This window comes from Megalobrama amblycephala, linkage group LG13 (genome assembly GCF_018812025.1).
Source record: "Megalobrama amblycephala isolate DHTTF-2021 linkage group LG13, ASM1881202v1, whole genome shotgun sequence".
NCBI lineage: Eukaryota > Metazoa > Chordata > Actinopteri > Cypriniformes > Xenocyprididae > Megalobrama > Megalobrama amblycephala.
Genome location: NC_063056.1, coordinates 14,663,994 through 14,726,719, shown reverse-complemented (window position 1 = coordinate 14,726,719; position 62,726 = coordinate 14,663,994). Strand labels below are relative to the sequence as shown.

The window sequence follows — 62,726 nt, the reverse complement described above, 5'->3', positions numbered from 1 at the left end:
TATGGAGAAAAATCCTGGAATGTTTACATCAAAAACCTTAATTTCTTTTCGACTGAAGAAAGAAAGACATGGGCATCTTGGATGACATGGGGGTGAGTAAATTATCAGCAAAAGTTTATTAAAAAGTGAACTAATCCTTTAATGACGCCTTGATTTCATGGAATCATGGGAGGTGTTGTCTTCACGTCTACAGCCAGTGGAAAAGAATCGAGAAGGGACTTGGGAAATTATCTTCTTGGATGAGATTATTAAAAGGTTAATTCAGCCAAAAATGAAAATTATGTCATTAATTACTCACCCTCATGTCATTCCACACCCATAAGACACAAATTAAGATATTTTTGATGAAATCCGATGGCTCAGTGAGGCCTCCATTGCCAGAATGATAATTAACACTTTCAGATGCCCAGAAAGGTATAAACATATTTAAAACAGTTCATGTGACTTCAGTGGTTCAACCTTAATGTTATAAAGCGATGACAATAAAAACAAAATAACAACTTTATTCAGCAATATCTAGTGATGGGCGATTTCATAACACTGTCTCATGAAGCTTCAAAGATTTACAAATCTTTTGTTTCGAATCAGTGGTTCGGAGCGCCAAATTCACATGATTTCAGTAAACGAGGCTTTGTTACGTCATAAGTGTTTCGAAATTTCAATAGTTCACGTGACTTTTGCAGTTTGATACGCGATCCGAACCACTGATTCGAAACAAAAGATTCATAAAGCTTTGAAGCTTCATGAAACAGTGATTTGAAATCAGCTATCACTAGATATTGTTGGAAAGTCTTTATTTTGTTTTTTTGGTGCACAAAAAGCTTTATAATATTAAGGTTGAACCACTGTAGTCACATGAACTGTTTTAAATACGTCTTTAGTAGCTTTCTGGGCAATGTAAGTGTTAATTATCTTGCTGTCAGTGGAGGCCTCACTGAGCCATCGGATTATATCAAAAATATCTTAATTTGTGCTCCGAAGATGAACAAAGCAGGGTTCCCACTCCTGGAAAACCTTGAAAACCTGGAAAATTGATGACAAATTTTCCAGTCCTGGAAAACACATTGAAAATGTAAAATGTCCTGGAAAATCTTGTAGTTGTCCTGGAAAATTAGTTTTTAAAAAGTTATTGGGTTTTTCTTTAGTCGATACCAAAGAGTTTATCACTGACCTAAAACAGTGCGATGTTCAGGAATGCTGAGTTCTGACACGTGAGAGTAGTATTTTTTCAATGATGTTTAGTCTTGTGTTGCCACTTGCAGCAGTTATTATTATATTGTTATAGTATGTTATTAACTGCTTAAATGCATGATTTTTTGCTTAATTATTATGCAAGTAGATTTTTTGATCATATTTTTCCCAAGCACATTTTACCAATTCCAAGCCAATCAATCTTAATAACTACTATTAATTTTGTATTTAGTCATGAAGTTAGTTTATGAAGGCTTGTTTTCTTTAACAGATAAAATGAGCCAAAAAGAAATTTATCTCAGACTGAAAGGTCAAAAATGATTAAATTCCCACGAGAAGGATGCAATACTAATGCAATACTAGAAATTACAGTTAAGGCATGACCATTGGACAGCAAAATGCTCATTGGGTCAGCAGGGTCAGACAAAAACAGGTGGAGAAGAAAAGACAAGTTAACTGCAAAAGAATTAAGGTGAAGAATTAAGTGTGAAACCATCAGAAACCATTTTCCTGGATTCTCCAGGAGTGCGAGATGTCAGGATCTCAGAGACTTAGATTAGGTAAAGAATCCTAAAAAATGCCCCCCATTTAAGAATCACATTCTGAATTGTAGTAAAATACAAGAAGACAGATTTTTTTATATAGGCTTTATAGACAGACAGATTGAGAGTGACTCTTGAAGGACCAACACCACATCCTCTTGTACCACTGTTTGAAGAATTTATCTTCCGGAATCTAGCTGTAAGGTGTTGGAGTTTAATTTTATTCCATCTTTTATCCTGAAAAGTCCACCTTGCAAAGATAATGATCTTCCAAAACTTACTGCCAAAAAAATAGAAGTGTGCATCAGTAGTTAAGTAGTGACAATAAACTATGGAATCTTGTTTCCACTGAATAATAAATTAAAAAAAGTTGGCCTAATTGCAACTTTTTATCTCTCAAGTCTAAATATTTTTCTTACAATTGCGAGTTTACATTTGATATGAACTCGCAATTGCGAGGAAAAAAAGTCAGAATTGCGAGTTTATATCACACTATTCTGACCTTTTTTCTCACACTTATTACTTTTTTCTGGCATTTGACAGTATCTTGTGATTCTTTTCTTAGAATTGTGAGATATAAACTTGCAATTGTGAGAAAAAGTCAGAATTGTACATTTCCATGACGCAATTGCAATTGCGAATATCAAATCACAATTATAAACTCGCAATTGCGAGAAAAAAAAGTCAGAATAGTGAGATAAAAAGTAAAAGTAAGTCGCAATTACCTTTTTTTTAACGGAAACAATCTTCCGTAGTCATAATAATGTATGATTTAGAGCTCATATTTAAAACTGATTATAGATGACAGTAAACCTTTTAAAGACTAAAGAGAGCAATATATTACTTTAGGGTGTAATCCCAGTCTTTTATTCCCATTGTTGTAAAATTGAAAATGTCCTGGAAAATGATTGCTGAAAAAGAGTGGGAACCCTGACGAAGGTCTTATGGGTGTGGAACAAAATGAGGGTGAGTAATAATTTTTGGGTGACCCTTTAACTAACCCTTTAATGTTATGAAGCAGAGCAGGGCAGAGTGTTGTGCGAGCGGAAATGAGGCCACTGGAGCGACTGCTAATGAGAGACGAGCGTGACACATGGCTTGAGAGCTTCTTCCAGTCAAGCGTATGAGGGGTAACGCAGCGCTGTTTATCATATTAGATACATTTGTGTGTTGAAATAGAGTGCCTCAGGGATGACGCATTTTTGTAGGCAAAATCCGGAAGCGAGTTAGCATTTTAGGACTTCCGGTTCCAACGCCGTAACGTCTATGGGTTTTTTTATGGGTTAACGCCTGAAATAAGGTCTGTGGTTAACAAAGCCTCTAAATACTTTCACGTTTTGATCTATGACATAAAACACACCAGTTATAACCCACTTGTGATTTTTTAAACTTTTACTGTGTCTTAAAATCGGCGGTTGCTAACAAATTGCTAAAAGGGACTACTTCCTTTGGCGGGGACTTTAGACGTCATCATTAAAAAGGGGACATTTGGACAGCATTTCTCATGAAAAAGTGGATAAGTATTCATACACAGCGCAGATCATAATCAGCAAGCATGTTTTTAAATAAAGTTGTTTTCTAAATAAAGTTTGAGGAAGCTTGATGGTGACGTTGATCCGCGACCATGGTGTGCAGTAGTCCGTTTATAGCCTACTGTTAGCCTTTTATATCTGACGACTTTATTTAGGCTTTAAAATCTATAAATGTTGTGTTAACTTGTAAAGATTATCTTGATAGACAAAACGTGTCTATGGGAAAAATGCATAGGCTTTCAACCGAGGGAACCCGTGCGGCGCTAACTTCCGGGTTGGCCTACAAAAACGCGTCATCCCTGGGGCACTCTATTTGTTATAGTGCTATTCTGCATTCGCTCGGCGGCTGCTATGAGAAACTTGTTGCACACTGCAGTAAGATAGATCGATATTAGACATGGAAAAACATGGTACTCGCGGTAAATCAAGAAAACAAGATTTAAACATACTGTGTTGAGCTATATAACATGATTAGTTTTCCATGGTTCCCACAAAATAAAACTGGGAACCGAAAGTAATGCGGGTATGATGTCATTGATAGGCGACGCACGGACACGGTCTGTGTCCTGGTTAAAATTGCTTATTTCTCTGGATTTAAACATTCTTGGAGACATTTGGGATTATGTAAGTACACAAGTCAACAAAATATATGACATTGCTCAAGTGGTTTTTGGATATTTTAATCCAAAAATCTTACATATTATGCCTTTTAAATAAGGATTTTAGAGGACCTCCAAAATAAACTTCTTTGAATCTCACCAGACTTCCTTCCTAGTTTTAGAAATTGCTGCCTGTCAAAAAACACAGAATTTCTGGAAGAATGTTTTGTGGGTAAATTAGTCAATATAGTACTTTCTGGTTTAAATGAGAAGTGTTACGTTTGAAAAACACTGAATTCAATATAGGAACCTCACTCAACTAATAAAAAAAAAACTGCATTCAAAATTAGGAACCTCACTCAACTGTAATGAATGGTGGTGACAGTATTGCTATGAAGCCACTTTGCTACTTCTGGATTTGGGCTGAGATTCTGAAATGCATCATAAGTCTGATTGTAGAAAACAATGGCACTACTTCTATACATATCTACTTGTGTTAACAATGCTTTTGGCAAACGCAGCCCAGGATGGTTTAATCTGAATTCTGTGTTACGCCAATGGTGTCAGTCTTTACTGAAACTACACAGAAAGAGAGTCCTGCAGCAAGACAGTCACCCTAAATCACAAGTAGATTGACCATAGATTTAATATTTAAAGCAGAAGAAATATAAGGTTTTGGAATGGTTAAAATCAAAGAAAAGTGAAAAGAAAGCAGTTTATGAGGCCAACAAGCAAACATTCCTCCAATGTGCAGTACTGATCCACAGCAGATAGAAATGTTTTTGTTGCCATTATTGCTGCTTAAAGGATATTTGACCCAAAAAGGAAACTTCTGTCATCATTTACACACCCTCAAGTTGTTCCAAACCTGTATGAATTTCTTTCTTCTGCTGAACACAAAAGAATACATTTTGTGTGATTGTTCCTTCATGACTCTTATATTACCAGCTAGTGTGAAAGTAACACCATCTCACTGAAATTATCTCATCACTCCAGGCTGACCCTCGCCTAGATAGCAAGAACATTTGTGCCAAATGTGACTGATAGCTGGCAGTTACTTCCCTCTCATGCTCTCATTTTACAACAACCTCCTTTGCCCAAATAAGCTCTAACTGGCTTCAGGTAAGTGCTGTTTTGGTGTTTTAAAAGTAATTTTATTAATATTAAGTATATTATTAAGTATTATATGTCTAAAAATAGCCTGTTACTAGAGTAGTCTTCATTTTAAATGACACGCAAACCAATTTAATACTGTTTGATATTTTAATTTTCTTTAAGAAAAAAAAAAGGGTAAGGTAAATGTGGTTAAATTATGGCATTTGGTGTGTTCAGCCATGTGTGGGCCACATAAGGGCCGTCAGCCCTTTGCAGAACTCAGTCATACAAAAATAACATATAAGTTTCACATATGGGCCACGTCTGTTTTTATTATTTGGCTAACTACTGAGTTATGGACCTCTTTTGGTTTAGTTCTGGCTAAAAGATGTGTGTCAGATCTGTGCCGCAAACATGATCTAAAATGGGCCACACCTCAGCTGTTTATTTGGGCCACTTCTATATGCCAAAGGAAATTTACTGACTACTGTGAACCACACCAGATACTCAAAGCTATCTTCCTCTCTTTTGGATAGTAATAGATATTTAGATATCTGACACAGTGATATATAATTAATAATGGATCAACATTTAATGGTTTTTGATTCCCAGAAAGACAAAAAGCTACTTGTTTGAACAACCTGCTATAATAAATTACAATAGATTAAATTATTACACTAAATTATTGTTACATGAAATCCACTGCAAATTCAATTAAGTATATAATTTCATACGTTCTATGACAACTTATTATGTAAAGAACCTACAGGTTGTTTACAAGTACACCCTCTCTCAAGAGACAAAAATCCCGCTCTTTGATTGACAATCTGTGCAGCGAATGAAATAATCTTTTTCTGGGAGTGAGCCAATAACACACGTGCAGGCGGGGCTAAGCGAACAGACGCGCTGGGCTTTTGTTTCAGTTGTGGTCGATGACTGTCTTCAGCCATACACGCGTCAAGAGCAGACGACGGTAAGCGCAATAAGTTTTCTGTTGTCTGCCAAGTTGTATTGGTTACTTTAAAATTAATTTAGTGCGTTTTTGTCAAAACTATTATGTTCTGAGGAGAAGAAAGGATTGCAATGTATAGTCGCTACATAGTACCTGTCGGCTTTTTAGTGTCACAGTTTCAGTACAAGACTAAATTATGTATAGGTATGAATTGGCTGTTGGTAACTACGGAACTAGACCATAATATTGTTGTCGCTATGTAAATACAGTGAGTTATTTGAACAAGTGTGTCATAATCAACATGCCTGTTATATATGTATTGCAACGTTAGCTAGACCTAGTGTTCATGGTGAACAGATAGCATCTGTTTGTAATACCATGGTACTGTATGATTTTTTTATGAATATTCCTTTACATCTTATTTTAAGGTGTCCTTGTTATAGTACAATTAGGATACGCAGTTAAGTACTGACATGTACTGTGACTTAATATTTATTATGGTTTAGTTGCTTGTATTATACATAATTTACTGATGTAGTAAGTACATGTTATGTGTAACAAGGACACTGAAAAATAAAGTGGGTTACACTTTATTTTAAGGTCCATGTTACAGTGTAACTATACATTTAAGTACTGAGTAATAATTAACTACATGTACTTACTATAGGGTTAGGGTAAGGATGAGGGTTTGGTTTAGGGTTAATTGCATGTAATTATGCATAATTTATAGTTATTACTTCATGTAACGTGTAACAATGACACTGTAAAAAAAGTGTTACCGAATGCCATGTGCAATTGGTATTTACAAGGTGCTTCAAAGAATTGTTTTTTTGTTAGTAATGCACACTGATAGAAATAATACTTTGAAATGAAATATACTTGTGCTTTTTCCAGCTAATCCTCAAAAATCTTCCTGCCAGCATTAAAGATGTTTGCTAAAGCCACTAAGAACGTGCTCTCTGAGATTCGACACTGAAGGATCCCTGATCCCAATGTCCCGTCTGAATGACTCGGACGGTCTGGTTCCTCTGTCCCTGGTCATCAAGCGTAACCGCTACTGGTTTTGGCAGCGGCCCAAAGTACCAGCCATCAGACTTCAAACTAAATGATGTTCTCGTTGGAGATCCGATAAATCCAGGTACAGAGCAACTGTCACTCTTTACTGAAAAGTATATGGTCTATGAAAGCTTGAATTTATCATTAATCCATCACCTTTGAAGGCCCACTCTTTGTGAAACACAATGCAATGCATGAAACACACTTAATTTTCATGTTAAATCAGAATGTATTCCTTTAAATTTGAGATTAAATGCAATTAGCTAAACTTTTTTTGACTCAGCAACACCTTTGTATGTTATTTCATAATTCTATTTTCTTAGAACTAAGGATTTATGGTAAGCTATGAATGTCATTTTTATTGATACTTTATGTCAAGTATTTAAATATATATGTAATGATGAAGTAGTACATTTAAAATCTCTAATAAAATATATTGAATAACACGCTACAGTAATCAATTAATTTACACGTGCTTTAGTCAACACATCAAAGTAAGTGTACTTCTTTTAAAGCACGACAAAAGCTTATTAAAACATAATGATTTAAAATGTAAAACTTTTAATTTGACATTATTACAAAGTGCACTTTTTTCTTAACACACTTAAAGGGTTAGTTCACCCAAAATGAAAATTCTGTTATTAATAATGTCTTGAATAAAAGCCTAAATTCAATCTGTTCATCATATAAAGTGATCATGTCTCTTCAGAAAATTCAGACTAAACCACTCAATTCATATGGATTCAATCTCTTTATGAACTTTTTGAAGCTTCAATCTGTCACAGTCTGTCTATGGAGGGACAGAAAGCTCTCAGATTTCATCAAAAAGATCTTTATTTGTGAATGACATGAGGGTGAGTAATTAATGACAGAATTTTCATTTTTGGGTGAACTAACCCTTTAAGAGTGTTAGTAATGAAAGTACACTTCAATGGCCTTTTATTTCATTAATATTATATGTACATACAGTTTTTAAAATATTAACTTTTAAAATTTGAAGTACACTACAAGTGCACATTTATTACAATTAAGAACATTTTGTTTTCTCAAGGGACTGTAGTACCACGAACACATCCAACTTTATGTTCTCTGTGAAAATGGTTCCCAAAAATTGTTTGTATAACTATTTATAACCAACCAGTGATAGTTGATGGTGATTTTGTGCTTAAAGGTGCAATATGTAATATTTTTGCAGTAAAATATCCAAAAACCACTGGATCAGTGTTATATATTTTGTTCAGTTGAGTGCTTACAATATCCCAAATGTTTCCAACTATTTGCAAATTGTGAGAAAATTGCTATTTTAACCAAGGCTCTGGGACATGTGAGGAGTCGCCTGTCAATGGCATCATATCTGCATTAACCTCGGTTTCTGAGGGAACATCTGTTTTGATACATTTATAGACAGAAATTTACTAATCATTGTCATATAGCTCAATGCATTTAGTCTTATTGTTTAAATCTAATTTTCTTGATTTGTTTTTGCGAGTACTGTGCCTCTGAGAAAAACACTATTTTATGAAGTGGCTAACATAGCATAATCAGATGCAGCTTTATTTTTAGTAACAGTAATACAGATTTTCTCCATCATACAATATGTTTTATAATTAATTGCATGCCATTTATCAATACAAACCATCCAGCATTTAATATGATATTCTAAAATCGATCTAGCTTACTGCAGTGTGTAACAGTGTCTCACAGCAGCCACTGAGCGAACGCACAGAGTAACGTTATAACAATTTTCAACACAGTCAAATGTACCTAATATGATAAACAGAGCTGTTACGTCATACTCATGACCGTAAAAGCAGAAGCAGCGCCGGCGACTGTGGCATAATAAATGTTCTGCTGCTCGTGAGGCATGTGTTGCGCAATCGCTCCAGCGGCCTCATTCAGCTCCCACAACACTCGACCCTTCACTACTTCAAGTAACGTTAATAATCGCATCCATGAGTCCGATCCCGATTCTTTTCCACCGGCTGTGAGGTGAAGACAACGACTCCCAAGATTCCTCGCTCAAACGTGGCGTCATCACGCCTTTGTTTTGAATAGGCGACCTCTAGCAGATGAAAAACCACATATTGCACCTTTAACGAGATTTTTTTGTGTGGGAGAACTGATGGAACATTGATATTTTTGTCCACAGTTGTGGTTGAAACAGACTTTTTGACCTATAATGGCAAAGTTGTGGATAACAAAAGTGGAAGTGCTGCAGCGGAAATTGGGCCAGGGAGTATTAATGTAGGGGGGTCTGGCTCCAGCAAACTTCAGTCATCGTTTGGAAACCTAAAGAAACAGGAAGTGGATGTCCAGAAGCTCTTACAGGATTCCAAATCTAGGTGAGTGACTGACCACATCCTAGAGCTGCGGTCTTCTCAAGCTTGGCGAGATAAGGGAGCGTTGTGATGTGGAATGTAATTTAAACACAAGTGAATCTCACCCATAGTGACAGATATGGGCACTCTGGTGAACTAAAAAAGGGAAATGAAAGTGCTTAAAATGCACAAACAATAGCTCATATTTCATAGCCTCGTATTCACATACTTTGGACACAGAAATGCTGTGCGTTATATAAACAGTAGTTTCAGCATTTGACAGTAAAAATATCTTCTTTTTTTTCTTTTTTCACTTCATTCAGTTGTAAAATATGTAAAAATGACTTGAACATATGGTGTCATTGTTACACGTGACATTTATTATAGTAACAGTAAATTATGCATAATTATAAGCAAATTACACTAAACCATTAATGTTTTGCCGCATGACTTAAAGGGTTAGTTCACCCAAAAATGAAAATAATGTAATTTATTACTCACCCTCATGTCCTTCCACACCCCTAAGAACTTTGTTAATCTTCGGAATGAAAATTAAGATATTTTTGTTGAAATCCGATGGCTCAGTGAGGCCTGCATAGCTAGCAATGACATTTCCTCTCTCAAGAATAAATGTATACATAAATGTACTAAAACAAGACAAAATAACGGCTTGGTAATAGCTGATTTCAAAACACTGCTTCAGGAAGCTTCGCAGCGTTTGTGTCGAATCAGCGCCAAAGTCACGTGATTTCAGCAGTTTGGTGGTTTAACACGCAATCCGAATCATGATTCGACACAAAAGATTCATAACGCTCCGAAGCTTAATGAAACCATCACGAAGTTGTTATTTTGTTTGTTTTTTTGGCGCACCAAAAATATTCTCGTCGCTTTGTAATATTAATATTGAACCACTGTACTCACATGAACTGATTTAAATATGTTTTTAGTACATTAATGGATCTTGAGAGAGGAAGTGTCATTTGCTGGCAATGCAGGCCTCACTGAGCCATCGGATTTCAACAAAAATATAGTAATTTGTGTTCCGAAGATGAATAAACGTTTTACGGGTGTGGAACGGCATGAGGGCGAGTAATAAATGACATTATTTTCATTTTTGGATGAACTAACTTTTTAAAAATATGATTCATGCTGCAACAACAAACTAAATTGGTTTATTTTTTATGTCAAAAATAGGAAAAAGTAGAAGAACTCCAACAGTTTCTTTATTTAAAAATGATGTATTGATTTAGGTGAAAAGTTGTAGACTCTTGCCACGTGTAGATGAAAAGATTCTGGACAATAAAGACATGTGACAAACTTGTCACATTTGAATCTGTGCTGTGGTTGTAGAGTTCTGGACCTGCAGCACTCTCTGATCCAGCAGATACGGGAGACGCAGAGGGAGGTGTTGACGGTAGTGAAGGAACGAATCTTCACCACTCAGCCCTGCACCGTCACTGAGGAGGTTCAGGAAGGAGGTACCTGCACTGGAATGTTGGGCTTCAATAAGACAATAAAGGTTGGGCTTTCTTCTTTGGTAAAAAAAACAAAACAAACACCCCTCTTTTCAATTGACATACTATTGGGTGTATCATAAAGTAACAACATTCCAGAGTGGGCATGTCCAGTCGTGCTTGTCCTTCTAAAACAAACTGTCCTCTCTTGTTCTTTTGTTTCTCCACAGATTTCAGTCAATGATAAAGGGAAGTCTTTTATTGAGTATGACACTAATGTGTCTATCAATATCCCCCCCAAAACCACTATTGCTTACAGCGTGATTGAACTCGATGTTGCGCACACTGGACAATATGGTATTGATCGCTCTGCATGTTTTGCTAAAGCGAAGTTGTATCATTCTGTAGTAGCTCATTGAAAGTTTTGTACCAATTACGTTCTAGATCATTCTCAATTGTTTTTGCTTGAGAAACAAGATTTAATTTTAACATCAAGTCAAGTGTCAAAATGGTTAATTGTACAAAAGTAAAAACATTATGGGAAAGGTTATTCTGGAGAGTCAAAGAAGCAGTAATATGATTGTACCATTGTCCATTTTGCCAGGATTGTGTCTGCTGCCAAATGTAAAAGGCGGTTTTGAAGTTGACGGGCCAGTGAAGGTGAAGCAAGTTAACTCACTTAGTGCTGCACCAGGGAAAACAACCAGCAAACTGCAGAGAGGTAACAGTATAATGAGTAATCATTTTGTGACAAACAAAATACCTCTTCTATCTAAGTATAATTATTCAGAGACAACTAGTAGTTTTTAAGCTATTATCCCTGAAATGTGTAAACATAGCTTTGTGGCACAATCAAAACATTACTGTTTGTTTGTGCATTATGACTAGCATGACAGAGCAACCAAAGGTGTGAGCTTGGGGTGGGACTGTCTGTTTTTGAGAACAATGACACTGAGGTATATACAGTGATGCATGTATTTTTGTAAGCTAGTATTTTTGTAGTTTTATCACTTCCGGTTCCATCGTCCCAAAGTCGATGGGTTTTTTTAATAGGATTTTGGTAAAAAGTCTGAAATAAGGTCAAGCTCAAGATATTTTCATATTTTATTCCATGACATAAAACACACCAGTTATATCCAAGTTGTTGTTGTTTTTTTTTAAAAAAAAGCTTTTAAGAAAAGGCGGTTGCTAACAAGTTGTTAAATGGGACTACAGAGGTTATTGGAAACATTAATGTCATCACACTGAACAGGCAAACTCATCTACACACTAAAATGTATAGCTAAGTATCATAAACTGTTGATCACAGGGCATATTTTTTTTTACCATAATTCAAATCCTATGAAAAACGTCCAGGTTGGCCTACAACCCAAATTCCGGAAATGTTGGGACGTTTTTTAAATTTGAATAAAATGAAAACTAAAAGACTTTCAAATCACATGAGACAATATTTAATTCACAATAGAACATAGTTTAAACATTTGTTATATTATCTGAGAAATTTTACAATTTTATGCACAAAATGAGCTCAGTTCAAATTTGATGACTGCTACAGGTCTCAAAATAGTTGGGACAGGGGCATGTTTATCATGGTGTAGCATCTCCTCTTCTTTTCAAAACAGTTTGAAGATGTCTGGGCATCGAGGTAATGAGTTTCTGGAGTTTTGGTGTTGGAATTTGGTCCCATTCTTGCCTGATATAGGTTTCCAGCTGCTGAAGAGTTTGTGGTCGTTTTTGACATATTTTTCTCTAAAGGTGAAAGATCTAGACTGCAGGCAGGCCAATTCAGCACCTGGACTCTTCTACAATGAAGCCATGCTGTTGTAATAGCTGCAATATGTGGTTTTGCATTGTCCTGCTGAAATACACAAGGCCTTCCCTGAAATAGACGTCGTCTGGAGGGGAGCATATGTTGCTCTAAAACCTTTTATATACCTTTCAGCATTCATAGTGCCTTCTAAAACATGCAAGCTGCCCATACCGTATGCACTTATGCACCCCCATACCATCAGAGATGCTGCCTTTTGAACTGAACGCTGATGACTCCCTCCTTTTCAGCCTGGAGGACATGGCGTCAGTGATTTTCAACAAGAATGTCAAATTTGGACCTGTCTGACCATAGAACAGTTTTCCACTTTGAAACAGTCAATTTTAAATGAGCCTTGGCCCACAGGACACGACAGCACTTCTGGACCATCTGCACATATGGCTTCCTTTTTGCATGATAGAGCTTTAGTTGGCATCTGCAGATGGCACGGCGGATTGTGTTTACCGACAGTGGTTTCTGGAAGTATTCCTGGGCTCATTTAGTAATGTCATTGACACAATCATGCCAATGAGTGATGCAGTGTCGTCTGAGGGCCCGAAGACCATGGTCATCCAGTAAAGGTCTTCAGCCTTGTCCCTTACGCATAGAGATTTATCCAGTTTCTCTGAATCTTTTGATGATGTTATGCACTATAGATGATGAGATTTGCAAAGCCTTTGCAATTTGACGTTGAGGAACATTGGATGTATTCCATGATCTTTTTACGCACTCTTCAGCAGAGACTCTGCCTCTCTAAAGCCGGTTTCACACTGTGCGATTTATAATAGTCCTTTACGATTGTTGCTTGTCAGACTGTACGAACATTATCCTCATGTCACACTGTGGGATCTCAGCTGCCCTATATGTCAGACTGTACGACAGTCAAGATGCGCTAAAAACGGACACGTGCTTGAAAACTTGCCCGGAGTTTTACATCATCAACCCACAAACATTCAGTTACACTGAGCTGCATTACACACGGGACTGAAATGGTGGCTAACAAAGACATCTCTAGCATTAATTTTTATCATGGCTTGTCTTGAAAAATAAAGACAATTTGACATTTGTCATAGAAGTCACACTGCAGGACTGTGCGTCAAATCTTCTGACTCTGCCAGAATTTTGTTGGAGGTAAGATTTGATCTCAACGGTCATTAATTGGCTCTATGTGAACATGTCAATCTAGCGATCAAAGACTACAGATCTTTTAGGATTCTAAATTTTTCTCAGATGACCAAATCGTGGCCAAAATCGCACAGTGTGCACCCGCCTTATTGCATCCCTTTTATAGCTAATCAAAGACCCGTTACAGACCTGATATCATTTAACTTAATTAGTTGCTAGATGTTCTCCCAGCTTAATCTTTTCAAAATTTCTTGCTTTTTCAGCCATTTGTTGCCCCCGTGCCAACTTTTTTGAGACCTCTAGCAGGCATCAAATTTGAAATGAGCTCATTTAGTGGATAAAAGTGTAAAATGTCTCATTTTAAACAATTATGTTATCTATATTTTATAGTAAATAAAAAATATATATATATTGGCTTCACTACTTCATGTGATTTGAAAGTCTTTTAGTTTTCATTTTATTCAAATTTAAAAAACGTTCCAACGTTTCCAGAATTCGGGTTGTACAAAAATACGTCATCCATGCAGCACTCTATTCAGGCACATTACTGACGAGGAGTTAAGGCACATCACCTTTAAAAAGTTTGTTTGTTTTTATTACACATTAGTTCTATATTGACCTAATGGAGTATGAGCAGGGAGAGTTGGTGAATACTTTAGAGTATACTTTATTTCTATAAAAAAAATTGCTGATAAACATTATTTACACAGCCCCCTCTTTCTCTCTCTTTAGATCTTGAAGGACTCCAAGGGCAGTTTACAGTTCTCTCTAAACTCCCATCCAACACGCGCCGCTCATTATTTCAGCAGATCTCTCTGCTCCTGCAGAACAGTGTAGCCATCAGCTTGCTGGAGGACGCGGTGAGTGAGCCAGGAAACATCAGATTTTGTTTGTTTTTAAGTGAAAGACTATGAATTATTCAATTTAATAAATGTGTCATCCATTATTTAATATCAAAATGTGTTTGTGCGTGTGTGTATAGTGTGTATAGTTCTGCTTAAAAGTTTCTTACCCCTTGCAGAATATGTAACATTTTAATCATTTTACAAAATAAGAGGGATCATAAAAATTGCATGTTATTTTTATTTAGTCCTGTCCTGAATAAACTATTTCACATAAAAGATGTTTACTTAGTTTAAAATAACTGAATTTATAAAAAAATGCCCCATTCAAAAATTTACATACTCTTGAATCTTATCTGTCCTGTCATTACTGGATGACCAATGACTGTTTTCATGTTTTGCGATAGTTGTTTGTGAGTCCCTTGTAATTGTAAAAAAGGTAATTGCGACTTTTTGAGATTTTTGCATTCTTCTAGAAGTGCATTTGTGAGGTCAGGCACTGATGTTGATGAGAAGGCCTGGCTCACAGTCTCCGCTCTAATTCATCCCAAAGGTGTTCTATGGGGTTGAGGTCAGGACTCTGTGCAGGCCAGTCAAGTTCCTCCACACCAAACTCACTCATCCATGTCTTTATGGACCTTGCTTTGTGCACTGGTGCGCAGTCATGTTGGAACAGGAAGGGGCCATCCCCAAACTGTTCCCACAAAGTTGGGAGCATGAAATTGTCCAAAATGTCTTGGTATGCTGAAGCATTAAGAGTTCCTTTCACTGGAACTAAGGAGCCAAGCTCAACCCATGAAAAACAACCCCACACCATAAACCCCCTTCCACCAAACTTTACACTTGGCACAATGCAGTCAGGCAAGTACCGTTCTCCTGGCAACCACCAAACCCAGACTCGTCCATCGGATTGCCAGACAGAGAAAGGTGATTCGTCACTCCAGAGAACACGTCTCCACTGCTCCAGAGTGCAGTGGCAGCGGCAGCGAGCTTTACACCACTGCATCCGATGCTTTGCATTGCATTTGGTGATGTAAGACTTGGATGCAGCTGCTCAGCCATGGAAACCAATTCCATGAAGCTCTCTACACACTGTTCTTGAGCTAAGGCCACATGAAGTTTGGAGGTCTGTAGCTATTGACTCTGCAGAAAGTTGGTGACTTTGCGCACTGTGTGCCTCAGCATGCACTGACCCCGCTCTGTGATTTTACGTGGCCTACCACTTCGTGGCTGATTTTCTGTTGTTCCCAATTACTTCCACTTTGTTATAATACCACTAACAGTTGACTGTGGAATATTTAGTAGTGAGGAAATTTCACGAATGGACTTAATGCCCAGGTGGCAACCAATCACGATACCACGCTTGAATTCACTGAGCTCCTGAGAGCGACCCATTCTTTCACAAATGTTTGACCAATTTATTTCATCCTTGTTGAATAAAAGTATTTCTAAAACAATCAAAAAATCTTCTGAATGGTAATGTATAGTAAAAAAAGATAAGACTCAGTGTTGGACATCTTTGTACTTGTTTGTCCCTCTCTCAGCTAGAGGACCTGTGTAATGGGATGCAGCCTGATCCCAATGCGTTAGATGAGGTTCCTGCTCTGAAGGCCACACTGGAGCTTGTACAGAAGGCTGCTGGTTCAAACTCCACTGGACAGCAGATGAAACCCAGTGCTCTTACTGCCACCTACCTGCTTTTCAGCTCCTTAGATGGTGAGTTCAGTTCAAATGACAGAATTTTGACCGATATAGGTCATAGATTGAGTCAGGTATTATCTGTTCATAAAGGTAATCATTTTGTTTATTTTATATGAATTATTGTCAGCCACAAGGCCAGAATGACATTCACCTGAGTATTGTTTGTTTTCAAACACCTGCTGTCAAATTTACCTTTGTTCCCATAAACTCTCATGTGTCCATGTAGAGATGACTGACTCTGCCCTGTTTGAGCTCAAATCCTGCTGCAGTTATGCAACCCTGCAATCTCTGCTCCATCTTGTAAGTATCCTTACATAACAGTACTCCAAAATACCAAGAAATATTTTTTGAAGTATTCAGTCATGACGTTAATTTACAGAACATCTTGCAAGGCTAATTAGCCATGGGATCCCACTGGTATTTCCTGTGGGAAGTTTGGATTTATGAGGGAAAAGGCTTGTGGTAAACATTATTTGAAGAGACTTTCACATGTTGTTTTGAAATTGCACAGATAATTCAACATTCACATCTGATGTTTGACAATTGTTGACAAACAGCTAAAAGATTACAACCACTTGGATGTGAGTTTACATGATTTACCATACATCCTAAACCATAACGTCACTGTAAAATCAACAATTTAATAAATAATACAAGTTTTGACAAAAACAAGTTATAAAACTATAAACCTCACATTTCTGCCTTTATAGCATTTTTTTTTTAAGAAAAGATGTCAAAAAATAACAAATGGTTATACAAATTAATTTAAAATGATGTATAATAGTCTAGATGCCTTATTATTCTACAGTTTTTGAACACAAATTAGCTTCTTATCGATCCACAGGTTCACATTTACAACACTGCGTGTAAGCAAAAATGGCAGACATACTGAAGAAACATACTGAAAAAAAATTGCAAATTCACTCTTTAACAGTAGATGGCGTTTATGAAAAAGCAGAAATATAGCAGTTTCCCCATTTGTCTCAGCAAACAAAGCAGCACTGCACTTGTATAAACTACTTTATTATTAGGCATTGGGAAGTAATATGAAAAGAAAATGCGGTCTAAAATGAAAGGCGGCATTTGCAGGTATGATATAAACACCTTGAAGTAAACAGTCCTAATTCATTAATGGTAGATCAAAGCAATTGCTCATTCGTTGTGATTGTGAACTGCTCTGCCTTCCCTCGTAAAATGTAATATAAAAAAAAAATATTAAAAAAAAATTCATACCAAGTCTAGTTTCTATTTTCTGTTAAATCTATTAACATTTACTGACATAACACTTGAGACTTACTGATAAGTTATAATTAAAACTTTATTTGGAGCATTTCTTTATCGCACAATGCACATTTCTTAAATATTAAAGGTGCTCTATGTAAGTTTTTGACTGTACTAAAGCATAAAAATACCATAACATGTTTGCAGAAACATGCTGAGTTCACATACTTGTTTCTCTGAAAACCATTGCTACAGCCAGTTATTTTACTTTGAAATTTGCGTTCCGTGTCAGAATTTCTGTTTTTGTTTTTAGTCTGTGCGAGACCGCACGTTGCCAATTTACCCAATAGTATTTCACCACCCCGGGTTGCCAGTTGGCGGAAAACACATGCAGCAAATCGCAGCCTTGGAAGCCAGCGAACAAACTGGCAAACAATATTTTGAATTTGTACTGCAGTACCTATTTCAACCACTAGCTGTCATTCTTACATAAAGCACCTTTAAACCTATACCTCCGGTTTCACAGAAAAGGCTCAAGTTAGTCCCAGACTAAAATGCATGTTTGAGCTGTTTTAACTGAAAGCAACTAGAACTGACATATCTTAAATATGTCAGTGTCATTGTTTTGACTCAAGATGTACACCAGTAATGTTTTTCAAGAGTTTTTTCAGATATGTTTATAAAAGCTACTTAAATGTCCTAATTGAACTAAGGCCTAATCCAGGCTTAGTCTAAGCCCTGTCTGGGAAACTGGGCCATAATGTGTTTTAATGTCACTATTAATAAGGATTGTATGATCTTTAAATGCAAGATATTTAAAGTGTACTTAAAGTATACCTGCAATAGTTTCACTTTAGCACTATTTTCATACAGTTAAAGTGCATTAAGTACAAAATTAGTTGTTCCAATTTAGCAGACTTTAAGTAAACCAGTTTGGTATATCAAAAGTACAATTGTAGGCCATTTTTATTAAGTACATAATACGTAAATGTATTTGTAGTATACTTATTTTTCACTAGGGTTTTGAAGTTAATTATCTTAAGACATATTTTTTAAATGAGAATTAAGATTTTTGTAAAACCATTTAAGACTTTATGACCTTAAAATTTGATCAAACTAAATTTAAGACTTTTAAGGAGCCGTGGGGACCCTGAAATCTTACTGGTAACAGTCTATAGTATTCTGATTTATTGAAGTAATTGGTTACATTGTTCTCTTTGTCAAATATTGAAGAGATACAATTATAAAAGTTACCCTTACCAACTTTTAGCCCCTTACTGGAAAAGTTAATTTGTACCCCTGAGAACACGTTTTGTTGATAATCACAAAGCACTCAATGACTTTGTTCACAAGCATTGTAAAAATCTCAAGTTATGTTAACTACAGGCCTTCATTTATTTAATTTACTTTTAAAAATCCAGAATCATCATTGTAAAAACCCACAGAAAATCTCTAATCCCTCATAATTGGCTTAAACATGCCAATTATCTTCTGGCTTGTATGATCACAAACAGAGCAGTTCTGTACCACATGTAAGAAACGGAGCTTCTTTTCTCTGCCTGTGTGACGTGTCCATTTTTGTGCAGGTGCAAAATATGGCTTCAAATAAGAAATCCTTTTCGAAAGATGCTGCTCTGGCTGTATTAGCGGAAGAGAAGGTTTTCAAGAAGATTACAGCACTCTTTGCTTCTTGTAACGTGACCTTGCTTAAGGAGAAGGATTCACTCATTACAAAAATCAGCAACCCACAGGATCGCCTCCCCCTAATGCTATGCATTGCAATCAAAGGTTTGGCATCTCTAGTGCCCCCTGTCTGACTGGAGTACAAAAACAAACAAAAAAACCTGGCACAAGCTATTAACTTACAAGGACCAAAGGGCCTTAAAGCCTGCAGGTGGATGAACTGGGGCCCGTTTCAATAAGGAGGTTCAAACAAGTCTGAGTTAAAACTTGAACTCTTAGTTGACTTACCCTGAAATGGGAAACTCTGAACATCTGAATTGAGTTAGTTCAATCGACTCTGAGTAGGTTGAGTCTGAGTTAAGCACGTGCACCACGACTATGAAAAGCCATCATCAATGGAGCTCCGATATTATGATTCACCATGGCAACAGCATGTGACAAAAGGACATCCGCATACTTCTGAGTCAATGCAAGTTTAATTCTTATCACTGTTATAATATCAGGGGTGAAAACTGGCAGAACGGTAAGTTATTGAACTAATATTCATTTTCATGGTATCCCACATGCAAATAAAAAAAAGAAAATAATAATTTAAGTGCATTTTTTATTTTGCAAATTATGTTGTGTTTACTATTTAAGCTAAAAGTAGCAGTTCTTTGCAATAAGTTTAATTAAGTATTTAGGTAATTAGGCTACTATTTATATTTTATGCTGGCAGATACATACTATTTGCACCTCAGTATAGTTGTACATTAACAGGATGCAATAATTAATACGAGTAAATTATTTTATCATTATTAAACACTCGTTAGGCAATTTACTTCATCTTTTAGAACATTTTCTTAATTTTTATTGAAAAATGAATACCTTTCTGATGTGATAAGAGATGAGAAAAGGGAGAAGAGCGAGCTAGGCAAAAGGCGGACTCGAACCTGGTCAACGGCGTCACAAGTTAGTTCTCTGCGCCCAACACACTACTGCCTACACCACTGAAACCATTAATCACGTGTTGATTCTAACATTGTGTGACATTGTGGACGGAACTACTGTAAATTCGCACTTAGTAATAGACTCTCTGCATAATCCTGTTTTCTGTTTGATTGTATTGTAAAAACGCAGTATAATGCACTTAATTTAGATCCCCTGGGAAACCAGACTAAATATCTTATATAGAAAATCCATCTTGATTTAAGAAAATTATATAACAATTTTTAGATACTTGAAATAAGACAAAAAATACTCTAAGAAAAGTGTTTTTGCAGCATGAATGAGGCTCGCGACCAGGTTAGGTTCACAGAGTAAGTTACCATGGTAACTGACTCTGAGTATAAGTTACCTCTCTTTCAGAAACGGGCTTGACTTACCCTTCTTTCTCGGGTTTAACATACCTCCTATTCTGAAACGGAAAACCCAGAGTTTCCCTCATTTCAAGGTTAACATACTCAGAGTTTTCACTTAACCTCCTTTCCTGAAACGGGCCCCTGCTCTCTGCGATGACAAATAATAATAAAGGATGCTTAAGTGGCCTTTCAGCTGTTTTGTGGATGACATAGCAAAAACAGCAATCATTTTGAAATTGTCTTTTTGTAAACTGACTATTTGTAATTATGTTTATATATTTGTTGTTGTTTTTTAAAGTACTTCTGTAATATCAAATCTTTTAAAGTGGATAGCCAATACTGTGAAATAATGTACAATAAATTCACGTATTTGGGCCGGTTTTGTAATTCACTGTACCTGGTTTCCTGCTCTTTTTTTTTTCTTAAAAAAAAAAAAAAAAAAAAAAAAAAAAAAAAAAAAAATCATTTTATATTCTGGTATGCATAAGATTAAGTGCAATGATTCAAAATTAAGATTAATTTATTAGACAGCCATTTAATTTCAGAAAATACAACTCTCTGTATTGCAAAATATAGAATTTTCAAGTGAATACAAGCTGGATAAAAATCTGAGTTATACAGCCTTGAAAAAGACACTGGAGCAAGTTGCCAGAGACAGAGATACATCACTACAGACAAAAAAAAAAAAAAAAAGACTTGCATATGCATGAATCTGTGAGGCCAGGTAGCTTGTGATCATGACACACTTGGTCTATATTCCATGTTAAAAGGTGATTTTGTGCCCATGTAAAAGGCATTTAGCTAAATACAGCTCTTATTTTGTATACTATGACATACAAGCAGCACAATGACTGAGCTCATAATTCTACAACAATATAATTGAAACCGTGATATTGGTTGCACTTTATTTTATAGTACATGCACTTACACAAGAAAGTACTAAGTATACTGCAAGTAAAAAGTGCTGCGTCCCAATTCAGAGGCTGCATTCTTCGAAGGCCATATGAGTCACCGCTGCGCAACGAAAGCTTTTTCAAATGCGGCCTCCAAATGCGTTCTTGGTTTCCCGTGCAATGAAGGATACAAGAGATGGATCAAGTAATGGGTTTCAACTTACCAACGACACTCACTTTCCTGCAGATTTTTGCTCCAAACCTAATCAAACACACCTGAACCAGCTAATCAAGGTCTTCAGGATTACAAGAAAGCTACAGACATGCGAGTTTGATCAGAGTTGCAGCTCAACTCTCCAGGATAGTGGACCTAGTAGGCCAGAGTAGCCCAGAGATTAGGGGCTGTACACACAGAACACATTTCTGCTTTTAAAAAAGCGAGATGCCACACAATGGTATCCAGCTGCAGAGGTGCGGCGCAGGTGAATGGAAAAGCAGCCAAGGTTTTAAGCCGTGTTATCATGGTATTACTTGCCCTCAAGTTGTTCCAAACCTGTATGAATTTCTTTCTTCTGCTGAACACAAAAGATGATATTTTAAAGTCAACAGGACTCTATCAACTGTTGGAGGATGAAACTTTCTAGTATGTATGGGTCAAGCACCTGACGGCATCGAATCAACATCTGCTGTACGCATATGCCAAGTGTTTAAAACTGAAGTATAGTTTGGGCTCAACGTGTACTTCAGTTCTTACACGTACGCTACAGTATGCGTACCAACGTGCATTATGTTAATTTCATTATCAGCATAGTACATATAACTATACACATGCAAACAGAGGGCCTGTCCCAATACCCACACTTGTGGTCTTTCTGTACTTGACCACATGTCTACTTACATATGTTGGGCCAAGTGGGTGTAAAGACTGCAAGTGTTTTAAGACTTTTGTTCACTCAATGGAACACAATGTAATTGAAGCACCACAATCACTAAAACATCTTGTCTTTTGCAAACGTTTAACAAAATACATATAATATCTGCAGTCTCATCTCTCCAAATTATATGCAACATCTAATTCAACTTGCACTGTCCTTAGACATGTCACGAAATCAGGGCACGCAAGTTCCTTAACGTGATGAACTATGGTATACGCTTAGCCTCAAAGACAGCTCCAACACTGATTTGGTGTGCGTTAAGTGTACTGCACTTTGGTATTTTTCAGACATGGGAAAGTCTTGTGCAGTTACTTCCTGTTCCATGCACACAATCTCAAGTGGCCAAAACCACAACTGTGGGTATTAGGACAGGCCCAGATTTTTCAGGCCGCACATATTCTGTATGCTCATCTTGCACATGAGCCTTTGCACTAATTTGTTTGTCTACAAGGTGGAAAACCTGGCCCGGCACGTTATTTCACAGTCAAACAAGAAACAGATGAGATGAAACAACAATGACAGACTACTGGAGATGTTAACAACAACAGACACCTACATTTTTCATATTCTGCATGCTCAAGTTTTTGCATACACCTTGAATTTTTTTCTGCAGTAATTAGTTTGTCCATAAGGTGGCGACACTGTCAAAAAAAAGCGACAAACTACTACATGAAACTCTCGTTTAGACGAGTACAAATACTTTTTTTAATCGGTCATTACTTTTGAAGAGAAATAGCGCAGACACTAGATGTATTCAGCTGTACACAGACCAAGCTTTCGCGTCAGAATGAGATTAGTTCAGTTCAGAATTAAAATTTCCTGATAATTTACTCACCCCCATGTCATCCAAGATGTTCTTTCTTTCTTTAGTCGAAAAGAAATTAAGGTTTCTGAGGAAAACATTCCAGGATTTTTCTCCATATAGTGGACTTTAACAGATACCAACGGTTTGAAGGTCCAAATTACAGTTTCAGTGCAGCTTCAAAGGCTCTACAAGCAAGATCTACCAAAGACTATAGAATAGAATAACACAAGACGTGTCACTCGTATTGTTTTGAATGGGAGAAAGTGTAACGTGCAATATGGCGGAATAAGTCCCGCCTTCAAAATAAGAGCCAATCGCCTACTGGTAAAGTCATCGCGTCACTGCAGCGGCCGTTAGAAGCGCTGGTTTCTATAGAAACACTCAGACTCGCGCCTCCGAAATGAGGCACAAGAGACGTGCATTTAGGTCTGCGCTGCGCATGCTTGATCCAGCCTAAAAAATACATTTTTTTTGTCATGATTGGAGCGAGACAGTCGTTGTCAGATTTCATTGGTGATTTCAAATATGAAATTTAATCAAAAGCTTGGCAAACAGCTTTAGAGAACTTGATGTTTCCCCAATCAAATAGATAGGAGCTGCATGGATGCCCAGGATGCCCGAGAGGCGTTTCAAAGATGGCCGCCGAGTGAAATGACTCGAGTGAAAGGGACTTTGATCTACATCACACGTGACCTTTCCAACGTGATTATTTGGACTTCAAATCCACTATATGGAGAATAATCCTGGAATGTTTTCCTCAAAAACCTTAATTTCTTTTCGAATGAAGAAAGAAAATACATAAACATCTTGGATGACATGGGGGTGAGTAAATTATCAGGAAATTTCAATTCTGAAGTGAACTAATCCTTTAAGGTACTTTGCGCTTCAGCAATAGGTTCAGGGTGAGTACCTAGTAATTACAGTAAGTAAACAGTGCATATATGTATAACAGGACTGTAAAATAAAGTGCACCCATATTTATAAAAGGTTAAAATTGGCTTATTCCTAGCATTCCTTGAATTTAACTAAAATAAAATCAAGCCTAAAAGGATGACCCTAATGACGGTCTTAACAAGTCAATAGCTGGATAAACTATATTATTTGACATACTGTAGTGACTGAACTATATGACATCACAGTTCAGAAAGATGAAGAGATGCGAGATGAATCCTGCACTGTAAACCAATGTTAGTAACACTAAAATTACAGCAAGAAAACAGACTCCTGCTTTCAATACTGTAATACAGCTTATACCTGTCATTATGATAATGATAATTTTCCATACAAGTCATTCAAAAATTCCTATTTGTTTCTGTCCCTCCAAGTTACATTCTTTAAAGTACGTTTAGTCAGTAGAACATAAAACACGTTAATAAATAAGTACACTTCCCTTATGTCTGTCCTGACTGGATAGCTAGTGTACATTTGCATAGTGACTGGTGGGTCCGTTCAGTGTGAACTTGTGTTCTGTGCCGCCGCCGCCGCTGATGATGATGATGATGATGATGATGATGATGATGATGATGATGAAGGTGATGGTGATGATGATGATGATGGGCTGTATGTCTCAGTAAACCCAGTTCAAAGGGACCCATTGTGGTTGTGTGGCCAGCTGCTCCACAGCTTCCTGCAGTTTCTCAAAGGCCTTGTCCAGATTGTCATTAACTATAGTCAGATCAAAGTAGTGATTGTACGCCCGCTTGATCCTGGCGCTTTCGTCCACTGTTTTCTTTAGGTCCGTTTCCTAAGAGACAGGAAGAGATGAACTGACTGTTCAACTGCTTTGGTTCCTAAAATATTTTCATCCATTCATTTATTTTCTCTATAAGGATTGAATAAAATTCTTCAGTAAGGAGTTGTAAATCATGAACCAAAGCTGCAAAATCAAAACAAAATGTTTTAGTTGTTTCTAAAGAAGCATAAGAATGTCAGAGCTCATGGTAGCTCTGTAATATTTCTACAGTATTGTTAAAAAAAAAAAAAAAAACATTTCTCTATTTTGATACTTTAGTTTCCGAACTTGACTGTTGCGCTCTATAGAATGCATGAACTGTGAAGAGACAGAAATGAGGCTCACCGTCAGTAGCTTGGTTGTGATCCCAGCATCCACCACAGCTTTGTGCATGGCCCGTAGTGTATCGAGCTCTGGGGCAGCGATGAAAACCACGAATGGCATAAACTCTGATGTCTTCAGTACCTTTAGCGCCTGTAGAGCATTTATTAAATAAAGAAAAAAAAAAAACATTTCTATTTTGCAAGTGATGAGAAAAACAAAGCTTTTTGTCAATCGCTTGTAAAATGACACACTGGGGGTCCTATTTTAATGGCGCAAGTGCACTTAGGGCGTTTCTGAATCCACTTTTGCTAGTTTAACGACAGAAAAAATGGTCGGCGCGCCAGGCGCATGATCCAAAAGGTTTGTCTTAATGAGTCATGGGTGTGTTTTGTGTTTCAGAGTGTCATCTCCCATTCCCTATAAAAGCCAGGTGCGCTTGCACCATTGCGGATTTGCTATTTACATGGCGGAATATAGACACCCTCAACCTGATGAGTCAGTTTAAATACATCTGTGTATTGCCACAATTGGTCAAATAATTAGCCAATTTGATTCGACCATGGGCAAACAGATGGGCGAGAGTGCATTTGGTATTTAAACAACATGGTGCAGGACGTGAAAATGATAACTGCGTCGGGCTGAAACTAGCAAAAAACACTTGCCTTGCGCCAGGTATATGATAGGGCCCTGGGTCTTATTCACTTAACCGTGTATACGCACAAATTTGTGTGTGAAATCAATGTATGAGCATTTTCACTAACAAATCATGATGATTAAATAACTTTTGTTCAAAATTTTATTCTAAATTTATGGGGGAAAAAAAAAAAATTAGGACTAACATAATGTATATCACACACACACACTTACTGTATATAAAGTAATAGAAAAGGTGCGTTATAGCGAGCTGTGAGTTTCCTCTGCACAAAGATGCAGATTCTCATATATGTACAGCTGGCTAATCAGAGATCTGTAAACTGGGTCAGTTGTGACCTAATGGTTAGAGAGTCGGATTTGTAACCCGGGTTGCGGGATTGAGTCTCAGTACCTTTAGGAAATGTAGATGGGGGAGTGAATGAACACAGCACACTCTTCCTTTCTCAATACCCACAACTGAGGCGCCTAACAAGGCACCTAACCCCCAATCACTCCCCGGGCGCCGCAGCAAAAACACTAGTTGTCAAAAGACTACTACAATATTATGCAAGCTTGTTTCTGCCACGGACAAAAAAAAAAAAAAAAAAAAAAAAAAAAAAAAAAAAAAAAATACAAAATGAGACTGTTTATCTCAATTCTGACATTTTCCCCATTGCGATTTAAATTTTATTTAGAGAAAAAAAAAAGTCTGATTTGTAAGATAAAGTCGGAATTACCTTAATTTTTTTATTCCGGGGTGGAAACAAGCTTCCATACTATACGTATACATGCATACTTTAGAGGATAAATGTTTAAGCTAGTCTGTCATTCACAAACCCACTCACCTGTGGGTTGACGTCCAGTATACAAGTACGTCCTGTGCGTACGACTTCATGGATAGAGTCAATTTTGGTTCCATACAGATTTCCGTCATATTCTCCGTGCTCAAGGTAGCGACTTGCCTTGATGTCCATCTCCATTTCCTCTCGGGAAACAAAGCAGTACGACTGGACGTCCTTTTCATCATCCCGTGGACGCCGGGAAGTGACTGAGAAACAGATGAAATTCTCAATGAGTGAGAATTTTTATTGGTAAAATAACACGTGACAGCTAAATATTAATGTTCATGTTGTTTATAGACTCACAAGGTACAGTAGTTCCATATCGCAGTGGGTTTAACACAATCAGACGGTTCTTGAGGCTTCGGCGGCCTACACCTTGTGCACCAATCAGCACAAGAGTTTTTCTCTGGAATGGAGGCATCTTTGCTACTTCCTCATAGATCTGTAATTCATGCCGATCAAATTCTATTAGAAAGAGAGAAGTTTCGAAAGTTAATTTTTATGTTTTTAAAAGTACACTGCCGTTCAAAAAGTTTAGTTTAGTTTTTTTTTTTATGTTTTTGAAATAAGTCTCTTATGCTCACCAAGGCTGCATTTATTTGATCAAAACTACAGTAAAAACTGTAATATGAAATACTATTAAAACTTTAAATAACCATTTTAATATATTGTAAAATATAATTTATTCATGTGAGGGTCTTCAGTGTCACATGACCCTTCAGAAATCATTCTAATACTGATTTGGTGCTAAAAAAAAAAAAAAAAATGTGTAACATTTGTAAATTTGTAACTGAAAACAGTTGTGCTGCTTAATATGAGGATGAGAAAAGCATTTATTTGAAATATACATCTTTTGCAACATTTTAAATGTGTTTACTGTTACTTTTGATATGCTGTCCTTGCTTGGAAAAAAAAAAAAAAAAAAAAAAAAAAAAAAAAACACTTTTAAACGGTAGTATAAAATAAATAAATAAATATATAAATATAATTAATTATATAATTATATATATATTATATTATATAATTTTATTTTACTAGAAGCAGATATAACAAAAGAGACCGAGCAATTCTAACCTGCATTTTTTGCTGTTAAGTACATCATTTTCTTTTTCTTCTTTTTTCCAGTTAATGTCCCACAGAGGATTCCTAAAACAAAGTTGTAATACAGTTGTAATACACAATAGGAAAGAACTTTGCTATAACCTTAATGAGAAAACCTAGACAGTTGATTCTCAAATAAAATATGATTTAGTCCACAATTACACTACCTAGTTTCTAAAAGGTACATTTACACAACAACAATGTACAAAAAAAAGAAAAGTATTTCCTTCGACACCAGCGTTGTCAAAACTATCCCAGTTCGCACGGATCCGTGAAAATGACTGAAAACACTATTATGCATGCCAGGCCAGTAGCTGGCGAGGTCACTTAGTAAAGAAACACTATGCGCCTATAGACTGAACACGTAATACACATGCACATAACATCACAGTTTTCACAGACTATAATGGTATTGTTTTCAAAAACTTGCATTTAGAAACCCATTTTCAAACGTTTGCATTTTCAGGCCCCCAAAATGGTGTTATGTAAATGAACGGCTAAAATGCACAAGTTTTCCGTTTTCAGTTGTAAACGATGTTGTGTAAACATCCCTCAAAATCTTGGGAAAACCATTACCAGAATCCTCTGAAATTCACAGAAAAATGCCTAAAATCCACTGTACCTGAACCATCCAGGTCTCTCCTAACAAACGCCTTCCTCTTTTCCTCAAGAAACTGACTGGGGATCAGGCCAGTGCGGCCTCCATTTATGTTACATGCCTAAAAGAAAAGAAAAAGAAAAAACACTATTGAACTTCAATATGTCAAATATTTCATCATTTAAAAGAAATCGGACCGAAACAAAGGTCTGGGAAAGAAAAAAAAAAGAAAAAAAGAAAAAAAAAAAATGCCACCAAATGCCTTCTCACTTGCCACCAGTTGGGGTCCTCCTTGTTCACTATATGCAGAATGTCTCCTTTAGAGAAAGCCAAACCCGCCTCTTTACAAGGGATCAGGTTATCCGTGTCAGGATTGTAGTTGAAATGTGGCTTCAAATACACCTAAAGGGCAAAGAATGTGTAACTCCAGCTTATTGACATATTAATCATTTTAAGCTGCTAATTATAGCCTAAAAATGCAATTGTGTCACAGCTCACTCTCAGACAATAGACTTCTTTATAATGAATCATTGCTGACATATAATGCTGATGATGATAAAGTTGGGAAAGGAGAAGTATTTTATCATAAAACTAAAAATAACCACTTCACCATTAAGATTGGCTTAAACATGTGCACATTACATCTGATTTCAGTAATGCTGATAGGGCTGATTCCTCTTTCACATTGTCAACATTTGTCTATAGAATACTGCGGCCTAAAAATAGAAATAGGGGAAATAAGAGTATCAGAAGCAACCCATGTTGTTGTGTTTTGTAAATGGACTTCTCTATGGAGGACAACAGCATGTTTTCACATGAAATATTTATGGATCGTGTTGGATCTTTATCAGCGAGGAGGACCCAACAGTAAACATACAGCGGTCATTCACTGCACATAACCAGGCCACAGAGTAAAGTTCAGGTCGAAAGAAGACAGAAATTTAGGTTTGGCACAAGCAATGGAACCCTGTAAACCCTCACCTCCGGTGTTTGCTCTTTGTGCGAGGTTTGTAAACATTATTCAAGGAACGATGGTAAAGGACTATTCCTGTTTAGATGCATACACTCAGGAAGTGGTTGATGTGCAGCAACAGGACTGTTTGGGGATCTAAATGTATTTGGATCAGAGTCTGAAACAACAAATATTTTGCATATACGTGGACCTGAGAAACCTGCTTAACTTGTGTATTATAGTACTATATGAATTTGTAATGTACTCTCTAGCTCTTGTGATTCAAATTAGAAACATTGCACATGTTGCATATTTCAGCTCTGACTATTATAACCTAATGCAGTCTTTGCAAAATAACTTGTTATAGAAAAAACAGTTAAAAACTTCATCAGACCCAAGGCCACACACACAATGACTGCAGTTAAATACGAATTAACTCCTGAAAACTTATTGTAGTGACAACCACATTTACAAAAGTTCTGTGCAGTGTTTACGGACTGAACTAAACAACTACAGTAGTCAACATTTGAAGTGATTCAAAACCTATCAAAGTTGTCCTAAAACCTTCTTCTTAGGACAACTTTGATTAACTTTTTTGATCCACTTCAAATGTTGACTACTGTAGTTTTTAAAAACACGTATCGGAGACTTTACACGGCATTAGCAGAGGAATAAGCCCGTGTCTTAGTGGGAGTCTCTTAAAGGCACAGCAGCATAAAACGGACCATATAATTCTAAGGGTTAGAGAGAAGATAGATTCAGAGGTTGTGACAGGATCAATTATGACTCATTTTGGTGCAAAACACTTTACTAACATTATAACTCGAAAAATTTATTAAAAAAAAGCAACGATCAGGACTACTTTTCAGGATCCATTTCTTTCTAGGCCCAGATCTCAGAGTAGAAAGTAAGGGTGTGCGCGAGTGTTCGACTCCTCCCAACTGCCCTACTTAGCGCAGGTTGTGTTATTAATAGGGATAACCATGCTCACAATGCCACCAGGCTGAAACGGAGTCACCCAGAGGCCAGGTCTCTCCTTCCTCCTTCTCAAGGACTGTATTAACCCATATCCCATCAGGAGGTTATACAGCATTAAAATCAGGACTATGGGAAAAAGACTGCTTTGTACTCTCAGCATCTGATTATTAGGGAAAGACATTAGCAGTTCAGATGAGGATGATCTTGTACATCAACCCACATCTTGTTGCAGAAAAAAAGTTTATTTTACATTTATTTTTAGTTTTGCCTCAACCCCACAACCTTGTTACTAAAATTTCGGACATAAAAAAAAAAATGGGGGAGGGGGGGGGGTTCATAATGTGTGTCCTTTAACCTGTTAACTGTCACAGCCATTACATATTTAAAACAGTAATAGTCTATACAAAACCTAAACTAATCTTGACAAACTATATATCATTTGAAAGCTTAGAATCTCTAGTTTATATATTTGTTGACTGATTTTCAAAATAAATTACAGAGGAGCAGTAATTTATCAATTTGCAACAAGCATATTTTCATACTCATAAGGCATGTTCAGACCTTTATTTTGAAATAGCGATGAACATGAAAAATCATTAAAGATTGGTTGAAACATGTTTGTTTTCATGCCAAGAGTTCAAAAGATAACATCCATTCAATTTTTTGAGAAAAAAAGGTCTGAAAATGTTTTTAATAGAAAAAAAAAAAAAAGTGTGGCACTGCGCCCAAACAAAATCTTACTGAAAGCTCATTTTTTGAGATATCAACCTGAAATTTGAAACACAACTTGTTCAGATTTTTGGCTTTGATTTCCTTGCAGTTTTAGAGTAAAACTTGTTTTGTAAAATATATATTTTATATTTTATATAAAATATTATATTTTTACATTTTACATTTTCATAAACTTAAACTTCTATAACTTTTTTTCTGTTTCACTTACATAAGTCATTTCACTTCTACAATAATCTGCCAAATTTCATCTTTAAAACAGCCTTATGTCTATACTCCAAAGTATTCTTGAATTACAACCATTTAAGTTTGGATAGTGCATTTTCTTGTCTAAAAAAAAAAAAAAAAGTGGGGGTGACAGTTAACAGGTTAATAAAGCAAACTAAATTAATAAATAAATGTAGACTAAATTAAGCCATCAAAGCAACTGTTTGTCTCCAAATGCTAGCCTGTAATTATTGGAAAACTTAAATTTGCTCTGAATATAACCATTTCTAATGTTGTACATGTAAACATAAGAATGGCACTTTTGAAAAATGTGTTTAAGTCATGTACACTCACTGAGTATCCAGTCATATCAGTAGCATATCTCAGTTTTCTCTAATTTTTGCTTGGTTTACTGCATTGATACTAGATCATTCCTACAAATGGCATTAGTAACTGAACACTTCTGCATGATGCTGCATCTACACTGCTGAGTGTCAGTGTAAATCCCAAGAAGGCTGCATAAAATTGGCTAGAGTAACAAACAAAAAGTGACTGAGTACATGTTTAAATCGCATGGACAATCAAAATCTGAATTTGAATGAAAAACATACACTCCAAAAAAACATTTTGGATGTTAAATCTAATAATAGTTTACATACTAAAGAATGAATTCAGTTATATTTAAGTATTGTATTCAATTGTACACAACAATTTTGCCATCAACTTGGTGGGAATAGTTTTGGTTGGCATTTTCAAAGTACCGGTACATCGTACCAAGTCGGTACCTGAAATTTTAAAAACGTGACTATACCAGCATTTCCCCCTAACATTTTGAGTGGATTCTGTCCAACTTAAACACCTCTGATTGGTCATTGTGTTCACACGCTCAACAGATACGTCTGTGATTGGCTACAATGATCAACGCTTCAAAAACATTTTATAATTTTGTGTCACTTAATTTCATTGGATTTGTTGTGAATCAGCAGTGCACTGACCTGTGCGGGTGGAGGTGTGTCCCTGTAGCTGGGCAGGATTTTGAGAGTGATGGTTCCATTGCAGTCCCTCAGCATGTGCTGTAACGCCATGGGGTCTTTGCCCACCTCTCGGCCGTTCACCTCTCGGATGACATCACCTGCGTGCAGCATCCCCTGCCTGTCAATCATGCTGCCATGCATAACACGCGCGATGACAAGGTCGCCCTCCTCCACCCGGAATGTTACACCCTAAAAGAGTTGACACCATAAATCTCTGAAATGCCAGCACAGAGAGTCAGACAACCTTTTTATTAAGGGATGATATTTGCACCTTTTAACCAGTTCTCAGAATTTGATTTATTTTTTACTTTATAAGGGCATATTTTCCTATAATATAATATCATCTCAGAATAAATAAATAAATGTTATTTTCAGTAGCTTTTAACATATATAATACAGTATCCTAAATAAATAAAATATTGTTTTTTTATAATATAATAAAATTAATTTTCGGTGGCTTTTAATATAATATATAATATCTATAAATAAATAAGTCATTTTCAGTGGCTTTTAGCATAATAAGATAACATAATACAAAATCCCTAAATAAAACAAAATAAATATTTTCAGTGGCTTTTAATATAATATACAAGACAACACAATATTCCTAAATAAAATAAAATAAATAATGTTATTTTTAGTGGCTTTTAATATAATATACAAGAAAACACAATATCCCTAAAATAAATAAATAAATAAATTCAGTTGTTTTTATATAATAATAATAATAATAATAATAATAATAATAATATAAATCAATCAATTGATTTATATCATATTATATTATAGATAGATAATTAATTTCAGTGTGTTTTTTTTAACCAAGCACCCTGGTGAATTTCTGCCCTTGGCAGAGACACAATGACTTTTTATTTTACAAGGTGTTAAAAGACTGCGTGGCAGCCCACTATAAATCTGCTCAAGAGACTGGTTGGCCTTATATCCTCCTTGTATATTAAAGTCTGATTTCAACTTTCCAAAGCAGAACAACCAAAAATTACTATTCGCACTGCCTGAAACACAAGCTGTTAGTAGTTTGTAGACTTACTCTGAAGGAGCTGAACATCTGACCGACTGTCGGATCTAATCCTGTGAAACTGAGAACGTCTGTCACTCACCAGAGGCTCTCCGGCCTTCTTCTGGATGCTGATCATGCGAACCGTGTCAGCCGGCATGAGGGATGAGCTGGTCATGCTTGTGGAATTGGTGCTGGTGGGAGGAGCTTCATATGACTTAGAGGCCACCTTGTCGTGAGCTTCTAACAGGGACTGAAATTACCAAGAGAATTAAATTTATGTTTGGAGAATTAAATTACCAAATGAATCATATTCCCCCAAACAAGGAAATGAGCAACTCATTTGTTCGTTGTCTCAAGTGCTTAAAGATGACTTTGCTTTACTACTGAGAAAGCAACAGGCTGAATAAACAGTTGTAAATAAACAGTCAAAATAATGTTATGAAAAGAGGCAGTCAGACAGACAGACAGACACACACACACACACACACACACACATACACAAAGAAGTCTTGTACCTGGAAGTGCGGTTCCTTCAGGATCTTACAGAGTTCTGCAGCACATTCATCATGACTGATCAGACTGTTCATATCAGACAGGATCTCGCTCACTAGCTCCACGTTATTACTTTGCACTGCCTCCAGCTTAACGTCCTCCAATCGCTCGTGTGCCTGAGAGAGAGTGGGCGGAGTCAAAATAGCTTGAGTATCTTGCCAAGAAACGGATTAATGGATTACGTCTAGATTGACTCAGAGCATTAACAAACACACAGCCAGGTACACTTCAGAGTTTTAACAACCGTACACAAAGTCATTAAGAGAAATAATTTAATCAAGTGTCTCAGGGGTTGATTTTTTTTTTTTTTTTTTAATTATTTAAAAAAAAAAAAAAAAAAAAAAAAAAAAAAAAAAAAAAATCATGCCTTCATTTATTTTTTACCATTTTTCAAATGACCTAAATAAAAGTGAATAAAAGATCAGACTTTAAATCTTAAACTATAAAAATGCATCATAAAAATATTAATGATAACATTTAAATTATATCTAAGCAAAGAATGAAATAAACAAAACTTTAATATTTATTGTATATAAATTATTTATCAACTTTTATAAAATTAAGACGACCCCACAGTTTAGCATTTCCACCACACTGAACAATTTTGGCCTAGTTTATTTTTTTACTCTTCAAATTAGTGTACTTGTTTAGCAATATCAGTTATGTGCATGTTTGAAATGAAATATAGCAATAACTAAAAAATAAATATTACTTGAAGAATGTTTTTATAAAATATTGTTGTTTGCAATCATGTTTTCATGTCAAACTAAGCCAAAATAACATTAATTTTTATTTAAAAAAATAAATAAATACATATGACGACATGGTAGAAATTACACTGTGGTGGGAATTTTTATGACTTTTAAAATTAAATGAATGACAATTGAGAAATCTACTTGAATAGGTACATTGTTAGACAATGGTAGTGAACAAATGAAGTAACAATTATTCAAATATTTGAAAAATGCGTTTAAGAAAGATCAATATGGACTGAAAACAGGTGTTATTCATGGGAGATTGACAGCGTCAAACCAGACATCTAAAGCAGATGAAACTGTCAGTCATGTGTATTATGGACCAACTCTTGCTATTAAATTAACAGATGGTACAGTAACACAAACTATATGTTTCTCATAACAGAGTGTTAGTTTCTAATCAAACAAAGTGAAGCTCAATCAGTATCTCTCACAATCTGAACAATTTCACACAGCTATATTAAGAATAAGAAGTGAGCCCCTGTACATCACGTTCTTATGACCTGTGACACAGCAAACAACCCCTGGCCTCCAGCGTATAAATGTGCGCACACTATGTGAACAGCGTGTTGATTTTAGGTGCCGGATACAAGCTCTCTTATTAACTAATAACTTAAATGAAACATTATATTTAATCACTTGATATCCTCTAGCTTTAGAGCTAAGCAAGAGGACAAACAAGAGTTAAAATGAAGAATTAGTTGATACCTTAGCGAGGGAACGAACTATGGGACTCTCCATAATGCCACGGAGGAAGATGAGGTCGATGTCTTTGGCTCCTGTTGAAGGCGGCAGCTCCTTGAGGTTATCCAGCACCTGCTGCATGGCTGAGGGTCACACACATCAGTAAAATAGCCCATAATGTACTTGATGTGATTAAGATAATATGACTTAACTGGTGTCCTATAATGGATGTTTATTCTATACACCAAACTGACTGTCTGTCCCATTACAACCATCACCCTATATTAGTGCTCACCAAGCACCTAAAAAAAAAAAAAAAAAAAACCCTAATAATTTCCTAGTAAATCTGGCAAGTTATTGGCCGGTTGGTTAGTAACTGAAATACAAGTAAATAATCACACTGCTTATATTTCAAGCTACAAATGTGACTACTTATTCGCTTTGGTTAATAAAAAGTTATGTAATAGTACATAGAAAGTCATTGGGAACTACAATATTATATTGTTTAAAAGGTGCTTTATGTAATTGTTTTGACTGTATTAAAAGTAATAAATAAATAAATACCATTATATGTTTGCAGTTAAGAAGCATGTTAAGTTTTTCGAAGAAATGTAAACTTTTCTACAGCCATGTTATTCTACTTTGGAATGTAGGGCCCTATAAAACCTGTTTTATTTTTTCCCAAATTCTGTTTTATTTTTTCCCAAATTCCGTTTTTTCCGTTTTAAATTTATCTGGATTACGTTTTTTTCCCGTTTTATTTATTTTTTAACTCCATTTTAATGGTTAAATTACATTTTAGTAATCAAAAAGCATGTCTAATTTATTGAAATAATGAATCTTGTCCAATTTACCAACAATTTAATAAAAGTTTAACAAAAAAATTATTATTATTATTATTTTTTTTTTTTTTAGGGACCTACGTTTTATTCTTTCCCCTCAAACTTTATTTTTACCAAATTCTGTTTTCTGGATTCCATTTTAAATGGTTTAAATTCCATTTTAATAATGAAAAAGCATGTCTAATTAATTGAATTCTTAAAAACAACAATATTAATTAATTAAATATATTTTTATGATTTTTTTTTTCTTCAGAAGTTCTGTTGTGTATTTAAATTTTTCTGGCAATCAAATGAACGCATACCATTTAATTTATCTTTTAATCATGAAATTAAACTTTTTTTTGTCAAACAATGTGCTGCACAACAGAGCTTTACTGTTAAAATTAAAACATGGAAGAAACACTGAGATTGTTTAAAATATATTTTAATAATTTAATTATTAAATTAATTTATCTAAATTCTACTGTACAATAATAATATGTTTCTGTCAAGTTAAATCGAACTTTTATTTTGACGGTTTGCCTAGAGCTTTGAGTTTCTCTGTGTTTATGACGGTAGTTTTCTCAAACGAAGCGGTTAAATGCTGATGAATTGACTTTCAGAGCAGCTCTGGAGATGAATTCGTGCGTTCATATAGTGAGGCGACAGAGGACAAAAACACCACGAGCGTCGCACGTGCTTCAGCGTGCGTGCGCCTGCGCGACTGTGTGTGAGGTAAATGAAACTGCGCTTCCGCATCATTCATTTCAGAGGCACACAGGCATGCAGGATTCATGTTCAAATAGTCTTTTTGCGGTTTAATATTCAGTCACCAGTCTATATCGCAATTTGATTTACGTGTACTGACCTACTTTTAATTCATTCATCAAAAATTTGACATATTCCGTGACATTACGCGTTATATAGTAAATTCCGTTTTTATGAATGGATTTTAGACATAAATTATAGGGCCCTAGGAATGTCTGTTTTTGTTTTGGTCCATGTGATCCCGCCCTCTGCCAATTTATCCAATAGTATTTCATCACCCTGGGTTGCCAGTGTAACCCCTCCTGTTCAAACCTCCCGCTCTAAGCAGGACTCGAACCTGGGTCTGCCGGCATGGGAGTCGGGCGCTCTAACAAGGAGGCTAAAGACCCCAGTCTCTAGCGCCAGTTACTAGAACACCTCTTGAGTTCAGGGGAGTAAGGTTTTACACACACAGCTCTTACTAGCCTACATCGGTTACACTCACCCCCCTAAACCTCACTCCCATCTGGGTCACGGCACCAATGTAACCCCTCCTGTTCGAACCGCCCACTCTAAGTGGACTCGAAACTGGGTCCACTAGCATGGGAGTCGGGCGCTCTAACAAGGAGGCTAAAGACCAGTCTCTAGCGCCTCTTGAGTTCAGGGGAGTGAGGTTTTACTAGCCTACGTCTGTTACACCAGTTGGCAGAAAACTCAGCATGTTGCAACCATGGAAGCCAGCAAACTGGGTCAGAGATCGCAGATTCTACCTGACCTAAAAAGCCTCAGAATCCATCTAAAAAGCTCTATGACCAGAGGCATTTTAAAACACGAACAAACAAACTCATCAACTTACACTGTCAGGGTCGTCGCAGGGTCAATTGCACTCGTTCCTGTTGCGTGTCCTCGATTTGGAAGTCTGAGGAGGAGGGGTCGGGGCAAACAACTATCTCCAATATTTTGAATTTGGACTGCAGTACCCATTTCAACCACTAGCTGTCAATATTACAAACTGCACCTTTAAATCTGCATCAACAACACTGTCATATATATATATATATATATATATATATATATATATATATATATATATATATATATATATATATATATATATATATATATATATTTTATATATATATATATATATATATATATATATATATATATATATATATATATATATATATATATAATTTTTTTTTCCCCAGATACAATTCCCACAGCTTCCTACAGCTTGGCTGCATGGTGTGGCAGGAAGCTGATTTTTGATCCTAATTACAGTCAATCCTACGCAACCTTCTGCTCTCCAGTACCAGAGAATGACAAAAACAATCCATGTGTATTACTGCATCAGAAAGCACAATTTTAAACTTGAGAGGCTAGAAAAGGGCATATTCATCACGAAGTGGAGTAATTTGCATAGTGCAAACAGCAATAATTTCCATGGTGAACAAACCCACACACAAACCTCTCCCACTATAAGGCATCAAACCTCACAACACAGCAGAGAAAATGTTGTGTCAGTCGAAGCAGCTGAAAGAAAAAACACTGTGCTTGTGGGTCATACATGCAGGTCATTAAGGCTCTGAGACATGCTGTTTTATCAGCACTTTTCTATAACCTCTCTAGCTCCATAGTGAGCTGCATGTCTCTCTCTATAGAGGCAGGATACATTAGACACTGCTAAAGTTATGATGACATGGCTGGAAGGACTGAAGAGGTCTTTCTGACCCATACTCAGGAGCAGCTGCCTGCAAAAGGTCTATCAACTTGCAGTCATAGGGTGAACTAGGTCAAAATCTAATGAAAAAAAAAAATTTTTTTTTTTTTTTTTGACTTACTGACCCAAGTCAAAATCCCAAATCTATGATTTGTATTCCCTAGTTTTTGAAACTCTTTACTGCCTCATGCAATATTAAAGTTGAATTGTTTATGACTTATTTGCAAAATTTTCTTGATTCCATTTTTTTGCCCCATTTTAATTTTTTGGACTCCATTTTAATGCTTAAATTCAATTCTAATTAATTGAAATTTTGAAACTCATTCAATTTAAACAATTTATTAAAAGTTGAACAAAAATGACATTTTTTAGGACTCTATAAAATATGTCAATTCAAATTAGTAAATATTTTAGGATATTATCTCTGAACTTTAAACATAACTCAGCTGAAAAATAAATGTATTTTTTTAAAGAATATATAAATATACATGCATTAAAATAAATAATGTAAAATAAATTAATAAAACCACGAGTATCCTACTGATGTATAAAGCATCCCATAAACCTGTAAGAGGCTCTAAGGTGCTTACCTGTGCCAGACTTGGCATTGGCAACGGTCATTATTCCTATATGGCAGGGCAAGCTCACGACTAAGACAAAATTTGTCTTCAATAGCAATGAGAACCATGCACCTGGGGGACAGGAAGAAGCAAGTCCACATCAGAATGTTTATTCACTCCATTAATCTGTGCTACCGCTCCCATTTTCATTTAAAACAGAATGAGAAAGTCACACGGTTATAATAAAAACAAGCCGGAAACATTTCGGTCATGCAGTGTCTAAGTGCATCAGAGTCATCCAATTGAGCTTTTCTTGGAAATCTCGGCATTACTGCCACTCTTTTCCAGGGCCTTTGTACTATGAATGAGGCGAAACCAAGAAAAAGGAACTTTACCCACAAACAGACCATCTTTACACACAATAGGATCAGAGGCACACATTCAAAGATATTCTACAAACAATACCTGGATCTGTTTTTGCCGACTGCAGATACTCCAGATAGCTTTGACATAAACACCAATCCTACGATGTGTGTGTATGGATACACAGTGTACTACAGAATCACACTGGTTTCATGTAGAGACAAGCAAAACTCTCAGTTGCACTTCAGCATATGGCAATAACATTTAATTAAGCATCTCTGCATATTATACTCCTACCCGTTATGAGGTAATGTGATGATCATGTCACTGCAGTGCAGAAAAAAAATAATGTGACAACAGAATATAACAATACATGGTGATATATGTAATATCTCACCTGCAAATTGAATTTCAGTGCAGTTCACAGAAGCTCTGCTCACTCTCTTCTCACCTGGAGCTCATGGAGACAGCAAAACCTGCGAGAGAGGTCAGATATTTCCAACATTACTAAAAACTGCAAAAGCTCACCAGCGTGTAGGCCTATATACATCAATACGCACTATACTGACTGAGATTGGCATCTGATTGAAAGAACTAAAATTTGCCATGTAACATTTATTTAATTAGCACTGCTTTGTTGTGGAAAAATGAGCTAATAACTCAATGCAAGCAATAAACAACATCCCCTGTAAAACAAAATGAGCAGCTCACTTACAAATAACACTGTATAGTTCCTCTGAAAGTAATAATAATAATAATACTTCCACATGTTCACAGACTATGGTGTTAAAAACTAAATTTGTGTCCTAAATGATGCACTGTGACCCATGTACTCATGAGTCATGACACTACCGATCCACTCAGATTTCTGATTTGATGCTGCTGCTTGACTCATCTTACAGCGTTCGTTCGTTGGCCAGAGGAGAACTGGCCCCCCGACTGAGCCTGGTTTCTTCCAAGGTTTTTTTTCTCCATTCTGTCACCTGATGGAGTTCCACGGTTTCCACGGTCACCTCTGGCTTGCTTATTTGAGACACTTAAAGCTGCAGTAGGTAAGTTTTGTAAAAATGGATTTTTTACATATTTGTTAAATCTGTCATTATATCCTGACATTAGAATAGGAGACAGATAATCTGTGAAAAAAAAAAAAAAATAAATAAATAAATAAATAAAAAAATCAAGCTCCTCTGGCTCCTCCCAGTGGTCCTATTGCCATTTGCAGAAATACACCGCTCCCGGTAAGAAACAACCAATCAGAGCCAGGAGGAGTGTCTTAGCAGTGTCAATCAAGCTCGCGTGCGCGCTGATCACACTCCTCTCATGCAGAGCGCAAACAGGCGTTCAAATTCAAGATTACCGGTGTGCCGCAGCTTTGCTCATGGCGAAAAAAAACAATCCAAACTGCCAGTTCCTCGAGTGGCACCTGCTCATAAAATAAAGACGGGTAAACGGAAAAAGACAGATGACGATGATAAAAAAGCCAAAAAGAAAGAATTAGATAGAGCCCGAAATAAAACGAGGGTAAATATCGGAGCGACTTTTCCGAGGTTGAGGGAGCTACGTGTCCTGAAAGGATTAAAAACCGATGCAGAGTCAGCCACATTTCTGCTTGACAAGTAAGTATCCCTGCTTGATTTGTTTCATTTTTTAAGAACTGCACAACTAAGATAATTTCAAAACAGGCCTGCCCGTCCCCTGCCTGATGCTTCCTCTTCTCCCCGCCCGTTGACTCCTCGAAGTCGCTGGGTGTGAATTCCTCGTCGGAGCCTGTTGACTCGGTGTCAAAACTCTAGCCGCATAACATACAGATAAAATGTCACGCACTGTGCAAAGCAACTATTGAAACCTACTAATTCACTGGCTTGTCATGTTGCTGAAATAATGTAACGTTACTAGCAAACCTTATTTAGCATTACATATCAATTGAATAATTACTTGCATACTGTAACGTTAGTTACCGTTATATTATCATACTAGCTCTTTATTACTTATAGAAATAGTGCAACGTCATATAGTTACATTACATGTATTGCAAAATACGTAATGTTTTGAGGACCAAGATTGTAGTCAAAGTATGGGCAGGCCATAGTCAATGTAAATCATATTGTTGATGTTTCGTCTGTACCAGTGAATGTGCCATAACTGTTTATCCGCCTTACTAGCTTGCGCGTTCACGGCAGGCTCCGTTGTGATGGGGAGGAGCTGTGGAGGGAGGGCTGTAGCGCAGCATAGAGCAAGGGGGAGTGACCTGTGAGTTGTGCTTGTTCAAATTTTCAGGCTAAGTCAACGTTTTCTAAAAACTCCCTACAGCAGCTTTAATATTAAACAAAATTATTGATTTGACTGCACTGACACTACTTGGTTAACTTACCGTCACGTGAACTTTCAGTTGATTAACACAAACCTTGCTTATAAGCTATGCTGGTTCCAAAAATGCATCTGGGAGTATGTTCAGCCAACCCAGAGTATTTTCATGTTAAACAAACAAGACATTCTCAACAGAGTGACGAATCGATGATTCACCATGGAAATAGACGCCAAGAAAAAGCGTGCCATTCTACTTCCTCCTCCTTTTAGCCTACTTAGTGCACGTCGCCACCTATTTGGTGGTTGTGCAATCATTTTTTCATTCTTATCATTTAATAAGTAATCTTTATTCACTGAGAATAAGAATTATATTGTTTGGTTCATCACTTCATCCAAGCCCACTGCCCGGTGTTTCCTCAAATGCCCTCTGAGTCACAATTAGATTTAGTTCTGAGGGTCTCTTCGCACCTTAAGGGATTCATTTAAAAAAATATATACAACCTGATCATGTCATTCCAAAATATATCAATAGAAAAGATTGAAGCAGAATGGATAGAAGAGTTTGAAATCGACATATCCGAAGACACCTAGGATAAAGCTGTTGACCGATTATATCTTGTGCAAGATTCAATCTGATTCAGATGAAAGTTCTCAACCTAAACTGTACCCAAATATAGATGAAACATGTGACCGTTGCAATACATTAAAGGCAGACCTAACCATATACTTAAAGGTGCCCTTGATTCAAAAATTGAATTTACCTCGGCATAGTTGAATAACAAGAGTTCAGTACATGGAAATGACATACAGTGAGTCTCAAACTCTATTGTTTCCTCCTTCTTGTGTAAATCTCATTTGTTTGAAAGACCTCCGAAGAACAGGCGAATCTCAACATAACACCGACTGTTACGTAACAGTCGGGGTGTACGCCCCCAATATTTGCATATGCCAGCCCATGATCGAGGCATTAGACAAGGGCAGCCAGTATTAACGTCTGGATGTGCACAGCTGAATCATCAGACTAGGTAAGCAAGCAAGAACAATAGCAAAAAATGGCAGATGGAGCAATAATAACTGACATGATCCATGATTACATGATATTTTTAGTGATGTTTGTAAATTGTCTTTCTAAATGTTTCGTTAGCATGTTGCTAATGTACTGTTAAATGTGGTTAAAGTTACCGTCGTTTCTTACTGTATTCACGAGACAAGAGAGCCGTCGCTATTTTCATTTTTAAACACTTGCAGTCTGTATAATGCATAAACACAACTTCATTCTTTATAAATCTCTCCAACAGTGTAGCATTAGCCGTTAGCCACGGAAAACTATCAAACTCATTCAGAATCAATGTAAACATCAAAATAAACACTGTACTTACGCGATTAGACATGCTGCATTACGAACACTTTGTAAAGATCCATTTTGAGGGTTATATTAGCTGTTTGAACTTTTTTTATGTTGTTTAAGGCAAGCGCGAGCTCTTGGGCCATGGCGCACGAGAATTAAAGGGCCACACACCCTGAATCGGCTCATTTCTAATGATGCCCCAAAATAGGCAGTTAAAAAAATGAATTAAAAAAAATAATAATCTATGGGGTATTTTGAGCTGAAACTTCACAGACACATTCAGGGGACACCTTAGACTTATATTACAGCACCTTTAAATACCTTGAAAGTTACCTCCATTTTTGGAACCGAAGTTTGAGGTTATGGTCATGTCACATAATCTGCTTTCTGGAATACCCCCCAGGATGAGAATTGAACTGAGCTGGATGACGACATCACCGTTTTTCTGCAGAACTGCTTTGTAGATTAAATGAACTAATTTAATAATTAATGATCTTTACAACGGAACTGAATCAACACTGATCCAACTTCAGCTGAACAATGACACTACTTTCTTTTAGAGCTGCTGTACAGCCGAAATGAACTCCTTGCATCACTGAATCATTTTCCTGTTTTCACTGTAAAGCTGCTTTGAAACTATCTGTATTGTATAAAGTGCTATATAAATAAAGGTGACTAGACCACTCAGTCATGTCCTATGTGCTCATGACCTATGTACTCAACCATATAGTGTATGAACTTTATAAGGTTATTTTATCATTCAACATCGGCATCTGATAGCAGAGGGGGAAGGGCTATGTGATTAAAGCTGTGACAGTTATGTGCATAAAGTGTCCAACACTCCACACTTCATTTTTTCTAATTAAGTGCATCATCATTAAGCTGAACGCAGATCTTTTAGTGAACTAAAGAAATCAAGTCCAGATGCACTACCATTCAAAAGTCTTTTTAATACTTTTTTTTCAGCAAGGGCACATTAAATTGATCAAAAGTGCCAGTGAAGTCTTTTATATTGTCACTGAGTTGGAAAAAGGATCACCCCTTTCTGTCAGTATTTTGCTTTAATTACAGCCTATAGTCTGTTGGGATATGTCTCTACTGTCATACTAATTTTGCACATCTAGACTTTACAATATTTGCCTACTCTTCTTTGCAAAACTGCTCAAGTTAAGTTAAATTTGATGGTGACCATTTGTGGACTGCTGTATTCAAGTCATTCCACAGATTTTCAATGGCGTTTAAGTCTGGGCTCTGACTAGGCCATGCAAGGACATTGACATTTTTCTCAGTTTCTGATGTGTGCTTTGAGTCTATCATGTTGGAAGGTAAACCTTCTTCCCATTGACAACTTTCTGGCAGAGGGCAGCATATTTTCCTAATTTCTTCATACCATTTTGCCCCATTCAGTTTTCTTTCCATCCTGACAAGTGCTCCAGTCCCTGCTGCATAGAAACACCTCCTTAACAGGATATTACCACCTCCATGTTTTACTGTAGGAATGGTGTTATTTAGATGGTGAGCTGTATAGACCTCTTTGGAGCAGACGTCACAATTACGTCACTTGCAGCTGCGCGCGCATAGTGGTTGCAGAAAAATAGCGGTAGCAATTGGAGGAAAATGTGCAAAATCCACAGAATAAGAGAAAAACGTTTTGTTGTGCCTCTGGATGTTGGAATCGGAATGCAAAAAATATAGTCTTCATTTTTAAAGAAAACCATCGTTGAAAACGTCCTTTGAAGCTAAACTGAGACGTTTCACAGACTGGACTGATGACACCTGCAAGGATTAGTCTACTATTAAAGCAGGAATTTGATGTAAACAGTAAGTCTACATAATATTCACATATGCAGTTCAGAGGACATACATACATAGCAGTTACAGCATGAAATAATATTTAAACCTATAACATTTTACATAGATAACTTTTAAACATAGTCTATAAAATTTTTATTTCACAATTCTGACTTTTTTTCTTGCATTTGCGTGTTTATGACTCCCAGTTCGGCCATTATAACTCGCAATTGTGAGTTTATTTTACAATTCTGAGGGGAAAAATGTCAGAATTGCGGGATAAATTGCAATTCAGAAAAGACAGGATAACGAGTAGGCTATATATCACAATTCTGTTTTTCTTTGAAAGAAATGTGAGATATAAACTCAGGTTTGCGAGAAATAAAAGTCAGAATTCTGAGACATAAACTCGAAATTAACTTTTTTTTTATTCTTTTATTTCGTGGCTTCCATAGACTGCTACTGCTCAACTGTCATTTTCTGCAACCAGGTAGGCTCCGCCCATAAAAAACGTCATCGCTGTTTGCAAACACCAAATTGGTCTATTGGATTTCCACCAGACATATCATTTGGTGTTGGGGCCAATAATTCAATTTTAGTCTCATCTGACCATAACACCTTTTTCCATGTGGCCTCAGAATCTTCAAGTCGTGACTGCATGCGGCCTTTCTTGAGGAGTGGCTTTTTTCTTGCAACCCTCCACATTTGTGGAGAATTTGTGCTATTGTTGTCACATGCACATAATGACCACTCTTTGTCATAAATTCCTGCAACTGCTTCAGAGTTGCTATAGGCCTTTTGGTAGCCTCTCTGACCAGTTTCCTCCTGGCTCTTTCATCCAGTTTGGAGCAACGTCCTGATCCAGGGAGGGTCTGTGTTGTACCAAATACCTCAATAATAGATTTCACTCTGCTTCTAGGCATTGATAAAGCCTTTGAAATGTTTTTGTATCCATCTCCTGACTTGTGCCCGTCCACAACTTTATCCCAGAGATCTTTTGATAGTGTCCATAGTTGATTGTTTTCTTCAGTTGCACTACCAAGGACTGAAATGCTCCAGGAAAGCTCTTTTCAAGCTGAGCTAATCAAAATGACCACATCTGTTCACAGTTGAAAGTCAAATGACTTTGTGTGGCATTGAGAAGGTGTTTAGCTACATCTGATTGAGACCTGAACCTCAACCTGAACCTGATTTACAAGTCATTTTTAGGAAGGGGGTGATCCTTTTTCCAACTCAGTGATCCTGGTTTTTATTTATTTATTTTTTCTGATATGTTGGAGATTCTTTTCTATATCCACTGTGTGTGTGTGTTATATATATATATATATATATATATATTATTATATATATATATATATATATATATATATATATATATTATATTATATTATATTATATTATATATATATTATATTTATTATATAAAACCAACCCCAAATGTTTGAACAACAACAGTGTACACCGGCAACACAAAGAGCAAAACATACTATCATAATCATGTCACTAAGATAATCATGTCTTCACAAGTCCAGGCACCTGTCATACAGTGTATATCCGTTCCAAGACTGTGATTGGTTAAGTTAAGGAAGTTGAACAACCACAATTGTAGCAGCAGGTGAATATAACAGATTAAGAACAAGCGTGGAAGTTTAATCTGATTGTGAGTCATTATGAGATCAAGGCTGCGTCTGAAAGCTAAGACAGCGGCATTCCTGTCTCACTTCACAGGGGGCATTTTTGTATGAAGGCACCTCCTAAAGAAACTAAAATGTCACATTTAAATGATTTCAATTGCCCCATTTGGACAGAGGCTACAGGAAACCCAGTAAACTGGTCATTTTAAATGATCAGAGTGATCAAATGCTGACTATCCGTCTTGTGTGATTTGATATAAATCATATTGTACATGATGTGCGGTTGCAATCTGGTGTAAAATAGCATGTACACACTAATAGCTTGAGGCCAAAAGGCTGGGGAGAATGTAACTAGGCCAAGGTGTTTCAAAGTGAAGGAGCTTGTGAGAGAAACTTACATTCTGAAACAAGTCAGCACAAACAAAATCACATGAAATGTTTGCTCAACTGTTACAGTTTTAAACTAACTGCAAACACCTGCCATGCATTAACTAAGGACCCTTCTGACACATCTGATTATTCATCCATCTGAAACCAAAGCTACAGTTCTCAGTATTTTTTCATTAAGGCAATGACAAAATCTTTAAAAATAAATAAGCAAATAAAAAAGTATTTCGAAGTAATCACAATGCGTTACAAACCCTGTGAAACTAACACGTTCCAGAGATTTTATTTCTGATTCAAATAACAAATAAATAACCCTGAATTATGACCAAAAGTAAATATGACACGGAATATAAGGTGTATTTTGAGTGCACAATGTGGATTAAAAATTAACAATTTAACAACAATAAAAAAACAACAACAACAACATTCATCTCTGCCAGTAAAACACCTGAAAGTGTTAAAGGTAGTGTAAGCAATTTCAGAGAGGCTAGCAATAGCAAGCTAGCTTTGAAAGCATAAAGCCGCGGTCACACTAGACTTTGAACGTGCAAAATTTAATCGGGTGCTGCAGCGGTCGTGATATGACATCATGGTCTACAACGTCTTTTTTATAAACAAGAATTCAACATACAAGATTATGGTACATTAATACATTAAAAATTGTAAAAATATACAACCTACTTAACTTACTGCAAAAAATATAATTCTTTTAATTCAGTCAAGAGTTCATGCCATGACGAATCGATCTTCTACTGGTCGCACGTCTTCACGTGATGCGAATTCGCAGGTCAAAGTTCACCAAACTTGAACTTTGGAATGCAGCAAAATGTGAAACTTTTCACACTTTTCGCCAGAGATTGTATATAATAGGGAGATAAGAGGGTCTGTATCTCTTACTGCCTAACTTAATCACGTGCAGCACCTCTCAGCCTATCGTGTAATGGCAGTGACATCAGTCGCAACATTCCCTAGTCTGCCATCTCTTGAAAACGTACATTTTTATCAAGCGAAAATCTACATATAGTTCCCAAAGAAAGTATTTTTTAGTATAAAACATGCTGAAGATTAACAAACAGGCTGTTGATTAATTAAATGATTAGCTATTTCCCCACAAAAGCGGTTTAATCAGCATAGTGAAGCCTCTCATCCATTGACATCCATTCAAAAAACAGCCTCTGGTCTCCTTCCCTGCATACCGCCAGAGGCGGAGCGTTAGCATTAGCCGTTACTCTTTTTTGGCTAAAGGTTGCAGGCTTGCCTTCCAGTGGCTTTGCTTTTCGCTTGCGTTTCCAGACTGATGCATTTGTATATGTTTGAATGGAAGTCACAGGAACGAAAAGTGCAGTGTGACCACCCCTTAAGATCCCACCCTCACTTCAAAGCCACGCCTCCTCCAAAACACAAACACGCACAGCCAGAGCACAGTCTGCAAAGCGTCACGAGAGACAGCGTTAAATTACCTCACATCTCAAAGCACAGAACATTACAATAATAATGAACGTAATCAACTTACAGAGCTCTGACTTGTACCACCTGACTGCTGCAGATTCATTTCACCGTTGATGGTGTTATAAAAGAAGAAACAAACGCACTCCATCTGAGGTGCCAGTCAAGAAGGATAAGTCCAAATATATATGAAAAATATGACTGCACACTCAACTTACAAACAGTTTATTCACCAACGTTTCACCAACACTGTTGATGGTGTTGCCATAGAAATGCATAAATTGGAGTCTGAGGATATGAACCACTTCAGGTAGAACGTCGAGGGTTGCCATCTCTTAATTAGAAATTACAATTTAAACGCAGCATAATCTCATTGTTTTGGTTCAGGAGGAACTGTTAAATGTGGCTGCTGTTTGTATTCATCGCTCAGGTGCTTCTGAATTGGAAGGCTACATCCTAGTATTGGTGCGTTAAAGTCATATCTGAAAGATCGTATTTACGAGTTGAAAGCACATGAACAGCACCACAATGTCGTAAAATATGAGTAGGAAGCTCTGGATTTTCTTTAAGCCCCGATCTTTACGAGTTGGGGGCGTGTCAGTGAGAAACATGGCGGAATAAAGGTATTTAGCAGTAGGGCTGCATGATTTATTGCACAATGCTAAAAATAACATTGAACTTGAATGCAATTATCGCTTATTCTTAATGCGATTATGAAATCGCAAAGGCTGCGATTATTTTTTTATGCACAGCTTGTCAATGAAGTATGGCTCCAAATGCTCATCCATCTGAAAGCAGTGCCAGTTTGAATCACTTATAATGTCAGAGCGCCCTCTGGCTTTCAGATGGAGAAGCATTTACTACTGATCACAGAGCAGTACAGCTCTGACAAGCTGCGCATTAAATAATTGCAGCCTTTGCAAAATCTCATGCGTTTTAATCGCGATAAATCGTGCAGCCCTATTTAGCAGTGACATTGTCAGGTTTTTCTATTTACAACTAAGTAAGCTATTTCCTGCACAAAAAGCATTGTAATATAACAATACATAGGCGCCGATCCCGTGGAAATGGTCGAGCACCCACGGAAAATTACGAGATATTCTCCATGGATTTTAACAAGAAAAAAAAAATCGATTGCTATTGCTATCAGAAACGATCCTTATATTAAGGCCGTTTCAATGACGTTATTTTAATGGCAAAAGTCGAGAGCGCGTCCAGTGTTGAGCGAGCACAAATCTCAACTCGGATTTCCATCACTCTCGCGCTCGCTCAGATTCAGAATCAGAACTTAAAACTGTCCTTTCCCTGTCCCTAAAATGGTCTTCTTTCCTGGATTTAAAGTTGACAGAAGCTTTTAACCACCTGACTTTCATGACTGACTGACGAAATAACAGTGTAGGCTACCTTTAGGTAACGTTACTGTCTGATCATCAGATTTCAACGAGAGCACGACAACACTCATGAAAAGAATGTGCTTGTTTTGGGTCGAATTCAAATGAAACATCCAGTTGACATTCATTTGAGTTCCCTGGTATTGATATACAATCATAAATAAACTTCTTTGATCTTAATGAGAGAAAAAAACTATGCGAGGGCGGATTCGAACCGCTGATAATTAGAGCACGAGAGAATTTCTGACTGTATTAACGGTAACTCTACCACGAGACCAATGGGGAATACTAAGACAAAATGCGGATTTGTCTAAAATATAGTAGTAGTTCGATACTTATATTGTAATGTAGCTGTAAGAATGAAATTATAATATCTTTAAAAAAAAAAAAAAAAAAAAAAAAAAAAAGGGGGGGGGGGGGGGGTTACTGGGCACCCACCGGCAGAAACATAAATCGGCGCCTATGTAACAATATGATATGTAATGATAAAGTTTACAGTTTTTTCATAAATTAATGAAAAATTAATGCACATTCTTTGTTCTTCATTTTCAAGAAGAAGAGTTAAAAACCTTGCTGTATTTTTGTGTAGTTAAATAAGAGTTGCTCCAAACGAAAGTGACTTGGACGCACCAGACGTTGTAAACACAACTTCTTGTGCCGCGACCATGGGGGCGGGAACATGCGTGAGATAGCCATGCGCACTTACTAGACCGTCTCAATCTTGTGTTTAATGCTGAGGAGCAGGGCTTGACATTAACACCCGCCAACCCGCCAAATGCGGGTAGATTTCAGCTGTGGTGGGTAAGACAGCCACTCCCACTAGCCACTTTGGCGGGTTGAATATAATTTCAGTTTACAGCCAAATGATCGTTGAAGATCGTCGTAGCACAAAATTACAATCCAATCACACAATTCGTTATTTTTGAAAGGGTTTTAAATCTTCTAAATCAAGTAAAATGACTCAAAATAAAGTAATTTAAGCATAACAAAGTCAACTTTAATCATATAAAATGTAATTTACCAACATCAAAATTGTGGCCAGTGAAAATGCTGCTGAGGAGTATAGCCTACAAGCCTCCGAACGGTCTGGACTAGGAAGGACACAGCCTCATGTTTGAGAAGCACCCTCTAACTCTGCATAGCATTATCATGCAACACGGTGATGACAGAGTCATCTACACGAGCAGGGTGCTATATGCAAGTACACATTAAGTTGACAGGCAGGTAGGACATCCTATCATTGCATTCGGTCCTGAATTCGAACGATTGGATGAACAGTTTTTGGTCCTGTTTTTTAATATTTAGGACCACTTCTATTATTGATTGCTATCAGAATGTGAAAAGAGCTTCAACCAGTAGGCTACAACAAAAAGTGTTTATGAAAAACCTACCTTCAAGTAACAATTGCTTACAAGCTATTCCAATAATAGTCGGGTTTCCATTCACATATTTGTTTGCAAATGTTGGGATACTGCATTTAAAAACACTGGATGGAAACACAAAAACGCAAACATATATAAAGTTAGGGATTTGATTTGGTGCCCATTTCTAAAAACGCTTAAGCTGCTTTATATTTATGTTGAAACCGCGATGCATTGTTAACAGGATTCGATTATGTAAACTTAAGTCTCTACTGCCACTTTGATCAATTCAATGCACCCTTGAGGAAATATTAATAATGACAATTATTAATAATGAATATTAATTTCTTAAAATTAAAAACCGCAGGTTTCTGTTTTGAGATGTAGATACGTAAATTGCCCACTAAAGAAGTCATAAACATATGTAGATGAAATTCAGATAAGCACTTAATAATGTGCGTTGTAAAGGAGTTATAACGTCACAAAGGCCACTGACTGTTCCTGAATAGAGCTGCTCTTATTGCTACAGGCAACTTGCTCGCGCATTCTAGCTACAGTTGACTGTCCTGGCAGTGGCTCGTCTTATTCAGATACTATTCCAGTGCATATAACCCCCCTTTAGTTAACGTTCCCAGTCACTCTGGACCGTACCTAACACTACGCCATAGATTTTTATGATGGCAACACAAGCGCACGTGCGGCCCATTCAACTTAAAGGAAACGCGCAGCAGCGCGTGGGACGCACTGAGCACATTGCTCGCGCTGTGCTAGTACAGCTTTTACAAACCCGACTCGTTTTTCCTACAACATAAAGTTAACATCGTGAGTTCGGTCGGCTCGTTTTTGCAGTTCTTTCATTCATGGCTTGAATTGGCTGCAAGAGTTAGCTTTAAGAGTGTAGCCGCGAAACGCTAGCAGCAATCAGCTGTTTATTATTAGACGGCTAACTGGATTTAGCTGGTTAGCGCTCCAATCAAAAGTGTCCACAGGGTGAGACAGCTGTATAGACAGCCACGTGTAGAGCCCTACTCACACAAAAACACCCGCAGCCACAATCACAAGAGACCCACAGTCCCCGAGACTTACCGCACTAACCTCCCTGGGTGGCTCTGTGTCCCGGTGAGAAATTTAAAGCCCCATGAATGTCCCAGGCAGACAGAACAAGACACTTATCCTCTCTAGTGCTCTATATGTCAGTCAAGACGTTCGGACATGCCCCTTTCGTTGACGCCCGAGTGGAATGACCAATTAGAGGCATGGGATGCAAAAAGACACGCCCACTGACCGTTGTGTTCGCATGTGCGACTCATTTATGAAATATGTGAGAGGAGATTTTCTCCGCCCTTACTCAGTTTGAAGTGTGTTCTACGACCAGGCAAAAATGTTGAATATGAATGTTATGGTTTCTCTGACATTTTTTTAAATTAACAATTCCCTTTATAAAGAATCTATCAGTGAACTAGGAGTTTGGACTTTTTAACCATTTTACAAAAATAAATGATCGTTTTTTTTACAAAAAATGATCGGTTTTGACACTGGAATCAAATCAAATATTGAACTTACAGGTAGCCTACATCTTCAGTTCAGGTGGTCAGTGGTCACCTCGATGTTAATGTTGCGTCTGTTGTCCAGTAGAGAGCAGCATCAACACATTTAAAGCATTTTATATGTATATATATATATATATATATATATATATATATATATATATATATATATATATATATATATATATATATTATATATACATTTTATATTATACATTCTCTCTCTCTCTCTCTCTCCCTCTATATATAATTTAATTTATAATGTAAAACACACACACACATATATATATATATATATATATATATATATATATATATATATATATATATATATATGTATATATATATATATAGTAAGGTATTATGTTCTCTTATATTATTGATATTACATATATATATATAACAGACCACTAAGATTTTTAATGTTTTTAAAAGAAGTTTCGTCTGCTCACCAAGGCTACATTTATTTAATTAAAAATACAGTAAAAACAGTAATATTGTGAAATATTATTACAATTTAAAATAACTGTTTTCTATTTGAATATATTTCACAAAGTAATTTATTCCTGTGATGGCAAAGCTGAATTTTCAGCATCATTACTCCAGTCTTCAGTGTCACATGATCCTTCAGAAATCATTCTAATATGCTAATCTGCTGCTCAAGAAACATTTAATGTGTACAATTGTACAAAATATTTGTGTACAATATTTTTTTTCAGGATTATTTGATGAATAGAAAGTTCAAAAGAACAGTGTTTATCTGAAATCTAATCTTTTGTAACATTATAAATGTCTTTACTGCCTCTTTTGATTGATTTAATGCATCCTTGCTGAATAAAACTATTAATTTCTTTCATTTCTTTTCAAAAAAATAAAAATAAAAATTCTTACTGACCCCAAACTTTTGAACGGTAGTGTATAATGCTACAGAAGCTTTGTATTTCATATAAATGCTGTTCTTTTGAACTTTCTATTCATCAAGGAATCCTGAAAAAAAAGTACACAACTGTTTTCAACATTGAAAATAATCATAAATGTTTATTGAGCAGCAAATCAGCATATTAGAATGATTTCTGAAGGATCATGTGACACTGAAGACTGGAGTAACGATGCTGAAAATTCAGCTTTGCATCACAGGAATAAATTACTTTGTCAAATATATTTAAATAGTACACAGTTATTTTAAATTGTAATAATATTTCACAATATTACTGTTTTTTTACTGTATTTTTAATTAAATAAATGTTGCCTTGGTGAGCAGACGAAACTTCTTTTAAAAACATTAAAAATCTTAGTGTTCCAAACTTTTGGACTGTACTGTAATATATTAAATTGTTGTTGATATTAAAATATATTTCAGAAACTCACATTTCTCAAAAATGTCTAGAAAAGTATCTTTTGGCCCAAAACCAAAAACTATATTCATGCATTATAAATGTTTTCATTGTGAGGTTAATTAATGTGTCTGTGATTTAATGAATATACAACTATTAATATTGATTTCTGCAATGCTTTTAATTCACAAATACTGTTAATGAATTTAATAGTACAGAACATAATGAAGGCAGTATCAATGGTTTAAAGCTGCACACTGCCACTCTCTGGTCATCGTTGACATCGTTTGGTGGGTGACAAAAATCTCCAAACTGGCATTTCCTTGAATCTGAAAAGACACAATCAAAAAGCAATATCTTTGTAACTTTGTATAACATGAAAAAGAGAGAGAGGAAATTATGTAAAACCTTTTTAAGTGAAAGTTTTCATAAACTCTTTTTTATGTATGACAACTAATAAAAAGATAATATCCAGTCTCCAGCTAAATAAAAATGTGCAGTGTTCTAACCTGATGCTGTCATGTTCAGTGTCTGCTTCCTCATATGTCAGCTCAGGAATGCTTCCTGGTGTCTCTCTCAACAACAGACTCAGGAACATGGGTTCAGGACTGTTTCTTTTCCCATACCTGAGAGAGGTTAGGACAACAAGCATGCAAGCTCATTTCTGCCACGGAATAAAAATTTAAAAAAAGGTAATTACGCCTTTTTATCTAACTTCGCAATTGTAAGTTTAAATCTCACAATTCTGAGAAAATAAAGCAATTGTGAAAAATAAAGTCAGAATTGTGAGATAAAAAGTTGCAACTACCTTTTTATTTTATTTTTATTTAGTGGCAGAAAACAGCTTCTATAATCAAAAACTCTGCATACAAACCAAAATTTATTCAGACATCTTGAACATTTCTTTTATTAATACAGTTTATTCACTGTAATTAAAAAAAAAGAAAAAGGTAATTAATTATGACAAGATCTCAGAGTTAAACTGTGACAGAAAATTTTTGGTTCCAATTTTTTTATCAATTTTACTGTATGAAGAATGTTTGGGTATAATACACTATATTGCCAAAAGTTTTGGGATGCCTGCCTTTACGTCCACATGAACTTTAATGACATCCCATTCTTAATCCGTAGGGTTTAATATGGAGTCAGCCCACCCTTTGCAGCTATAACAGCCTCAACTCTTCTGGGAAGGCTTTCCACAAGGTTTAGGAGTAGGAGTGTGTTTATGGGAATGTTTGTCCATTCTTCTAGAAGCGCATTTGTGAGGTCAGGCACTGATGTTGGCGAGAAGGCCTGGCTCACAGTCTCCACTCTAATTCATCCCAAAGGTGTTCTATGGGGTTGAGGTCAGGAATCTGTGCAGGCCAGTCAAGTTCCTCCACACCAAACTCGCTCATCCATGTCTTTATGGACCTTGCTTTGCGCACTGGTGCGCAGTCATGTTGGAACAGGAAGGGGCCATCCCCAAATTGTTCCCACAAAGTTGGGAAGCATGAAATTGTCCAAAATGTCTTGGTATGCTGAAGCATTAAGAGTTCCTTTCACTGGAACTAAGAGGCCAAGCTCAATCCCTGAAAAACAACCCCACACCATAAACCCCCTCCACCACAACTTTACACTTGGCACAATGCAGTCAGGCAAGTACCGTTCTCCTGGCAACCGCCAAACCCAGACTTCGTCCATTCAGATTGCCAGACAGAGAAGCGTGATTCGTCACTCCAGAGAAGCACGTCTCCACTGCTCTAGAGTCCAGTGGCTGCGAGCTTTACACCACTGCATCCGATGCTTTGCATTGCACTTGGTGATGTAAGGCTTGGATGCAGCTGCTCGGAGATGGAAACCCATTCCATGAAGCTCTCTACACACTGTTCTTGAGCTAATCTGAAGGCCACATGAAGTTTGGAGGTCTGTATCTATTGACTCTGCAGAAAGTTAGTGATTTTTCCGTGGCCTACCACTTCATGGCTGAGTTGCTGTTGTTCCCAATTGCTTCCACTTTGTTATGATATCACTAACAGTTGACCGTGGAATATTTAGTAGTGAGGAAATTTCACGAGTGCACTTATTGCACAGGAGGCAACCTATCACGATACCATGCTTGAAATCACTGAGCTCCTGAGAGTGACCCATTCTTTCACAAATGTTTGTAGAAGCAGTCTGCATGCCTAGGTGCTTGATTTTATACACATGTGGCCATGGAAGTGATTGGAACACCTGAATTCAATGATTTGGAGGGGTGTCCAATACTTTTGGCAATATAGTGTATGTCACAGTTTACTTTATTTTTCTATCTTCCCTTACATAAATTAACTATAGTGTCCTGCACCCACTAGTAAAAATATATCAAAAATATAAAAAATGTCTGAATCATTTTTGGTTTGACTGTGTATTCTAAATATTTATTAAGTTAAAGCTGCAGTCCGTAAGTTTTGCCTCTTTGTCGCCATCTCTGTTTGAAACCTGCAATTGCAGTTATTTGCGGAATTATCATCTTTACGTGCGTTGTGCATCGGCACAGCTCATCAGCTCGGATTAATCTAATGTTTGCTGTCAGTCACCACATTGGTGGATACTGTGCTTCGGAATCACAGAATGTAGTCTTGGAAGTACGACCAAACTAAGAATTTTCACCGGAAAATGTCATCTGAACAAGTAAGCAACAAATATACCAACAGAGAAAAAAAAGCATTACAATAAATGGCGCTGCCAATGATGATTAAATCTAACGATAGTTTAGTTTATATCACGTCAAACCATGCAAATTATTATTATTGTTATAATTGTTCTCAAATTGTTAATATTAACAACATCAGCAATGCGTGACTATGCGTATTTAGCGCGTATTAGCGTTACCCGTAGATTTCAATTACTGTACAGTCTAATCACTTACGTTAATTTGTTATACCATACAATCCTCCACCAAAATGATAATTTTAATTATTCCAGCTGCTGTGAGAAAAGGCTATAAATGATCTGATGCCTGCAGCATTCTCACATGCGATATAACCCACTAGCTGTGACGCCTTCTTTATGTAAAGAGACGTGACGTAATGACGTAATGACGCAATGACGAACGGTGACATGCTCGAATTTCCCACAAAAACCCACCAGTACCACTCGGATTAGAACGCATTATTACAAGATTACCGCTGAGAATCGGGCTAAGATAAGGAGATAGTTTTGAACACTGGCTGTTTATGTACTTGCTCAAAAATTGATTTTGGATCATATTTAACCAAAAAAAGTTACGGACTGCAGCTTTAAAGCAGGAGATAAAAACCAATACAAATGTTTGGGCTGTTGAACATGCTTCATGCTTTTATCTTCTATAAAATCTTCTATTCTGTACTGCGAGAAAGAAACTGAAACCATGTATAACAGGGAGAAATTAGATGAACTACAAATTAACAACCAGGAACAACTCAGGACCACTTTTAAACTCCACACAAGTTCAGGCAAGACACAATGGACTATAAAGACAACAAGGTCTACAGATGGATATCTGGGAACCTGGGGAAACGTCGAGTTCCAAGTCCATGGGAAGATATCTATATCTAATTGTTTTTGAAAAATTAATTTACAAACAACTTTCAAATTATCTACACAGTAAAATCCCCAGAGTTAAATCAACTCTGCTCAGAGTACATATGGTCCCTCTCTAAATAGTGTTAAAGTAACACTGAAGTTAATTGAGATAATTAAGCAATTAATAAGGCTGTGACTGAAGTCAGTTGTAGTTCTTGTGTTTTTCTTTTCTTCAGTGATTCTGCTTGTTAACAGCAGGTGTTCATCACTAATGCACAATCATCACTTAATTAGATAATTAAGCAATTAATTAACTTTAACTCTGCTTTAGTGTTATTTAAAACTATTTAGAGAGGGACCATATGTATACTCTGAGTAGAGCTGATTTAACTCTGGAGATTTTGCTGTGTAGGCATTAATAATATTTAACACCATTTCAATCTGGTTTCAGGTCCAATCATTCTACCACTACTGCATTACTTAAGTTTACTAATGATGTGTTGTCAGCTTCAGATGATGGTAAACTCACAGGTGCAATTTTTCTTGATTTAACTAAAGCTTTTGATTTGGTTGTTTGTTATCTGCTTTTGAATAAACTCCATGCTATTGGTCTTACTGAAAATGCAGTTTCTGTGGTTTAGTTCATACCTGCATAATAGAAAACAATGTGTTGTCTTAAATGGGAATAAATCTGATTTTTTTGATTCAACAAAGAGGTGTGCCCCAAGGTTCAATATTGGAACCACTTCTTTTTTTTCAGTTTATGTTAATGATTTACCATTAATTTTCAAAAACTGTCATGTTCAACTTTATGCTGATGACACTGTCATATATGTATCAAATTCTGATTTTCTTCAAATACAATCTCTTCAGTCTGATTTTATTATTTAACAAGACTGGCTTTTGGATAATAAATTAGTGCTTAATAAAAGTCTTCCTATAACATTATTTTTGGCTCTAGAATAAATAAAATCCCAAACTGGTTCTTGTGTTGTATCATGTAAAGATCTCTTTTGCATATGCTAGTTAGATCAGATGTTGTGTGTGATGACAAAAGTGCATACAGTATATACAAGGTAGTTTTCCTGTGGAATTTGGCTACTTTTACACTGTTGCCATGGGTTGTTTTTCATGTCCTCGGGTAGAAGCGACCCCAAATAACATGATATTTAGCCCAGGAATGTGATTTTTACCAGGTGAATCCTGCCGAAAATGTGGATTTTACCCACCTGAATGCGATTTTTACTGTGGGACCCCCTAGTTTTGGTATAGTTTTGAGTAGCAACTGATCGGGTTTTGTTGTGAAAACCTGGCAACCCTGATTTCAACTTGCTTGCACTTTGCTAAATACTTTAGGACTTGCTTCTTTCTGTAATTTTACTGATTAATTTAGACTTTTTTTTTTTTTTATCTTACCTTTGTCGTGTGATGAGCTTGATATAGTGCCGCAGGGCGGTGTAGTATTTGGTCATGTCCTCTGCAGGGATGTCTGTGTCTGGTTTGTATGGATTTGCATCTGTGACTGTCACTATCCACATCACAGAAATGATCATGAACATGAACTGATGAGAGTGCATCTAGAAAACAGAGAAAATAAAAATAAAAAGCTCACTCTGTAATACATAATCTGCGGATCAAGATTCATGCAATTGCATATAAATTTAAAATAAAATAAATTATAATAAAATATATTTATACTATATTTATAATATATATTATATAATATACAGGGAGTGCAGAATTTAGGCAAGTTGATTTTCTGATCATATTTTTTCCCAAGCACATTTTACCAATTCCAATCCACATCAATCTTAATAACTACTATTAATATTGTTTTTAATCATTTATAAGTGATATATAATTGTTCATGAAGGCTGGAAAAGAAAAATGCCTTATATTCAGGTGTGCAGAATTATAGGCAAGTTTTCTTTTACAGGCAAAATGAGCCAAAAAAGAGATTTAACTCAGACTGAAAAGTCAAAAATTATTAAATACTCATGAGAAGGACGCAATACTAATGCAATACTAGAAATTGCAAAGTTAAAGCATGACCAAGGGACAGCAAAATGCTCATTGGGTCAGCGGGGTCAGACAAAAACAGGTGGAAAAGAAAAGACACGTTAACTGCAAAATAATTAAGAATTATGTGTGAAACCATCAGGAACCCTTTAGTCTCCAGCGCCACCATTTTCCAGAACTGCAACCTACCTGGAGTCTCCAGAAGTGCAAGGTCTCAGGATCTCAGAGACTTAGGTTAGCTAAAGAATCCTAAAAAATGACCCGCACTTGATAAGAATCACAAGCTGAAGTGTTATAAAATACATGAAGACTGGGTTTTTATAGGCCTTATAAACAGACAGCTTGAGAGTGACTCCTGAAGGACCAGCACCACATCCTCTTGTACCACTGTTTGAAGAATTTATCTTCCAGAATCTGGCAGTAAGTTTTGGAAGATCATTTTAGTCCATCTCTGCAAGACAGACATTTCAGGATAAGAGATGGACTAAAAGTAAACTCCCACACCTTACTGCCAGATTCTGGATAAATTCTTCAAACAGTGGTACAAGAGGATGTGGTGCTGGTCCTTCAGGAGTCACTCTCAATCTGTCTGTCTATAAGCCCTATTAAAACCCAGTCTTCATGTATTTTATAACACTTCAGCTTGTGATTCTTATCAAGTGCAGGTCATTTTTAGGATTCTTTAGCTAACCTAAGTCTCTGAGATCCTAACCTTGCACTTCTGGAGACTCCAGGTAGGTTGCAGCTCTGGAAAATGGTGGCGCTGGAGACTAAAGGGTTCCTGATGGTTTCACACTTAATTCTTCACCTTAATTCTTAATTATTTTGCAGTTAACATGTGTCTTTTCTTTTCCACCTGTTGTTGTCTGACCCCGCTGACCCAATGAGCATTTTGCTGTCCCTTGGTCATGCTTTAACTTTGCAATTTCTAGTATTGCATTAGTATTGCGTCCTTCTCATGAGTATTTAATAATTTTTGACTTTTCAGTCTGAGTTAAATCTCTTTTTTGGCTCATTTTGCCTGTAAAAGAAAACTTGCCTAATAATTCTGCACACCTGAATATAAGGCATTTTTCATTTCCAGCCTTCATGAAAAATATATCACTTATAAATGATTAAAAACAATATTAATAGTAGTTATTAAGATTGATGTGGATTGGAATTGGTAAAATGTGCTTGGGAAAAAAATATGATCAGAAAATCAACTTGCCTAATAATTCTGCACTCCCTGTATATATATATATATATATATATATATATATATATATATATATATATAAAATATTTAAATTGTATAAAAAGAATTGTATAACGCATAAAACTCAACAGGCCTACCATTGATCTAATAATATAGGCTAGTTAAACCGTGTGTGTGTGTGTAATATTATATATTTTTCCCAGTGTTAAAATTGTGTTCACATGTTTACCTACAACAGCAAAATATTATGGTGAAACTGATATTTTAATAGTGTATCAATATTTTTAATAGATAAAATGAGTGTTTAGAACTAGTGTTTGAAACCAAACCTCTCATACACTTTAGACTAAAACCTAATAGCTAGTAGCTATACTTTACTTTTGAGCGGAGATTTAACTTGCACATTAACACTGACGACTTACATTAGATTAAAACAAAACAAAAATGTTTTATTTGACTTACCTTCCTCTGACAGACTCGGTATTTCTTGTGAGGGTTTGACTGACAGCGCGGCTCCTGTGATCTCAGGTGTTCTGACGGACTGAGGGCGCTTCCTAGTGTTTTATAGCAGATCTGAAGCACGCCTCTCTTGGCGTGTCATCAGTGTTACACACGATGTCTAAGGTATAGTATATATATAATATGCAGTTGGTAGGGCAGATTCTTAAGATAACCATTTTTGTAAGGTTTATTTTCTTCTAATCGCACATCAGACACACTTTTGGCAGAATTCTAATGTCCGTACGTCATTCAGCCTGAGGGTGGCGCTCTAATGATGATTGACAGACTTCAGAACACACGACAAACGTACAGTGATTATTATTTTTCTAGCATGTTATATGTTTGACACTGATTCTTTTAACCCTAAAAGATGGAGTGTGTAGCTTCTCATTTCTTAAACCATGTATTAAGATGTATCATGGCCATGTTCCAGGATGACAATGTCAAGATTCATCAGGCTCAAACTGTGAAAGAATTGTTGGGAGGGAGCATGAAGAATCATTTTCACACATGAATTGGCACTGACCTGAACCTCAGTGTAAGTGTTTGGGATGTGCTGGAGGAGACTTTACAGAGTGCTCACCTCTTGCTTTGTCAATACAAGATCTTGAGCAAAAATTGATGCACCTCTCAATGGAAATAAATGTTGTGATGTTATTTCCATTAAGAGGTGCATCAATTTTTGGTCAAGATCTTGTATTGACAATGCAAGAGGTGAGCACTCTGTAAAGTCTCCTCCAGCACATCCCAAAGACTTTCAATGAAATTAAGGTCTGGACTCAGGATGCCAATTCATGTGTGAAAATGATTCTTCGTGCTCTCTGAACCATTCTTTCACAATCTTGACATTGGCATCCTGGAATATGAGCCATGATGTGTCTTCCTACATGGTTGTTTAAGAAATGAAAAGCTACACACTCCATCTTTAAGAGTTAAAAGTTCCGTTGCCAAACATATAACATGCTAGAAACATAATAATCACTGTAATAAGAATCTATGAATGGATCATTAAAGGTGCTAAAGAGGATCTTTTCGTCGACTGAGAAACCAAAGACTGTTACTGAGTTTTTGAAATGAGCGCATGCGTAAGAACAACCCCCCCTCCTTCACAGCTCATTTCAAAGGAACGCCTCGCAAAACTCGTGCACAAGTATTGGAACACGAGTGTTTACCACCGGCATTTCGCTGTGTCGTGTTAGTGGATTCATTATGTCGGACTCACCGCAGGATAACTCATAATCTGCAGTTGTTACTCCTGTCTCCTGACAAAAACATTGCATGCGGCGCCTGTAGAGTGTGGAAATGTACTGGAGAGTGCAGCCGCGCTCGTCTCTCACAAGGAACGTCACGGCAGTGATTGACAAGCCAGAGGGCCAATCGTTTACGCGATGATCGCGTAAACGATTGGCTGATGTTTTTAAGGCCCTACCTCGTGCACAGATTATGTATATTAATATTATTCCTTTCACTGCACCTAATAAATAGTCTTTTAT

The 62,726-nt window shown here is 36.5% G+C and overlaps 3 protein-coding genes across 7 annotated transcripts; 1 reads left to right on the top strand and 2 right to left on the bottom strand.

The window, feature by feature from the left end:
• Positions 1-6,839: 6,839 nt before the first annotated feature.
• gsdmeb (gasdermin Eb) lies at positions 6,840-20,854 on the top strand. The gene is given in 11 exon segments (XM_048151769.1): positions 6,840-6,878; positions 6,880-6,984; positions 6,986-7,049; positions 9,117-9,309; positions 10,636-10,804; positions 10,970-11,096; positions 11,344-11,460; positions 14,404-14,531; positions 16,058-16,229; positions 16,441-16,514; positions 19,022-20,854. Coding segments are annotated over 11 exon segments (1,419 nt in total). The 3' UTR covers positions 19,253-20,854.
• Positions 20,855-24,051: 3,197 nt separating this feature from the next.
• Positions 24,052-52,344, bottom strand: pals2a (protein associated with LIN7 2, MAGUK p55 family member a). Of its 5 annotated transcripts, XM_048151765.1 has the most exons (16): positions 52,196-52,344; positions 39,842-39,920; positions 39,742-39,771; positions 39,547-39,648; positions 39,112-39,213; positions 35,255-35,373; positions 33,755-33,907; positions 33,340-33,489; positions 32,183-32,410; positions 28,592-28,723; positions 28,346-28,442; positions 27,697-27,768; positions 26,926-27,087; positions 26,626-26,828; positions 25,169-25,297; positions 24,052-24,835 (listed from the first exon to the last, which is right to left on the bottom strand). In XM_048151765.1, exons 5-16 carry the CDS (start codon positions 39,140-39,142, stop codon positions 24,659-24,661), a joined length of 1,653 nt encoding a protein of 550 aa, XP_048007722.1. In that variant the 5' UTR covers positions 39,143-39,213; positions 39,547-39,648; positions 39,742-39,771; positions 39,842-39,920; positions 52,196-52,344; the 3' UTR covers positions 24,052-24,658. The 5 variants fall into 5 exon arrangements, with proteins under 5 accessions (XP_048007722.1, XP_048007724.1, XP_048007723.1 ...); XM_048151767.1 differs by lacking the exon at positions 39,742-39,771; XM_048151766.1 differs by lacking the exon at positions 39,742-39,771 and having other exon boundaries at positions 39,547-39,604.
• A 1,808-nt stretch (positions 52,345-54,152) lies between these two features.
• Positions 54,153-61,592, bottom strand: LOC125243860 (pro-neuropeptide Y-like). Its single transcript, XM_048153703.1, has 4 exons — positions 61,195-61,592; positions 58,932-59,092; positions 54,500-54,616; positions 54,153-54,319 (listed from the first exon to the last, which is right to left on the bottom strand). Exons 2-4 carry the CDS (start codon positions 59,090-59,092, stop codon positions 54,262-54,264), a joined length of 336 nt encoding a protein of 111 aa, XP_048009660.1. The 5' UTR covers positions 61,195-61,592; the 3' UTR covers positions 54,153-54,261.
• Between the last annotated feature and the right edge of the window lie 1,134 nt (positions 61,593-62,726).

Coding starts and splice junctions, on each gene's coding strand:
- LOC125243860 (XM_048153703.1), bottom strand. CDS start 59,092: ATGCACTCTCATCAGTTCATGTTCATGATCATTTCTGTGATGTGGATA. Junction 54,617..58,931: donor AAGCTCATCACACGACAAAG/GTAAGATAAAAA, acceptor AACCTCTCTCAG/GTATGGGAAAAGAAACAGTC. Junction 54,320..54,499: donor ACTGAACATGACAGCATCAG/GTTAGAACACTG, acceptor GTGTCTTTTCAG/ATTCAAGGAAATGCCAGTTT.
- pals2a (XM_048151765.1), bottom strand. CDS start 39,142: ATGACCGTTGCCAATGCCAAGTCTGGCACAG. Junction 35,374..39,111: donor CAATGCCAAGTCTGGCACAG/GTAAGCACCTTA, acceptor TGTGACCCTCAG/CCATGCAGCAGGTGCTGGAT. Junction 33,490..33,754: donor TGAAGGAACCGCACTTCCAG/GTACAAGACTTC, acceptor TGGTAATTTCAG/TCCCTGTTAGAAGCTCACGA.